Consider the following 72,089-nt stretch of genomic DNA (forward strand, 5'->3'; position numbering starts at 1 on the left):
ATACCATCCTCATTGTTCCTAGCCATGTAGTCCACCTGAGTCATAGATCTGGTTGAGTTTTGTTTACATGGCACCTAAAATCAAGGATAGACCAGGACACAATTCGATTTTAGATATACAACAGGGTGGGCCCAGAGCATGGGGTGTTTGCCAGCCCTTAATCTGTCCATCTCTGTACATGACTCCAGTAGACATCGAAAGATCCAGGTTCCTCTCCAGATGCACCCAAATCTAGACCTCATTTTCTCCTATGGCTCTAATCGTATGATCATCCCTAATCCACCCACAACACTCTTCAATACAAGTTCTAATATGAGGCAGAGAAGCATCAGAAGTAGTCTTGGCAATTGCAAACAATTGCAACGATTCCAAGCTTACACGCACCTGTGTTGTTGCCGGAGCACTCTGTCGATATCCACTCCCCTGGTGGTCCCAGGAACTTCTTGGAAGCTAAGTGGGGCCCGCTATAATGTTTGTGAGAAATCCACCCCGTTCATTCATTTTGCCGGATCATGCGGATTATGGGCCAAAAAAGTGAGGCAAATAAAAACCTCTACCTCATTTTTTGGGGCCATGTCCTAGCATAATAAGACAAAATGGATGGACTGGAGCTGCATAGACCGGTGTTACATAGGATTACTGTCCCGTCTGATAAAAATCCTCGCAAAATGAGGGCACATGTCATAGCTACTACCTAGCGGATTTCGTGTTACCCCATGTCATAAAATCAGGATCCACACAACCACCATAGGAAAATAACTTATTGGGTTCTTGCTCATGATTTACAAGAGTTTCAACATGAGGTGATGAGTTTGAGTACCACTGTGTGAAATCCCAGAGTGGTGTGAGTGCGTGAGTATGTATGGGGTGTGAGTGCATCTGTAAGACAAAAAAAAGACAAAAAATGTTATTTCAGTAAGTTATAACTCCTGATGTGGCAGCCTATCATTGAGGGGCAGACAAGCACATCATCAACGAGTGCAAGTTGATGGGTCCACTCTAACAACTCTTGCATGCGAATGAAGCAGTGCTTAGTCCTGGTAACACCTTACCTAAGTAACACCTACACCGCTTCCCAGCAAATGTGGAAGATATGGATGGCATATTGCCAGCGTCACTGCTGGTGGGTACCTTGTAGGCTCCCACAATAATGTATGCGTTTTATCTACCCACCTTGTCCATCCATTTCTTCCAAGCTCATTAGATGACATGGGGCCAAAAAATAAGATAGATCCAACTCTCAAGTGGACCACACCAAATGAAAATAGTGGTGAATGGCGAATGAACATTCACCATTAAAAACTTCCAAGGCCCACTATAATATTTATTTGCCATATAATATTAGGTGGCCACACACACATGGATGAAGAAAACACAAATATTAGATGTTTCAAAACTTGTTGGCCCCTGGACGGTTTTTAATGTTGGGTGATCAATCGCCTTTCTGCAGTGTGGTTTACTTGAGATTTGGATCTGCTCATTTTTTGGCTCATGCCTAGCAAAATAGATAGATGGCACGGATAAAACACATTCATGGGAGGCCACAGAGCATCAACCAATAGTCATGTCCAAAGTGGCAGGCCAGTATGCAATCTGTCCTACTATGCGGGGCATCTTCCCAGCAACGGATGGCATGCATACCATCAATCTGGACCATTCATCACGTACCATACACTGGAAACATGCCCCACACTAATAAAATGCATTAGCCCATTGATCAAGCAAATTATACTTGCTTGAGAAAAAATGGGCTTTGAAAGGGAAAATAAAAAATAAATTTTGAATGGTCTGGATTCAACTCGTGGCTCACTTTTCTTTTTAACACACCCTCGGGCCCACATAGGCCCAGATGGGAACTCGAACCCATGACCTTAGTGATGAAACTCCTGTAAGTCTGCCACTAAGTCATAAGTAGAGACTCAACTTGTGGCTCACTTGACAAGTGCACTTCCATATTCGTCCATCCATCAGGCCTTCGGATAAAAGGCCCAGCATGGTTGTTGTGATTTCGCGCTCTCATTCCATCAAAACCTTATCATTGATTAATGGCGCTGAGAGGCTGTGTAAAACATGCACACCTCGTCCACGCCTCTACCCGTAGCACGCGAGCTGACCTAGCATGGGACATGCGGCAGATAACACCGTCCCCATGTTCTTTTAAGCTGTCTATTCTCCCCGCACGCCACTTGAAAGCGGAGTAGACAAGCTTTTGCATGTGTTCATCATCGGAGAGGGGCCACACCACGTCAACTTAAAAGCTTTTAGCTGTGATTTAACATCGTTCCTTCATTCTGGCTTGTTTGAGATTTGGATTGTTCTGAATTTGGGATTTCAAGTGAACTTGAATGTGTACAACTGATAGACACAAACTACCTATGGACGCCACATAGCTTAGCATGATAGCTGTTAGGTATTACCAGTCGAGCAGGACTTTGGTCCAACATGGATACTCTAACCATCGGGTGAGAAGCATATATTATGTTAGTACATATAAAATATTATCAGCCTGATAGAAAACTCAGTTGAGCCATATCAACGAGAATAATGCACAGTTACTCTTAAAACCCTTTAAATATTTAGGTGATGCGGCCCACTTAAGTTTTCATGCAGCTTGATTTTTCTATTTTACCTTTATCCAGCGAGTTACACCTTGACTAAAAGTTATGTAAAAGGTGGAGGTGGATTGCATATACACATTGAGTATAAGCTTTAGCATACTGAGTAAACTCAGTGAGGCCCACTTTGGAATTATGTGTCTTATTCATGCTGTCCATTCGTTTTTCCAACTCATTTTTTTAGGGCATAACTCCAAAATTGAAGCATATCCAAAGCTGAAGTGGACCACATCACAGGAAATAGCAAATAATGATGTCTAACATTGAAACTTTCCTAAGGCCTATTTATTTGTCATCCAACTTATTCATAAGGTTACACATGCATGGATGAAGTGAAACCATAATATCAGCTTGACTCAACACTTCTGTAACCGCAGGAATTTTTCAACGGCAGGCAATCAATTCACACTGTTTCATGTGGTATGGTCTAGTTGAGCTTTGGATATGCTTCAATTTTTTTCTCATGCCCTAAAATGATACCGAAAACAGATAGTCGACTGTGTGGATAAGACACATACATCATTAGTGGGCCTCACAGAGTTTACTCAGTACCTAATTGGCTTCCATGAAAGATATAAACTATAGTGGCCCACACACAAGCAATTATCCCAAATCCCAGCTGAACAATGGTTTTTGGTCAAGGGCCTAGCATCAAGGGGGAGTGGTTTGGGCGCAGCTCGGGCTGCACCTAAGATGATGCAGATCTTACCATGGGACCCAATTTGATGTATGTATTCAATATCCATATGTCTATCGTTATTGCTTGATCATTTTAGACCATGATCTCAAAAATGAAGCCGATCCAAATCTCAGGTGGATCATACCACTGGAAAAAGTAGTGATTGGCCATTAAAAATTTATTGCAGGCCACAAAAGTTTTGGATCCAAACTAATATTTGTTTTTTACTTCATCCACGTTTGTATGGCCTTATCAACAGGTTAGATAGCAAATAAGCATGATGGAAACAGTACGGTAGACTTTAGAAAGTTTTTAATAGTGTTACGTTCAATCACAACGGTTTCCTGTAGCAAGGTCCACCTTAGATTTTGATCTACTTCATTTTTGGGCTCATATCCTAAAATGATTGATAGACGGTGTGGGTGTGACGTAGAATACATACATCAAGATGGGCCTCATGTTAAGGCTGGCACCTGATCCACTCACGCATCGAGGATAGCACATGATGAACGGAGTGGATTTTACACATACAGCGTGCAGGCCCCACAGAGCGCGCGGGTGTTTTAGCGGAGCGTGACTTGCTGCGACCTTGACCAGCAATGGAAGTGCGGCTCTGATACTAAGGCCTATCTCAATATATGCATTATATATCCATGCTATCTATTTTTTTCAGTTTATTATAAGCCATGGTCCCAAAAGCCAAAGATATGTAAATTTCAAGTGGACCACATTATAGGAAACAGTGATTATTGATCATTAAAAGCTTTTGGGGGCACAAAAGTGCTGATATTTGTTTTTTTGTATACTTTTATTCAAGTCGTGTAACTTTAATCTGCCTTATTTTTTAGCTAACGCCCAAAAAATGAGCTGTCGAAACGGTTTGGGAGAGTCGATATACAATACATCGGACAAGGTGCGCCCCACAGCGCCTAACACATCACCACACCACCTCTGGGGGATGGTACGGGCAACACCACCCGATCCGAGTCCAGTATTGTCAGTCATTATCTATGACACATGAGACCTGGACGTTTCGGATCATCCACCATTGTGGCCTCTGAATCGTGGGCCCATCTCTAGGTGAACGGTCCCTATTCATGTCTCCGTACGGCTCTGGCTTTTCCCAACCATACCCTTATCTCTTCAGGACTCGGATTCGGTAGTGACCCCTACAGTACCGAGATCTCTCGGTACTACCGATTGTTGCTCTGTGCCCCATCGTATTTGTTTTATCCATGCCGTCCATCTATTTTTACAGCTCATTTTAGGAGCCCAAAAATTAGGCAGATCCACCTAAGACCACAGCTTAAGAAACAATGATGATTCAACGCCCACCCTTAAAAACTTCCTACGACAATGTTTATTTGCCATCCAACCTGTTGGACAGACCTGGATGGATGAAAGGAAAATCAATCTTGATCCAAAATTTTTGTGAACCGACCCTCAATAAGTTTTAATGGTGGGCGTTCAATCATTCCTATGGTGTAGTCCTCCTGCGATTTGTATCTACCTCTTTTTTATGATAAAGCTTTAAAATGAGCTGGCAAAATGAATGGACGGCGTGGATAAAACACATACATAAGGTTTCTTCCTGGTCTGATGGAGAATGGCGAAGAACACGACCAAAACACTGTCCAAAGGACCAGAACCGAGAGATGGGCACTGGAGGGCTCACTACCAAATCCGAGTCCCTTGTTGAGTGTTCAGCGATGATTCTATTATCATATCCCAATTATGAGGCTTGGTAGGCCGACACGCACCTCCATACACACACATTCGCACGCTCATGTGGATATCATGGGTCCCACACTTTAGATCGTTTGGCCCAAAACTCGGGGCGCTTATCTATCAGCTAGGCCTCACCTTGGGCTGCCCCTGTGTGGGAGTGGATTATGTGTTACTCCGGTCACACTTTAGTGGGTGTTACCCTTACCGTAGGGCTCACCTTGATGATATGTTAAATATCTACGCCATCCATCCGTTTTTGAAGATCATTTTAGGTCATGGTCCAAAAAATTAAGGAGATCCAGATCTCAAGTGGACCACACCACAGGAAATAGTGGTGATTGAACTCCCACCGTAGGTAGATCTGTAATTCTTATTTTTCATACAACCCGTTGATAAAATCAACCATACCAGGATGAAAGGAAAATACAAAGATCATCTTGATCCAAAACCTTTTTTGGCCTACAAAAACTTTTTAATTGACATTCACCACTTTTTCCATTGTTGAGGTCCATCAGACACTTGGATCTGCTTTTTTTTTTTTTTTAATATACACACTAAATAATCTGAAAAATAAAGACTGATGTACGGAGTGGATATAGAATATATTCATCAAGATGGGCCCCACAAGGTAAGGGTAACACCCATTAAGGTGTTACCCGGGTAACACCTAATCCGCTCTCCCATCTATGGGTACGTGTGCGGCTAGCAAAGCTGTACAAGTATTCTAACCATGGCAACCCTAATACCAAAATACACGGCCATTCTTCCTATAAAAGGCTACCTGCACTCCCCACCGTTCATCACCATTAGGACCCATTTGTTGTTGTTGTTGTTGTTGCTGTTGTTGTAAGAGATTCAACAGAGATGGAAGGTTGCAATAGTAGCAGCAGCTCATGTGCTTCTTATGCTCTTATTGCAGCTATGCTATCGCTACTTATCTTCACCGTCCATGTGAAATCAAGCTCCGCCACACAAATCAACAACACCGAGTTCATCAAGACTCGTTGTGAAGTAACGATGTATCCCCGTGTCTGCTTCGACTCTCTATCCGTCTACGCAAATACCATCCAAACAAGCCCACAGCAACTGGCTAATGCCTCGTTGTCCGTGAGCCTAGCCAGCGCCCAATCGACTTGGACCATGATGTCTCGGTTGTTGAAGGGGCGTGGCATGAAGCCCAGAGAGGTGGGCGCTGTGAGGGACTGCATCGACAACATCGGTGAATCCATCGATGAGCTGAAGAAGTCGATAGAGGAGATGGGCTACCTTAATGACCCCGATTTCCAATTCCACATGGAAAATATCCAAACGTGGGTGAGCGCGGCATTGACTGATGAGAACACATGCATGGATGGCTTTGCGGGCAATGGCATGAATGGAAATGTGAAGAGTACAATCACGAGTCGGGTTGTGAATGTGGTTCAGCTAACAAGTAATGGTTTGGCTCTAACCAACAGCCTCACTTCCACTCAACCCATTTCTCGTTAGTTCTTTTCTAGTTTCAATATTTTTATTGTGAAATTGTATATATTGATATGGTTGTTATATATCTCTATGCCTGGTGGCTATAATGATTATAAATGAAGTTAAAGTTGTTTGCTAAACTTGTTGGATCCTGAACGTTCATGCAGCTGGACACACATAGGCTTCTTACTTTTCATCATTGTCTGCAGTTTGGCCTACGTTATGATTAGATAGGCCTGCTTTTTGGGGCATCCCATAATCACGGAGGAATCAGTTCATGCATGCATAGTAGCTAAATAGAAGCCATTGAATAACTTTCACAAGCTAATGGATGACTTTTAGGGCGTGTTTGATTTTCAGTAGCTGTGTAAATATACATGAAATGAGTAATTATTACCATTTCACCCGTTTGAAAATTATTTGAAAATCCACTCTACTCTTTGCCTTGGAAATTGGTTTTAAAAAGTTATTTTAAAATTTTGAATACCAAGGTGATGTATATAATAAATCCATTCTATCCTGTCTTTTTAACACAATATTTTAAGGCATGAACCGAAAAATGAGGCAGATTGAACACTCAAATGGCCCACACCAAAAGAAACAGCGAGCCTGAGAGATTTTTAATGGTAAGTATTTGATTCCCTTTTTCAAGTGGCGTGGTCCACTTGAGCTTTCAATATGCTTCATTTTTTGGCACATGCCATAAATTCATCAGGCATAATAGATTAACGGTGTGGATAAGCGATACGCATCATCGTACGACCCACAAATATGTTGTGGCATTCTCAATTTTCGTGTCAAAAATGCATGTTGTCGACTCAAACATCGGACAAAGTGAGGTAAATAATTATTACATATTTCCACGGTATTTCCCTATAAATTAAAAAATCAAACAAGCCATTGAGTTGGAAAGTATTTGGATGGTAAAAATTTTTCCAATACTTTCCAGAGTCATTGGTTAAGTGTCCCCTTTTAATTCGGTGAGAAATATTTTCTAGACTTAAAAATAAATTCCAAGCCTTTTGTTGGTTATCTGCTCTCTAAATGCTTCCTCGAAAGATAACTTTCAAAGAAAATATCACCCTCTCATTTTACTTTTCAAGCTCTCAAAGGTTAGCATTGTGCCCGAAAAAACTAATGCTATTAGACCTCAATTAATGGCATGATAAATCTTTTGAGTTAATTTTAATATAATTATGTGGGTTTAAGAGGTATAACCTCTAATGATATTAGATACTCGATATTGGATCGATACATGGGCCAAGGAAAAGTTGTATTCCCTGGATCACATGAGCATGGCCATGACTGTACAGATTAGTAAGCATGCTTGTCCTATGATTGAACCATAGCCTCATGTCATGTGTAAGGAGATTTGCTTGAGGTCAAGATGGATAGTCTCAATTTACCTTCTTCCCTATCTTACATAAATGTGTGAGTGTACCATAGATGATTTCTAGGATAATGCATTTGGTCACTTACAAGAAAAATGATCAATTGTAAGTATATCAAAGTTGGGAGACCCATTACACTCAGACGTGGATAAGCTTATGATTGGACTAGCTTTGTCAAAGACTCTAATTAGTCATGCTTTGGTTATCCACACGAGGTTACTACATTGCTATTGAAAATGGGTATAGGTATGTGTCTTCATCATGCTCCTCCAAGCATACATGATTCAACATGAGATCCACTTGGTCTACATGAAACATGAATTAATGGTTGATCTTAAGGCTTAGGTCATCTATCAAATTGGGTTCAGGTCCTTGGCCAAGTGGTAGACTCTAAGGAGTTTTAACACGAGGTCTTGGGTTCGAAACCCATTGGTAGTGAAATCCCGCTACCGTGTGTGTGGGTGTGTGTGTAAAAAAAATAAAAAATAAAAATAAAAATAAAAAAGATCATCCATCAGTTTTATAAAAGGTTTGCAAATACCTCTAAGGTTTTTAATCATGATTTTTCAATCGTTAATTTGTATTTTTAATTGTTGATTTATTTTAAATCATGATTGATGGACATCCAATGATCAATTGAGATTAGTTTTCATCCATATTCTGGGTGGCATGACAATTGCCCAAGGAAGGTGACCATGAATGTTGGAGGAATTTCGATGGTTGGAATGTATGGATTAAGAAGGTAAAATACACATCCTTCACAATGTGGATGGTAGAACACCATATAATGTGCTCTCTCTAAAATCCTAGCCCTTTCTTATAAGATCCTATCAGAGAGGGAGATGAGAGAGCTTGAACGTCCCTACCTTCCCCCTAGAATGTCTTCACTAGAGCTTAGAGAGAGAGAGAGAGAGAGAGAGAGAGAGAGAGAGTTCAAGTGGGGCCACGCCCACACTGCCTTGGGTCCACGCATCCACACGCGTTAGTGTGAGGTTCACATGGATGACTCAGGTCAAATTTAGCCTCTACCAAGATTATGATATAAGCTCTCACTTTTCTTTATTTAGGATAGATCTTGGAGAGACTTTTTGGGTTGGAAGATCAACAACAACATATAATCAATCAATCTACTTTACGCATAATTAGAAAAGTAGAATTTTCTTCTTCTTTTGAGAAGCATGCGATGATTTAAGGAAGAATTCTGTAAGCTTAATAACTGAATGTAGAAGATGGATGTAAAACGTGTATAACAAGGACTCTACATGAATCCCATTTAACCCTTAACTTGGCCCGGCCTACAGTGAAAAGTGAAAAGTAAACATATATGAAATGACAATTTATACTTTTCATTGCAAACCTGGATATGATAAGCAATTGCATTCCCTCTATTATATTTTATATATTTATGTTCGGCCAGAAAGGTGCCCATGCTCTCCGGCACTTCCTAGTTACGGACCTGGTTCACTTGAACAGTCTAATCAATTGATCTGAACCATTTATTAAGCTGGGAATGCATTTCAAAAAATTTCATTGGTTAAATAATCAAATCTATCCTTAATTTGCCTCAATTTTCTATAGCAACTTTAGAACCGAGGATGACGTACTTACAAAGAGTTTAAGTTCCTAATACAATGTACTTTGGCTTATTTTACGAAGCCAAATACAATATGTAATCTAACAAAAGATCCACTGGTTTTCTAATGTCCGGGTATGATCCTAGGGTCTAATATTTCAGCCCAAGCCTAGCACAAAGTGGGCCAAACAAAATAGCTCGATAAGTGAGTGCCACAAATTATTAGCCCTATAACTTGATTGTGACTCGAGTTTTTAGGTTGCACTGGTGACCCTTATGAATCATTGATATAGACTGTTGATCTGATGGACCACACCGTTTATTTTCCATGCTCGAAGAATTTTTCAGATTAGAAGATTTTATCCCAGAACAATGAAACATATACTGTAACTAGTGGGACACACGGTCGATGCCCTTGAGATGAAGAGTCATTGTTTATCTGGTGAATGATTTGGACCCACCCAGTGATTGGATTGGCTTTGTTTCAACGCCGAAAAAAAAAAAAAAAAAAGGCCGACCCAAAACTGCGTTTCTTTTCTTGATCGTCTATTTGAAGGCCACGAATCCGAGTTTGGAGTAAGCATTATCCAGGCGAAGAAATTCCTGGAGCATGATCCGTCAATGGTGGGGCCCGTGATCCATCAATGGTGAAGCCCATCTGACTAATGGTCTGGAATATTACTCTCACTGTAAGGGGCCCGGTCCACTTGTTTCGGATACCAGCACAGATTCAGACCGGTAATATAGATCTGCAAGTTGGAACTGGGCCTAGATATCGGACCTTGATTAATAAATGAGCCTCAGGCTTTGGATATGGAGAGTAATTTCATGTGGCCAGATTCAAGCGCAAGAACAGGCTCGCTCGCAATGAACACACTAGGCCTGGAATCAAAGAATCGGTTATTAAATGGGATGGCTTGGGCCTGACTTTTACGATCAATAACTAACAGGACCGGACACACGATTTCATATACATTAGTGACTTGTATGTGTATCTGACTCTCTCTCTCTCTCTCTCTCTCTCTCTCTCTCTCTCTCTCTCTAATATGATTTATAGGCCCAGCCCATGTGACACGAGCCTGTCCTAAATGATAATTCGGGCCTAAAATATCACACACCCTTTCCTCCCGAACTTCACCTTGGTGTATTTAGTGAGATCTAAATCCGTGAATTGTGAGGGCTCAACTGTCTAGGCTTCGTGGTCCAAAATAGGATTGGTTCGCTCATTGCGTGGGCACATTTTTGTAAAAGAAATTGACCAATAGTTCACATTCAACATGCATGTGTAGCCCACTAAATGGTGGGTGCTTGGCTCAAATTTGATCATTCATATCATATGCATGTGCGGCGCATGCTAGAATCGAATATGGCTCAAATTGAACCGAACAGTCAGTGACCTCAAGCACTAAATAGACTGAGTTTTGTATTGGCTTAGGGTCTATCCAGCCATTTAATCTCTGTAATGAAAGGATTTTCAATTAAGCCCATGATCGCTTGTATAATCAACAATATGATAATATTAATAAAAAGGAAATAGTTAAAAGTTAAGAGTATTCTATTGATATTGAGAGCTGGGCATCGAGTCGAGTTGGACCGAGTTAGGGCTAACCCAACTTGACCCGGTTTTGAAATCGGCCTGACTCGAACTCAACCCAACTCAGTACTGAGTCCAGCATGGTTGACCAGATCTGAGTTTGGGTCTGGCCTGGACTAACCCAGATGGAGTCCAACCTGGTCATAAGTATTGAGTCGGGTCGGGTGCGGCGGGTATCTATAGGCTGAAATCACAGCTCAAAACCTAGGTGCACCTACTAGACTTGCAGTCTTTCCATAAACTACACGACATCTCAAATCTGAAACGTCAAATATGGGTTTTATTATTATTATTATTATTTTTTAATATACAAGTCGGGTTTTAGATTGAGTCAAGTCAGTACCAAGTCAGATTTTAGGTTATGTCGAGTCAGTTACTAAGTGACCCGAACTCGACTCAGTTTGAGTTCAGATTGGATGAAGTCTACTTGGTTCGGATTGACTCACCTACTCAATTCAGGTTAAGTGGGGTCTGAACGAATTGGACGAGTCGAGTTGTCCCGTGCCCAACTCTACTTACAATCAATGTAAAGATACATAAAAAGTAAAAGAAAAGGAAAAAGAATAACTAACGGCAATCTATTCTTTACTCAATAAGATACCATGCTCTATGGGCAACATGGTCATCAGGCACGATGGTCTATTTGTTGTTCAACTGGGCTTTGTAGGCAAGATAGTCATTAGCAAAGATAATTTGTTTGTTGCTTGATGGAACTTCATAGCAAGCCAATTGTGGTTCATGGGATGATTGTCTGTTTGTCGCGGGCGGATCTTCGACAATTTGTTCGTTACACGATTGGGCTTTGTAAGGAAGATGGTTGTGGTTAGATGACAATCTGTTCATTACTTGAAATTGCACCTAGTAGGAGAGATGGTCAGTAGGGGTGACAGTCTGTTTATCTCTTGTAGGTGAGGAAGTCATGGCCAACGACTACCTAGTCATCGTTTGGGGCTTCACTTCGTAAGTAAGGTTGTCGTGATTCAATTGTGTGAACGAAGCTGTGGCACGCACTGGGCCCACTTCCTCGGCTTTGTCTTATATTCGACTTGATACAATTGAAGTGATTAGGGTGTTGTATTGACTCATATATGGTAAATATATCTGATATCGGAGTCGCCAAAGGTCAAATGAAGCTATAGAATCTACGGTTAGATAGAAACCGTAAAATCTCTCAAGGGTCAAGGGATCATAATAATCCTTGACTTAGGTGACTCTTATGGTTTGGTCTGCAACCGTGCAATTTCCACTTTACGGGATTTATTGATTTTTTTAGGAATTTTGGTTGAACTTTAGTAGAGTCGCATCCGGCTCTACTATACTGGAACGTACCTCGGATACATAGGCATATAAAAGAAAAAGAATATAATAGGTAGAGAAAGAAGCCAAAAAAAGAAAGAGCAACTGTTGTTTCGGTCTTCAGAATGTATGGAGTTACAATTGATTTTAACTTGAAAAAGTGGAAAAAATTGAGAAATCAGATACTCTTTGTATGTAGAAGAGATAGTCGAACATCCCTGATTATACCCCTACTCACCACTTGAACTGTTTCAATGATCAACCATGTCTAAAACTCATTGGAAAATCCGCACAATTGGATTTAGGCAGAATATCGACTTTCACACTAAGATACCTATGATACTGAAATCAACACCCATAATCCTAGTGCACATGCTAATGCACTCTCCTGTAACCTTCCAAACTTCGTTCACCCTTATAACTGCAGCTAGGATGGAATGTTAGACTGTGGGACCCATGGGAGTGTGGCTTTTAGAAAATTGACAGTCATTAGATGACCACATGTCAATTTTTGTCATTTTTGGGTTCCAATAGTCGTGCAAATAATTCAAGGGTTATGGACATCATTATGTGCAGCTGAGATCTACTCTGTTTGGTTCATTTTTTGGGCCGATCAGTCCCAGTAGTTGTATTCATCTAGTGCCTAGTGTCCGAGTGGACCAAATTTGGGCGATCTTTCTATCTTAGAGTTGGGGAGATGTGCCCCGAGTATGCATGTTTATTATTAACCCTTTTGGACCGTCGATCGTCCTAATCTCGGGTCATTGATCTGAACCATTGGGTCCTTCTAAGTCAAGTCAAGGACCAAGTCTTGCCAAATGCATCGGGGCTTTCGGGGCCCTTGGCTTTGCAAAGTCTTGATATTTGTATGATTTATGGTCATATCGGTTTGTGACCTTTTGATTGGACAAACTGGTCCATCCAGTGCTGCTTAAATGGTCTGATTTTATCGAAGCATAGTAAAAATGGCAAGTAGATATCTCTCGTATCGGTTGGGGTGTCTAAAGACTGTCTATGCATTGTTCGATTGGGCTTTGTAGATGAAATGGTCATAGTTAGATACCAGTCTATCAGTTGTAAAGTCAAACTTTGTGGGCAAGCCAGTCAATGAAATCTCTAAGTAGGCGAGAAAATCCTGCTAGCTTTCTATTCAAAACTTAGGAATCTTTTCAGCGATCTAATAGTGCATGTACACATAAGGTAGAGAGAGAAATAATCTAGTTGCTTCATGCTTTCTGTATTTCTGTAATATTGCACTGGCTAGCAATTGAATAAATTAAATTGTGACTAAATTAAGCCGAGTTAATATAGGCTTCAATAAGGAACGAAAGATTGGCAACTATACACTGTATAGGAAAGTCATATTGGATTGGCATGGGCGCGAGAGATTTTTGTTCTTTGCTTTATTCATAAGCAGGTAAGGTGGTTGTTTGAGAATTATACGAGACTTCTCGAATCCACGAGGAAAGAAAGCAGAAAATAGAAATAAATTCTAATAAATTCGAAATTGATTAATTGATGTATAAAAAAGAGTTAACAATCCTTTAAATAGGGGTACCAAGACATCAGAAAGAAAAAAGAAGAAAACTAAAATTAAAACTCCTATAAATTCGCAACTTACTATAAATAGTAAATTTACTATTTATAGTAAGTTTCATATGTGGCTTAACCACGTTATTCTCCTAATTATTCTAAGCACTTTTCATGTTGGACACAACTCCTAAAACCCAACGAATAAAGAGTTATAATCAAACTAAAACTTACTATTTATAGTAAAAATGGAACTAAACATGGAATTTCACCGTCAATAGGATGGAATCTCGCAAATTTCGGCATGGGCAACCTGGCATAGCCAGGTTGGTTGGCTAAATTAGCTCGTTCTACCCCAAAATCATATATGGTACGTCGAGTAACTCATTCCGGTTTACGAGATATGCCTATTTTATGGTTCTGACGGTCTTGATGATTTCTGTCTCTGATCGGGCCTGCAACTATACACTGTATAGGAAAGTCATATTGGATTGGCATGGGCGCGAGAGATTTTTGTTCTTTGCTTTATTCATAAGCAGGTAAGGTGGTTGTTTGAGAATTATATTCGGAGTGAATGTCCATGGTCTACTCTCAATTAATTGATACGTAGCCTATTCTGCTTATATCTCGGGACGACTTCTCATGTTCTTCATATTTCCAGCCAGTCATTAGCTAAGGGCCCATTTGTTAATGCTGAATTTTTGTACTTAATGCAGAAATTGGAAAATGTTCCATGTTTAGTGGTTTTTGTTAATGCAGAAGAAGGAAAGCGCTCTACCATTTGATGTTGAAATTTTTCTGTGATGGGAGTCATTTATGTTGAAATTTTTCCTGAGAGTCTAGCTTAATGGGGAATGAAGAATGTGCTTTGTTATTATTATTATTTTAATCCAAAATTGTCTTTCACGAGAGAGATTTTCTCCCTTGTGTTGTACACATCCTGACTTTTAACATGGGGCACTTCTTTGAGCCCACCATGATGTATGTGTTTCATCCATTCCATTCATCCATTTTAAAAATTCATTTTAGGGCTTGATACCAAAAATGAGAGGAATATAAATCTCAGGTGGACCACACCATAGGAAAACAATAGTGATTGGATATCCACCATTAAAATTCTCCTAAGGCCCAATGTACTATTTATTTGACATCCAATCTGTTGATTAGGTCATATAGACCTAGATGAATGGAAAAAACAAGGATCAATTTGATCCAAAACTTTTATGGCCCCGAAAAGTTTTTAATGGTTGACATTCATTCCACACTGTTTTCCTGTAATGTGGTCCACTTGAGATTGGGATATACCTCATTTTTGGTCTCATACCATAAAATGATCTAGAAACATAGATGGACGGCATGGATGAAACACATACATCATGGTGGGGCCCACAAAGCACCGACCACCAACCATTGGCTGGTGTAGGGGAGTAGCCAATCCGTTTCCACGGACGTAGATTGGATACTGACAAGTTAAGTAACGATTCTCGCTACTAAAGTGATGTCACCAAGTTCTATGGGCCCCATCATGATGTATGTTTTGTATTCACGCCATCCATCCATTTGGAAAGATAATTTTAGTTAGAAATCCAAAGAATGAGTCGAATCCAAAGCTCCAGTAGACCTTACCACAGAAAACAGTGGAGAGAGTGACGCCGACCATTAAAAACTTAAATAGACCACAAAAGTTTTTGATCAAGCTGATATTTGTTTTTTCCTTCTTTAATGGCCGTGTTGACTTGTAAACAAGTTGGATTTCAAATAAAAATCGTGGTGAGACTTAGGAAGGTTTCAACAGTAGGCATCAATCTCCCCACTGTTTTTTGTGGTGGGTCAACTACATACTTGGATTTGCCTCATTCTTTAACTCATGCCCTAAAATTATATGTCCAAATAGATGGTCAGTGTAGATAAAGCACATACATCATAATGGGCCCACATACATCATAGTGGGCCCACAGAACTAGGTGATGTCACTTCGGTAGCTCGCTACTCAACCTGTTAGTAGCAAATCTGCGTCAAGTAGTACCCAGACGGGTTTCTTGCGAACTTCCTGTCCAATGATGTTGGGTGGGGTCCATGGCGATGTTTTTGAGAAATTGAGGTCATCTAAGGATGTGTAACTAAAATTGAAGTTTCTCAAATACTTAAGTGTGCCATACAAGAGGAAATAGTGGGTATTCAATGAGCACCGTTGAAGAATTTTTATGGGCATAAAAGTTTTGTATCAAGCTATATTGTAGGTGTTTTCACTTCATCCAATTGGGAATGACCTTATAAACAGTTTGGATAACATATAAACATCAAGGTGGAGCCTAAAAAGGTTTCAATTGTATGAACTTCTTTTTCTAATTTTTCTCTTGTGTGACCTATTTGAATTTTGTATCCACCTCATTTTTGGTTCAAGTCCTAAGAGCTCGAAAAATTGATGGACGGAATGGATTTTTCACATACATTCTAGTGGACTCCACCCAACATGCTTGGGTATGAACTTCCTGCGAAAGGCTTTCATAGGAAATCCGCGTTTGTAGTACCCAATCGGATGTAGATTCCAGGCTTTCACAGGAAGTTCCTGCACTGGGAACCAATGTGGGGCCCACCATGATATTTTTGATAAATCTACAATTTCCATTCATTTTTTGAGCTCCTACAGTAAAGGAAAAGGTGGGTAGGGAAATTCCTATTGTTGAAACCTCCCTAAGGTCGACAGTGACGCTTACATGCCATCCATACAGTTCATATTGGGATGAACTGAAAAAAATATATATATACTAGCCTGATTCAAAACTTCTATGACCCCTCAAATATTTCAACTATGGACGTTCAACTCTCACATTTTCGGCCTGGTTGAGGATTGGATCCAGCTCATTTTTGGCCTCTTCTCCTGAAACAAACTCACAAAACGGATGGATGTGGTGTATTTATCAAAAACATCATGGTGGACCCCGCATATGTTTCCAGCACAGGTCTTTACTAGGAAATCCGCCTCTTACCCAATCCGCATGCGTTCGGATGCACCTGAGGTGGGCACTATTGTCTCACCAATTCTATAGGCCTTATTTGAAGGTTTTGTTGCTACTAATGCTCAAGCTTACATGACACATAGTGACAATCTTCGCGCTAAGAGGAATTGTTATGAATAATGATATTTTAATTTTCTATTAAGTATTTTAGTTTATTTAAATTAAATATAATAATTTTATTTTCATTTAATAAAAAATAATTTCTTAATAGTGTAAAACATTTCTAAAAGGGAGATAGGGGCAAATGTGTAGAATTAACATATTTAAGACATTTTAAATGTTTGTTAACAAATAGGTTATTTCAAATTCAGTACTTAATTTTCACACTTCGGTCATAATTATCAAACAAGTATTTTGAGTTCAGATTTTCAAATCCAGGATTTAGATTTTAGATTCAGGTTTCAGATTTGAGATTAGGTTTTTAAACTTCAGATTTAACAAACTAGGCCTAAGTGTAGTTAATCTAACTTCACCCTACATCTTAAAGTATATCACCGTTAAGTAGCCATTGTACTGCGAACAAGACAACCTTGGTTTCCCATGACGTTTTTTTTTTCTTCTGCCATGGTCTCCCAATCGCATTGGCAAAAGATTTCATTATAGTTTTCTGTATGGTTGGATCTGATATATGAGGTCGGTGTAAACATTCTTCCACCTCTCTTCCTATACTCAGGTTGGAAAAATTACTTATAAATTGGTTGTCACAAAAATAATGCAAAATAAACCGTCTAAATTATGGAAAGTAGTCAGATGTACCATGACAAAGAAATTAATCTTATTTCATAATTGAAACACTAGATTTCTGGACAATGAATAGACAGTTATAAATGAAACATATCCAATGGTTATATTTCAAACCAGAGGTTAGGACTGTTTAATCATCCTGACTTTTATATTATGACTTAAGGGCAGTGGGTTCCACAATTTATTCGGTTTAATTTAGTTAAAACACGGCACTTGTGACATTTCTAAGTGCCAGTGTATCAAGTATCATACACAGCCGGAGTATTAAATAACTCCCCTTCGGAGAGATTGACCACTGTGTACGTAACTTTTTACCCCGTTTCTTTTTTCCAGGAAGTACAAAACTTACCTTCCCAACTAAGACGCTGGATGTTCGGAAGAGCATTTGAGGACCAAAATACCCCAGCCTTCCTTTCGGAAGCGGATTTACCGGTGTGCGAAGACGAGCGGTGACGCTCGTGGCCACACCATCATGCATGTTTTGTATCCACACCTTTCATCCATTTAGAGAGATCATTTTAGGGCAATATCCAAAGAACAAGTTAAATCCAAATCTCCAGTGGACCCTAGCACAGAAAACAGTGGTACAGTGACGCCTACCATTAAAAACTTCTAAAGGCTACAAAGTTTTAGATCAAGCTGATATTTGTGTTTTCCCTTATTTCATGTCTTTTTTAACTTTTGAACAAGTTGGTTTTCAAATAAACATCATGATGGGCCTTAGGATAGTTTCAACGGTGGGAATCACTCTCCCCACTCTTTTTTTTTGGTGGGGTCCACTACAGATTTTTATTTGCCTCATTCTTTGGTTCGTACCGTGGAATGATATCTAAAAATGGATGGACGGCGTGGATATAACACATACATCATAGTAGGGCCCACATAACTTGGTGACGTCACTTCAGTAGCGGACTCACTCCTTAACCTGTCAGTAGCAAATCCGCGTCAGAAACGGATTGGCTACTCCCCTGCTACCAGCTCCGTGGCTTGTGGTCGGTGCTCTTTGGGACCCACCATGATGTATGTATTTCATCCATTCCGTTAATCATTTTTACAGATCATGTTATTACCTGATCCCAAAGGTAAGAAGGATATAAATCTCAGGTGGACCACACCACATGAAAACAGTAGTGATTGTTAAAATCCTCCTAAGGCCCCCTATACTGTTTATTTGACATCCAATCTATTCATTAGGTGATACAGGCCCAGATGAAGAGAAAAAACAAAGATCCGCTTGATCCAAAGCTTTTATAGCCCCCAAAATGTTTTTAATGGTCGACCCTCATTCAACACTGTTTCCTGTAATGTGGTCCACTTGAGATTTGGATATAGCTCATTTTTGGACTCACTCAGTAAAATGATCTGTGAAATTAGATGGAAAGCATGGATGAAACACATACATCGCGGTGGGGCCCACATAGCACCGACCACCAGCCGTTTCCTCCGCGTCCGAGCGTCAGAGCTCGTCTTCGCACATCAGCCAATCCGTTCTCAAATGCTCGTCCGTACGTCCAGCGTATGAGCTGGGATGGTAAGTTTTGGACTCTCCAGGAAAACAAACAGGGTAAAAAGTTGCGTTTGGTCAATTTCTCGTTTCCAAAAAAAAAGAAGACGGCACGTGTGGCATTTCTAAGTGCCTGTGTATCAAGCATCACACACAGCCGGAGTATTAAATAACTCCCCTTTTCCGGAGAAAAAAAAAAACAGAAGATGAAACTCGCTGAGAGAGAGCGATGGGGAATGAGGGCGAGAGGAAGAGGAGCCGGAGTTGAGTGAACTCGGACTCGAGAGAAGAATGCGTCATTGGTCAGAGATTTGGAAGAGAAGATTTCAAAGGTACAAGAAATTGAATTTTAAAAATTTCAATTTATAGAAATTTAGCTTCTTTTGAAATTTTAATTCTAATTAATTGCCCCTGTTTTTTTAACGTTCTAATCAGGTGCCTTTTTAATAGCCTTTTAATCGGATGAATGAAAAAACGCATTTTTTCCCGAGATTTTGACGACTCCGCCGTTTTTAATCGACCTAACCCAAATACAAATGATACTCCCGACAGTACCAAACCCGACCCGTATATGCTGAACCCGAACCCAACCCGATTTCAAATCGGGTTAGTGTTTTTCAACCCGAACCCGACCCAAACTCGGGTCGGGTCAGTCACCCGAACCCAAGTTGCAGCCCTACCAGCTCAGGCCTCAGTAGAAAATCCGGGGAACATGTACACCATGCGCTTACAAGTTACAAACAGCGCTCGCAGTGGCAGAGAGAGGGAGAGTGAGAGACTGCTCGTGCAGGGAGATCGCATAGGCGAGTAATAAAAAAAGATGCAGCAGAGGAAATCAGCATCTGGGCGGCCTTCGGGAACGGACGGCTCAGATTTCTCCTACCGCATGGTCATTGACCCCAGTAAGAAGAAGGCATCTCATTCCTATTTCTATGTCCATGTTCGATTCTTCTTCATACATTCATGCTGAAATAAATCAAGGGCTTTTGCCTACTTCCACTCTTACCACAACCTCTTTTTTTTCTTTTTTTCTTTTTTTCTTTTTTTAATTTTTTTTAAAATTTTTTAAGGATATACCAAAGTCGCTCAAGGAAAATCTCGACTCCGTATATTAATCACCATTCAGGTATTACTTGTTTTTACGATTTTGGGAAACATTGTGTAGGAATCCTAACGCAAATTCAGAATGGGATTTTCTTATGTGAGTATGGATTCTTTGGTTGCAGGTCGTCAGCCAGGTGATTGGAGTTTTATGGGGTTTTTTATTAGCATCACAAGGAAAGGATCTTGATACTCTTGCTATTTCATTAATCGTGATCGGTTGCATTTCGATCATCGCTGGAGAACTAGGTTTCCACCACCACCCAAATCCGAAAATTTCTCGGTCATTGTGGGTATCTTTTTATCTTGTCATGTTTGTGTTTGATGTGATTCATTTAATTGTGTTTGAAGGTCGGAGGCGCAGCCATGCTAATCTGTTGAGACTCTACATTGCTGCATCAACTATTACTGCTATGGTTTCAGCGGTGCGGGTTGTTGGAAGTGGTCTCTCGTTTGAGGTAAGAGGCGCTGTTGCTTTTCCTTCGACAGTTGGGTCTTCTATCTTTGATGACACGGTTGTTGCTTTGAGTTCGCTTGTTATTTGGTTCGCAGATACTTTGCTATTGTTTTATGTCATGCGTTTATCATGTTAAGTTGCTCTTATTGTGGTATATTGAAATCAGTGTTTTAAATAGCGGTAGCGCGTTGCGTACTGTTTAACCCTCTGTAGCATGTAGCCTAAGCTACACTGTATTTTATTTTATTTTATTATTATTTTTTTAATTTTAAAATTAAACATATGGTAAATAGTGAGAAAAAAAAGGAAAAAAATATAAAAAATGCCTAAAAGATGATTCATTTTTTCAAGTATAAGCATGTTCAAACAAGTTATTAATCACCATTTATTATGTGTCTAATTGAAACCACATACATAAACCAATCAAATTATTATCACATCAAAAACTTTTTAAGCAAACTATGATTAATAATGTCTAATTGAAATCACAAGTCACAAGTATGAAAAGAAATTAAAATCCCACAGGTTGAGAGTATTAAGTACAAAATACAAAATATAATTACCATTTATTGAAAAAAAAAGACGTAGCGTACGCTACATATGCTATGTGCATGCTACATATGCTACGCACACTATGTATGCTACACGTACGCTACATACGCTATGACTCCTGTAGTGTACGCTACATTGGATTTGCGCTATTTGCTAATGCTACGTTGCGTCGTAGCTATGCTACGCTATTCAAAACATTGATTGAAATGAGTGGTTGGATTGTTTTCGATGCACATATTGTTGTGCATGTACCCAAAATATCAACAATTAAGTGTAATACGAAGAAAAAAATAATTAAGATTAAAATGAAAGTAATAAGTTGAAACACGTGCACCTGATTTCTCTAGCGGAACAATAATAACAATGGAAAAGAAAAAAAAAACCCATCGCAGGCTAGGAACCGGGTCGCTCTCCTGAAGACAATTCACGCCTTATTCTAAAAGCAGAAGATTGATCCAGAATTGTTGTTGCGATTGCCTTTGGGATACAGCCGTTGATCGACTATAATGGTCGACTTCAACACCACAACAGTTTGATGCTCAATATATGACGAAAAATGAATAACTGGAAAATCAATCGGAAATGAAAGAGATCAGCAAAGTTTTCTGTTTTCCAAAGAAGGCAGAGAGAATGTGGCTAGGGCAGACACTTGATGCTGAGGTGGTTGCCAACGTTACAATGAATGGTCATAACACCGTTACAGTAATGTGTGTCTAGAATTCGCAAGACCTAGTAAAATTATAAAAAAAAAAAAAGAAAAAAAAAAGAAAAAAAGTCAATCATGTAGACAAGCCTGAGCTTGGCACATAAGCACGACACAATGCGACGCAATGGGCAGGCGCGCGCGTGGTCTTTGGCATACCATACCTAAGAGGCTAACAAAGGCTATCCATAATGAACCTTAATATAAAGGAAGAAAAGTCCTCATTTTTATCCGATATAAGATTATTCCCACAAGCATCTCTCTCTCTCTCTCTCTCTCTCTCTCTCTCTTAGTTAAAAAAAAAAAAAATTCAACAATCCCCCACTATTTTTTAAAATTAAAAGATATACAAGCATCAGATATAGCTTGCATAAACAAATGTGTGATGTAGACTTGAATCTTTGCTTAATGGGAAGTAATCTCTTACCATGGACTTAGTGGACAAAGTCTTATAAAACTAAGCTATTGAACGATAAGATCAATGCTTCGCAGACATGCAAGTTCACAACTTTTTTAGTATATATAAGCATAATACACTTTAAGGTTATGTGCCAATCCCAGTTTCATGAGCACTCTAAAGAATTAGCCAAATTCTTATAAAAGGCAGCCATACCTTCACACTCATATAGGTGAGTCTATCAAGAACGCACTCTTGACCATGTGTCCCATCCATAAGGACTATAGAACTCATTAAGAGGTTTGACCTCATCCTCCAATATGTCAAAAGTAGCATTGGTTTAACATCAGAAGTGACAGGAAACCCAGTTTCCTTAACCGAGTGCCTTTTAGAACTACTCTGTAACTCATTTGTCCCATTGAACCTGTTTTTTGGGATATCCAGTCGTTCAGGTTGGGTTACAATTATAGGTAGTTTACTCAATTGGCTTAAGTCCCATTCCTCAAAGTGTATTACAGATTTTTTCCTTGCAAGGCCCTTAGTTAAAGGATTTGATAAATTTTCTGGCGATCTAATCTCATTTATAGAAATCACTCATTTTTTGAGTAGTTTTCTAATTCGACCATGTTTTCGGTTTATGGGTCTTCCTTTACCATTATACTGTGCATTGTTTGCATGCTTGATAGCTGCATTACTATCGTAGTTTAGTTTACCAATAGAAATTGGTTTACTCCAAAATGGAATATTATACAATAGATTTCTTAACCATTTAGCTTCTTTCGTAGCAGAGGTAAGAGCTATAAGTTCAGACTCTATAGTAGAGTCAGATATAATAGACTGTTTTATGGATTTTCAAGTTACAACTCATCCTATGAGAAAGATTCCACCAACTGCCTTGCAACCATTACAAATGGAATTCCAATCAGCATTAGAATATCTTTTCAACACTGCTGGATATCTAATATAGTGCAAACCATAGTGTTGAGTCTTTTTCAAGTATTTAAGCATTCTACATATAGCTTCGTAGTGTTCCTCACTAGGATTACTAGTGCAAACCATGTCATGGTTGCCCTTGGCCTTTTGAATATTTTGGGATGTCTTCTTAAAGTTTGGATTTTTGGTCTTAAAATTGTGGACCTTGGTACGGCCATCTTCCTTGCAATCTTGCAGTCGTGCCTCTTCTTCAGTATGAATGTCCACTATCAGCCTCTCCATTGTGGGTTCATCAGTTTTCTGTCTAAGGTCTTTTTGGAATTCCTTCCAAGTTGGAGGAAGCTTGTTAATGACAAAGGCTACAAGATATTGCTCATCAACCTTTATACCTTCTTGTAATTTCTCATTGAAGACAAGTGGAATTTCTTCATTTTGTGATACAACGGATTTACTGTCTACCATCACGTAGTGGTTAAAGTGACCAACCACTAGCCCGAAAAGAATTTAAGAAAGACCTTAGATGAAAGATTGATGAACTTACAATAGAGAGGCTGATAGTTGACATTCGTATTGAAGAAGCACGACTGCAAGATCTTAAGGAAGACAATCACACCAAGGTCCACAATGTTAAGACAAAAAATCCAGATTTTAAGAAAACATCCCAAACTAATCAAAAGGCCAGGATCAACCATGACCCCAAAAAACCATACAAAAAATTCAAGAAATCAAAGGCTAAATCAGGATGGTTTGTTTGTGGTATTCTGGGCCATTATGCTTGGAATTGCAGACATTGTAAAAGGAGGAACAAAGCCAACGCAGCAGAGGCTGACTAAGTTGAGGAGGAGGAACAACTGGTGGCTGATCACAGAGGCTTGTGCAGTCGAAGTGAATGAAGGCTGGTGGCTCAACTCAGGAGCGACGAGGCACATTGGGTTAGGACCGAACATGGTTCAAAACACACAAATTATCCCAAGATCATGAAGTTATTCATCTTGCTAGTTCAACAATTGCAAAGGTGGCTGGAAAAGGAACTATGATTATAAAGTTCACATCTGGACGAGAACTGGCTCTAAAGGATGTTCTGCACGTCCCAAATCTTAGGAAAAATCTCGTATCTCATCACTTGCTTGATGAAGCTGACATTGAGGTTGTAACTGAGTGTGGACAAATAGTGTTTTCCAAGAATGAGAAATTTGTGGGGAGTAGTATGTTTAAACTTTTTGTTGACTGTAATAAAACTTCTTTTGCTGCTTACATTGTTAGCATTTGTAATGAGAATGTTTGGCATGGTAAGTTGTGTCACATTAATAATAAATATGTGAAACGCATGAGTTCTTTGAAACTCATTCCTAAGTTAAGTGATAAAGATCCATTAGGAAAATGTATGCACTATAGCAAGACTAAAATAGTTAGGAAACCTTTTAAATCAGTTGAAAGGAATTCCGAACTATTAGGCTCGGTACACCCAAATATTTGCGATTTGAAAGAAATCCAAGGTAGAGGTGGTAAAATGTACTTTATTACCTTTATAGATGACCATTCCAGTTTTTGTCACCTATATCTCATTAGCTTTAAAGATGAAGTCCCAAATATATTTGATGTTTGCAAAAGCTGAAGTAGAAAATCAGCTTAGTCGTAAGATCAAGATTCTTAGAAGTGATAGGGGAGGTGAGTACACTTCCCAAGCTTTCAGTGACTTTTGTGAATCCTAGGAGGTTATACATCAGTACATTGCTCCTTATACCCCTCAACAAAATGGAGCTGCCAAGCGAAAAATAGACCATTGATAGATCTAGTAAATGTTATGCTTAGCTCTTCAGGTCTACGACACAATCTATGGGACGAGGCTATTCTTATTGTTGCCTATGTTCTAAATAGAATTCCATGTAGTAAATCAGATAAAACTCCATACGAGCTATGGAAAGGAAGATCCTCTAACCTAAACTAATTTAGGACTTGGGGATGCCTAACAAATGTTAAATTGTTTGAACTTAAAATCGAAGTTAGGAGATAAAACTGTTAGCTACGCATTTGTTTGATATGCACTTAACAGTAAAGTGATGGGGACACCCCCCTACGCATGTACGCAAGGAGGGCCCCACTATCGATCTGGATTGATGACAACGTCTAGGGGGGGCCTCCTGGTTACAGGGCTGCGTTTTGGTTCGTTAGAGTGGACCCGATAGTCATGTGAATCTCACCATGGGTTCTTATGATCATGGCCCACTATTCTAATTAATCTAGTACTTTGGATTTTGCTTATTATTGTTATTAGGAATATCATGGACGGTTTAGATTGCTTTGATTAGTTGTTGTTTTTGATTACTTCGTCGCCAAGTAATACGTTACGCGCATGGTGCGAGTTTTGGAGTATAGGGTTTTATTATAAATAGGCACCCTCTTGTAGTCTTTTTTATTGAATGAAGATTAATAAAATTACTGTGTTTTTCTGCTCCTCTAAATTTCCGAGTTGTGGAGATTCAATTGGGTGCGAAACCCTTTCTTCCTCAAAGGGCTGACTACCGTGGTGCGAAGCCACACATATCCCGATTCGCCCCCGCCTTCTTCCAGCCATATTTCTCTTCTTACAATCATTTACGCTTCAAATTCATCCTCTATTGCAGCTATTTTTCTCTCTACAACAGATTTCCAGAATTTGGCCCTGTAGGAGGGCTGAAACTTCAGCGGAGCACCACGCACAAACCGTGCATCGGATTGAGCTGATATTTGGGGGATTTGGAGTCCATCCTTGGCCGACCAAGGCCAAGGTGGCCTTTTTCTGAATAGTGGGGCCCACACACGTGCGGCCGGGATCACACGCACGTGCGTCTGAGCCATTGCTGCTGTTCACACTTGCGGTACTTCTCTAGTTCGTCTCTTTCCTCTCTTTCACTCCTATTTCACCCAAAATCCATAAACCTAACCCTAAATTACTCAAATCTCCAATTTTATGTCCTTTCTTTAACCTTAGGATTCCTCGAATTGAAATTTCTGAATCTCTTGGATTGGGGGAATTATTTCTGTGCATGTGTGGATGAATTTACCCTCCTTTGATTCTTGTTTGGTCTATAATTTTGATTGATCCGGCCTTAGCATGTGTAGGCCTGGACTCGCATAAGATTCCCCTTGATTGAGTGTTTGAACTTTTGTGTGGGATGTGGAATCTTGTGTAATTGTTTTTGAACTAGTGTGATCTAAAGCTTGACATCTTGCATGTTATACTTGAATTTCATGTCCTACATCATAAAGCCTATAGATTTAACCCTAGACGATTCAACAATCATAGGGTCTAGAGACATTAACTTAGAGGACATGTTTGCTTATAGAAATTAGTGGGGGTGATTCTCTGGATGTAGGTCCCAGAGATGTGTCAACATCGCAATCTTTGAGTACAGATGATCCTGATGCCTTTCCTAGAGCCAGTAGAAGGACCAGAGTCAATAAGGATTTAGGACTCGAAGGCGATCTAGTATCAAACAAGGAGGCTATGTCCTCTCGTGATGCCTCCTTTTGGAAGGAGGCTATGGATAATGAGATGGATTCTATTGTAGCAAATCAAACTTGGAACCTAGTGGATTTACCAGCTGGGTTGAAAACACTTGGTGTAAATGGGTTTTTAGAGGGAAGCTAAAACCCGATGGGTCTATAGACAAATATAAAGCTAGGCTTGTAGCTAAAGGATATAAACAAAAAGAGGGGATAGATTTTTCGACACTTATTCTCCAATTTCTAGAATTGCATCAATTAGAGTCCTTATAGAAATCACAACATTAAATAATTTGATTATAAATCAGATGGATGTAAAAACCGCTTTCTTGCATGGAGATCTTGATGAGGAGATTTACATGGAGCAACCTGAAGGGTTTATGGACCCTACTAAATCACATAGGGTGTGTAGATTAGTCAAATCTCTTTATGGTCTAAAACAGGCTCCAAATTAGCAGCATGCTAAGTTTGATTATATATTTAGAGAAAGTGGCTTTAGAATTAATGAAGTAGATACATATTCTATAAGAGTGATGGGCCAATGAGTGTCATTATTTGCTTATATATTGATGACCTACTCTCATATTTGGATCTAATATAGAAGTCATTAATCAAACTAAGGCTTTCTTATCATCCAAGTTTGATATGAAAGACCTAAGAGTAGCAAATGTGATCCTCGAGATCAAAATTATTAGGAAAGTATATGAGATCATTTATTCACAATCTCCTTATATAACGTATATTCTTTAAAAAAATAAATGGTGTGGCAGATAGCAAGCCAACCTGCACATCATTTAACCCTAGTATACACTTGTATCCCAATACAGGAACTAGTGTAAATCAAAATGGATATGCTAGTGTAATAGGCAGTCTCATTTATGCAATGAACTGCACTAGATCCGACATAGCGTATGTTGTGGGTAAACTAAATAGTTCACTTGCTAGTTTTGTTAGTTTTTTTTGTTTAAATTGAGAGAGAGAGAGAGAGAGAGAGAGAGAGAGAGAGATGCATTTTTTTCTTTTGAAAAGTTGTTTGTAAGAATAGTCCTACATCGGATAGAAATGAGGAATTTTTTTCCTTTATATTGAGATTAATGTAGATAGCCTTTGTTAGCCTCTTAGGTATGGTATTCCAAAGACCACACGTGCGCGCCCACCTTCTGTGTCGGGCTGCGTTGTGTCATGCATGCTAGGCCGGGCTCAGGCTCGGGCTTGGGCTTGTTTATATGATTGATTTGATTTTATTTTTTGGTTTATTTTGTGTAATTTGACCAAGTCTTGCGGATTCTAGACGCACATTATTATAACGGTGTTATGACGGTTCATTATAATGTTGGCAACCACCTTAGTGCTATGTGTCTGTCATGTGTGCATTGGGTTTTACTATATAATCTGTTTTAAAGAGAACCTAAGTCGCGATTAATGACTAAAAACCCGAGCTGCATTCTCTCTCTACCTTCTTTAGAAAACGGAGAAGTTTCTCTAATCTTTTTCATTTTCGATTCTTCATTTTTTGTCATATATTGAGCATCAAATTGCCGTGGTGTTGGAGTCAGCCATTATAGCCGATCAACGGTTGTATCCCAAAGGCAGTCACAACAATGCTTCAAGATCAATCTTTTGCTTTTAGAATAAAGTACGAATTGTCTTCAAGAGAGCGACTTGGTTCCGTGCCTCTGCTGGTTTTTTCTTTTTCATCATTATTTCGCTAGAGAAATTAGGTGCACACATTTCAACTTATTACTTTCCTTTGAATCCTAATTATTATTTTTCTTTGGATTACTCTTAATTGTTGATATTTTGAGTACATGAACAACAATCGAGACTAGAGACAAATTCTTGTTAATGTACCCTATTTATTTATTTATTTATTTTTCCCCCTCATATTACACTTAATTGTTGATATTCTGGGTACATAAACAACATATATGAATGGCATAGACTATTAGGAGTCATTTCGCTCCTGGGAATCCAGCCCATGGGAAATGAATTCCACTAGGGTGGGGCTGAATTTGTGTTTTGAGCCCTAGGAATTGGTGGGAAATGAGTTCCCACTGGAATCCAACTGCTTAAGTTTGCCCCTTTTATGACTCCATCTTTAAGATGGGTTGTAAAATTCTGGTGATGTTTGTAAAAAGGATAAAAGTTTCCTAGCAACTGTTTCCTAATATCCATACACAAAAATTGGATTCCTGATAATAGCTTTCCCAGTACCCAAACACCATAGAGAGAATCTCTTTCGGTATAGATATCTGAAATCATATTCACAACCCCTTTTAAGATTCCAGGGATTTTTATTTTTATTTTTCCTTTTTCTTTTGTATGGATATTGAGAAATTTTATCGAAAACCAAGAAAACGAATGTAAGAGAGTGGAAAAGTTTCCCAATTTAAGTAGAGTATCAGCAATCCCATCTGATCCTCTCCCTATATGGGCAAACAAAATGTTTCACCTGTTGGCTAAGTCATGGATGTCACCAAATATTGAAGGGAAATCTTCAGTGATCAGATTTTCAGCATTTACATGATTCCACTGTGTGGATTTTACTCTCTGATGGATGGCTCTCAAGTGCACATTTTTTTTTTTAAAAATAAAATCCAAAGCAGATACAAGAATGATTACTACCAGCCAAGGCTAAATTGGATGCATAAGGAACCAGTGCCATTATTGCACCAAGCAAATGAAATGTTTAACCCAGTGGTTAAGGGGCTGACCTCCTTGAACAAAGGACTAAAACCAATGTTGTCAAACAGCATAAGTGATCCTGTGCGATTGCTTATGCCTGATCGCACAATCGCATAAGTGATTGCCAACTTTTTTTTTTTGAAAAAAAATTCGGAAAAAATGTAAAGTATGCGATCGCATACCATCCAAATGGCATATGCAACCATTGCATATGCCATGTGGATGGAATTATGCGATCGCTTTTGACAACATTGACTAAAACCTGCATAGATAATTCCTTCCCCTCGAGCCCAACCAATAATATCCCTATTTTTACTGATCACCACAACATAGTTACTGGTGAAGTGGGACCGTATCAACCAGGTAGTCTCCTTCAGAGATAACACTGATGCCCGAACTGTGTCAGCTGAAACTGCCAGCCCAGAAAGCTACTACAGAGATACCCTGGTCGTCGGAAAAAATTCCTCCCATTGTAATTTGCCACTGCTCTCAGGTGGACACATGATTTGCAAACTTGGACTTGCAAGCACTGTAGTTAAAGGCGCCTAGCACAAATGGCACTGGAACATCCAAAACACCTAGATGCACCTAGGCAGACGCCTAGAGAATCTGGGCACACCTTCTTATTTGAATTTATTTTATATGATACACATTGCATATAAATGCACATTGATTTTTCTGATAATTTTTTCTCTAAAATTAATTTTAACACAATGACATGAAACTAATTATAATGTTATTACATGTTTTGGACAACTAGAGTGTTAGACACCACTTCAAAAAAACTTGCATCTACTAAAATTAAGCACCATTGGAACAAAGAACCAAAAGAAAAAACATGAGGCAATTAAGCAAAAGCAAGTTACTCGCCAAACCATCTATTGCTTAATCTAGTAATCAACTAATATTTATCAAACTGTTGACACCTATGTTTTGATACTTAGCCAAAACAGGCTCCCATGCCTCTAATGGCATCCTTACACCACATCAACTTGGCTCCAGCAGCTCTGCAGCAAATGATGATATCATAATGTCACAACAAGGAAGCAGAAAACTAACATGCTCTGTGCCACACGCAAAGACCTCTGCACCGCCAAACTACTTAGGCAAGTGTAGTGGTCCTCGCCTCCAGGTGCCATAAAAAATGGGCCTGTTGGCTTATAAATATCCTCAGCACTCACTTCAAGATATACACACAGACAAACACATGCATAGACACTATTAAGGTGAGCCTCATTTGCTTGAACATTCTATCTCCTTCATTAGGAGGACTGTGTGCCATGCACTAGGGTCCCCAACAAAGGGATGGGCCTTGTGCCACGTGTTAGGGCCTCCTGAATATAAGCTAGGACACCATGTGCCAAGCTCTATTGGATTGAGATCTGCTCCTAGTAAACAACATTCAGGTGCGGAGTTCTCTTTTAGCCTACAAAGGTGGCTATGGGCACAGACAACCTGCAATGGACCTCTCACACAGCATGTCTGTGGACAGAGCACAGATCCCTTTATAGTTAGTCCCCAAGGCAGAGGGTCTCATCACCCAATGATGGGTTCTAGAGAATAATTTTATGCTGATTTCTGACATGTGAACCTTCATGACATTGTCAAGACAATCATTCGTGTACGCTACGATCAGCGTGTGCCTCTTGGTTCTTAACATTTTGAAGATAAAGAACCAAGGACCCAAACATGCTTTGTCCCACACAACAGAACACTTGCTCTTGTTGTTACCTTTCAATCAAAGGGTTTTTCCCAGGGATGTACTTAGGGGCCTATACCAGACCACAGCCTGGAATGTAACTGCTCCCCGATATTAATGAAAGTCACTCAGTATGACTTTCTTTGGATGCACAACATGTAGGCATAATGTATAAATGAAGTTTAAATGCTCGACAATTCTCCAATGGAAGCAATGATTCCTTAATGCAATTAGAGGACCGCGAAACTCCCTCCCCATTGAATATTGACCTTGTCATGCCTCCTTGGTTAATTGGCTATATGATGCCACTGTCTCATGGCCAAACGCATGATGCCAACCACGGTTACATGAGATGCCTAACACCCAATCTTGGCTAATGGAAATGTCAAAACGTTCTCTCCAACCCCGAACAATCTTAACACCTTTTGTCTCAAACACAAACCAGCTATCAAACTAGCCATTAATCTAAACATAGAGCTACTAATGTCTTAAAAAGTTATTTAGCATTCGAAAACCCAAATCCCAATGAAAGCTTCAACCAAAAAACTTCATCTTCAATCTTTTGTATGACACAAATAGAAGCTTAAATTACTTCTAAGAAGTTCAATCTTAAAATGCTACTAGAAGGAAGAAATCAAGAAGAACATCTCATGAGTTCATTAAAAGAATAAGGGGAAAAAAAATCTAAGAATTATAGGAGTTATTTTTCATAATTAAAGGTTTGATCTAAAATAAACGGGAAAAGAAGTGTTATTTTTCATAATTAAAGGTTTGTCTATCTTCCCACCCTTAGTGAGTACCTAAATATCCAAGACATCTTTTCCCTTGCCTTGCCCATGAGGCTCACATCATTTTGCAGGGGACGCACTACCTCACATAAGGCCCAAGAGGGGCACAGGTGACCCAAATGCCTAACTATGCTGCATGAACATGCCTTCCACTGACTTTCTCCACATGGTTGCTTCAGCCAGGAAGATGTCGCATGTTCTGTGGAGGATGCGGGCTTTGTTGTGGTAATCTTAGATATTTTTGGGTGGTTTAGGGTTGTTATGTGTATTGGTTTGCTGACAGAGATAGTTTGTTTCTTTTGCTTTTTGTCTAGCAATTATGGGTATTGAGCACTTGAGCTCATTAGTTTCTGGAAAATATGGGTGCGTGTTGGTTTTGTTTGTACTCATTATTTATGATGCAATATGCTTGTATTGTACTTTTGTTATATTGTCACTTTTGGAAACACACTAGTTTTTCAGTCCACAGATATTTCCAAACAGTGTGTAATCCAACTTGAAATTGATTCAGCATGATAAGTTTTAAGTCGCTGATTGTTGGATTTCCCTTCCTTCATTAGGTTTTGTAGACATCTTGTATCTTTTCATCATCTTTTCGCATTGTCGTTTGTTTCTTTGGCCTGATAGCCAAAGTTTCTAGACTAAACCAAGAAAGTACGGCATGTAGCAATTGAAGTTCTCAAAAGAAACTAGCAAGAGAAATCTTGTGAAGAAAATATTTGTCTTGGTTTAAATTGGCTGAGATAGATGTTACCATGCAAACTTTATATATATAGACCAATCTACTGAAACCATCCTGAATTTTGGAAAAAAAAATGATTTGCCTCTAAAATTGCAAAAATATCCTAGTAGAATTCAAATCAGTCTTGTCATTTGCAGGAGTTCAATCTCCTGTCCTTTCATTTCTTTCCAAAAGGAGATGGGCACAGAAACGAAGGTTGATTAGCCTGTGGAACCAAATTTACGCACAAGGCTTGAAAGTTTTATGTGAATGCCCCTTCCCATCGGCATTTTCTGCGTCTTCTGCTATCTGCATTTGCAGCTTCTCACCGCTCTCTCTGAAAATACATCTCATTTTTGGTAGATACCCAAAAATGAGTTCATCTCATTTTGGCTAAGTAATGATCTATTGGAGACTGTTGATATGAACTAATTGTGTATTAGAGATCTTACTGTTAACTAAAATGAGATCACTCACATTTAGGTGACCAAACAGAGACTTATTATCTATCAGCAAATAAGTAAGTAAAATAGAATGCCCTTTCCCATGAAGCTTTTAAAGGATGTCATTGTATCTTGTGCTCCAATTGGTGGGAATTGAAATTGTAATTCTATGATCATCTGTGTGCATAGTCATGGTTTTGGGTCCTTATGTCTCAGTGGTAGACTCACAAGAGTTTCAACATGAGGTCATGGGTTCGAGTACCCATTGTGGTGAAAAACTACAGTGGTGTGAGTGCATGGGTGTGTGTGGGCTGTGAGTGCATGTAAAAAAAGAGAGTCATGGTTTTGTTTGCTATGTGATATGATAACATGATAATGGTCCTAAGGTGCTTTCAGTTCCTACTCGGCAATGTGAATCAACCATTGATGTTGTTGGTCTCTGTTTAAAAGGCCCACCTTGTCCTCCATAATTTCGCATATGCCTGCTGCCATTGGCATCAATTATATTCCTATTCTGGCATTGCTCTAAAGACTACATCACCATAAAGCTCTAATTAGAGTTTCTTCTCTTGCCCAATCTCAATGAAATCTTTTGTTAGGTTCTCCAAGACCAGAATGCATCAGTTCTGAAAAAGTTTGAAGTTGTCGAAGCTGGCCGTGTTCTGCTGAGTGAGTTAGATTACTGTCGTGTGATTTCTATGTATTATTGAACATTACATAATTTACTATACATCTTTGCTTCTGGCAGGTGTACCCGTGCAAATATTTGCAGTCATCACAACAGTTTTGCTGATCCAAAACATGTCTCCAAGGAGAGCTTCTTGAGGGGTTGTAACCTCGGCAATTGCAGTGATTTTCCATCTATCAGCTGCAGAATTGCTTTGGAACAATTGTATCACATTAGGGCCTTTGTTAATCCCCAGATAATGGTACTATTAACACAGTTTAATCATATTGCAGTAATGTTTAATTTCAGTATGTGCTCCTGGAAGCATTCATGTCCATTTGCTTGTGCATGTTAATTCGTGTCTCCTCAACTCTATTAGGGGTCTGCATTTCAGTATCGATAAAAAATTCTCTGTATTAGTTATCGATTTGGATCTCTGCTTTGGGTTAAAACATCTTGGAAAGAAATAATCTGCTTCCCTGTAACTAAGACATTCTTGATTCAATGGGGTTCTGTATTGAGACTCCATATTTCCTGCTCACGCTCTAGTAGTATTCCGGCTGTGATCTGAAATATTTTCCACCATTAAAAAAAAAAAAAAAAAACAAGAGAGAGAGAGAGAGAGAGAGAGAGAGAGAGAGAGAGAGAGAGAGAGAGCTGGAAATTCTCATAGAAAAACTTTCTTGCATATAAATTCCCAAAACAGTCTCGTACATCCAAGGGGCAATCATGGGCACCCTGGCTTAATCCCAGCAGAAATCAGGAGTGATTTCTGTCAATCAACTTGGTTTAGTAACGACAATCTAAAATCTCTTCATCTTTTGAATTTCTTATTTATTTTTCATTTTCAGTAACCCCTTCAGCAAATTCCACAACCTCTGCCCATGGTACCTTTTCCTCCAAACATGCTCTAAAAAACTATATATATATATATATATATATATAAAGCTTTTGTACTTGTCTAATGCTAATTACCCCACAAGCCTTACTGCAATCTCCTAGTGCGCATTTGCATGTCCCGACAAGCAAAGATAATCTTCTTCTTCTTCTTCTTTATTTATTTATTTATTATTTATTTTAATTTTATTTTATTTTTTTAATTCGAAAGTTAATTTGATTCATGCCCGAAGCAAACAAGTAGGGCTGACAATGGACCATGCATTGGCTGAGCAAATAATCAATTGTCAATAGGCCTGGCCCAGCAAGCCTAACACCTGCAGCTCAAATCCAGGGATCCTTCCAGGCCGGGCGGTTTCCACCCTCAGCTACAAGCACTGGAAGGAAATATGATGAGCGATTGGCCTTGCATAGCAAGGACTTACCTACACCCTTCAAAATCATTTTTACAACGCTAATGAACTTGTATTGTTGTGCTCTCTCCGAGTTGCCTATGATCATGCTCGCCAGATTGTTTTACACCCTCCCAATGGATTTTAACTAAAAGTCCTAAATTTGAAAGTGGTTTGCTAGCGTAGGCTTGCCCCATATAGTCCCATGTTATGGTCCAAACTGCTCATATGATCTGATGGATCCCACTGTGATTAGAGATCTGCTTCATCCATACATGTGCTGAAATTTGGACCACTATTTCTACCTCCTATTCATATGTACAATGAGGATATCCAAACCTTTGATTTTTTTTTTGCCATGTGACCCATCTATAGTGGGGATGGGACCTTTCAGATTAACATGCTGGATCAACCCGTTTGGAATCAGGCTATGAAATGGCAACTCATTCTTTTAACTCAAAAAAGTGCTACTTACATTTCCAATATATGAAAAGTGGATAAATAATAGTTGGCTTGGATCTTAGGACTACAGATTACGAAAAAAATTTAACAAATGGACAACCTGAGCCTATCTGCACCAGTCCCACAGATGGAAGGAAATCAAGCAGCAACCTCTTGCTCTTTTGCAGAGAGCTGGTTCTGAATGTGTTGTGGGACGACATCGAACTTGGCCAACTGCATGGTGTAAGATGCACGTCCTTTTGTCATTCCTCGGAGTGTGCTCACATATTGAAACATTTCTGCCAGTGGTACCAGCGCATCCACCACCTGCATTACTCCTCACATGATTAGTTTTGCTACTCATTCAATTGCTAGTATTTGCAAGCAGGATATACAAGAGTTACACCCTGATCCATAGCTCAAGTGGTAGACAGTGAAAGATACCTCATTTCAACACTGAGGTCTTGGTATCGATCCCCAGTGGGGTTGGCTAACAGTGAAGTGTGAACTGACAGTGGGGTGTACTAACAAGCTAACGAAAAATTTTAAAAAAAAGGATATACAAGAGTTGCACGCAGAAATCAGAAAATTACTTTGCAGTGTTGAAGGGATAACCAGGGTTTAAAACTTTTGCAAATATGGAATTTGCTAATGTAAAAATGTGCATTTCCACTTGTGGAAAAGGGTGGGATATGCTCCACCTAAATTGGTCATGAAAAAGAACATGTTGGGGCCCTCTTTGCTTGGGATTTGGGGTGGAAAAGGAGGAAAACAAAGGCCACCTAATGCAACTACCTTTTATAAGCAGGAGACCAAAAGGTACATTAGAATGATTCCAGCACACCAAAAAAAAGGGTCCTGGTTTGGGGGCACAACCAAACAGGCCTCTATAAATTTGAGATGTTTTTATTAAATTTGTGGGATATGATCATCCTAATCAAAGGGTGATAGGAGAAAACAGATCAACTTATGAAACTTTGGTACCTGGTTAATGTTTTAGTACAAAACTCTCATATCTCCAACGGTCCAAACAATATTCCACAGGTATAGGTCAAGAGAAAAAAAGGAAAGAAAAGATGAAAGCTATTTCACATACCTTAAGGCCCCCAGGCTTATCACCAAAGTTGTTGATCTGGCCTCTCCTCGAGTTAAGATCACCAATCACATCACCCAAGTGCTCTTCAGGTGTGACAACTTCAACTTTCATGATAGGTTCCAGCATTCTTGGACCTGCTTTTCTCACACCCTCCCGGAAGGCACCTCGAGCTGCCAGCTGGAATGCCAAGACACTTGAGTCAACATCGTGGTAGGAGCCATCAACTAACACAGCACGGATATCAACAACAGGATAGCCAGCAAGTACACCATTGCTCATGCATTCCTCCAATCCTTTCATCACACCTGGGATGTATTCTTTTGGGACCGCACCTCCTTTTATTTCGCTCTTGAATTCATACCCACTTCCTGCCTCCATGGGTTCAAACCTCACTGTAATATCTGCAAACTGGCCGGCTCCTCCAGATTGTTTCTTGTGGACATATTTTACTTCTGAGATTCTAGAGATGCTTTCACGGTAGTTCACTTGTGGTGCACCTACATTCGCTTCAACCTACATGTCGACCAAACCCAAAAGTCATAACGATTGAAGTCGTCGGTTAATTATAAAATAAAAACTAATAAAGTGGAAATGGAAAGAAACTGATGACTAAAAAGATATATTGGGAATGGGATCCTTCAAGTTTCTGACATTATACAAATGGATATTTTAAATGGAAAAAAAGAAAACCACAAAATCCTGGTAACTGTTGGCAAGGTTATTATAAGACCATCTAAATCATGGTTAAAAGATGAATGAATGATCAGATAAAATGAAAAACAGTCGAAGATACCAAACCTTGAATTCCCTCTTCAGCCGATCAACAATGATCTCAAGATGCAGCTCCCCCATTCCTTCAATAACAGTCTGGTTGATCTCTTCATCCCTTGAGAAGTGAAAAGATGGGTCTTCTTGAGCAAGCTTGATCAGCCCAACTGCCATCTTATCAACATCGGCTTTGGTCTTGGGTTCTATCGCAACCTTAATAACAGGATCAGGGAAATCCATCCGCTCAAGTACAATAGGCTTCTCTGGATCACATAGCGTTTCACCAGTGATCGTATCTTTCAAACCAGCGAGAGCAACAATGTCACCCGCTAAAGCTGTCTTGACATCCTCCCTGCTATTAGCATGCATCTCTAGAAGTCTTCCGATTCTCTCCTTCTTCCCTTTGTTTGCATTTAGTACATAGGAGCCTGCCATTAACTTTCCTGCATACACTCTGACAAATGTAAGAGATCCTACAAATGGGTCACTCATGATCTTGAATGCCAGTCCAGCAAATGGTTCATCATCACTCGCAGCCCTTTCAATAGCAACTTCTGGATTCTCAGGGTCAGTCCCCACCATTGGTGGCACTTCGATTGGTGAAGGCAAGTAATCCACAACAGCATCAAGCAATGGCTGGACACCCTTGTTTTTAAATGCCGAGCCACATAATAGTGGAACGAAATTGCCAGCAATGGTTCCCTTTCTGATTAATTTCTTCATGGTTTGTTCATCAGGTTCAACTCCTTCCAGGTAGTTTTCCATTGCTGTATCATCCAGGTCAATCACAGTTTCAATCATTTGAATTCTGTAATCTTGAGCTAAGTCCTGGAGATCAGCTGGGATGTCCTCATATACGAATTTCGCACCTAATTCTTCTCCTGACCAGATTATGGCTTTCATTTTCAGAAGATCAATAACCCCTTGAAACTTATCTTCTGCACCTATCGGTAGTTGAATAACAAGAGGTTTAGCCCCCAAGTTTGTGACTATCATGTCCCTTGTTCTAAAAAAGTTCGCTCCAAGACGATCCATCTTATTAACAAAGCATATTCTAGGGACTCCATACTTATCAGCTTGTCTCCATACAGTTTCAGACTGGGGTTCGACACCAGCAACACTGTCGAACAAGCATATAGCACCATCCAAGACTCTGAGGGCCCGTTCCACTTCAAGCGTGAAGTCGACATGGCCAGGAGTGTCAATAATGTTAATCCGGTGATTATTCCAAAAGGTGGTAGTTGCAGCGGATGTTATAGTAATGCCTCTTTCTTGTTCCTGTTCCATCCAGTCCATTGTAGCAGTTCCCTCATGCACCTCCCCTATCTTGTAATTTCTTCCAGTGTAGTAGAGAATCCGTTCAGTAGTAGTAGTCTTTCCTGCATCTATGTGGGCCATAATTCCGATGTTACGATAATCTTTTAGGGGTACTTCCCGCTTTCCCTCTGGCAAGAAATAATGTAGATACATTTATCAGAACAAAAAAGAGAAAAGAAAAGATTTTTGTGTGTGTGTGTGTGTGTGTGTTACACACGCACACCATGCCATGTAAACTACTTAGCTAACTTTGTTACAATCCTTGTATGAGACATGCAATAACATAATGTGAACAGTCCAGTGTCATATGGTTTTATCATTTGTGATGCACGTGATTTTCATCTTGAAGTTGCCAACATCTATGGCAAAATCACTAAAACAGGAGGGGACAAAGATTACTGCAAGAATGGCAACCTAGTGTATCATATCTATGGTTTGCTAGCATTTCTTACAAAAACCTCATACACCCTTTGACCGAAGAATGAAAATATGCATGTGCTTCCTACAACGCAGTCTAACCATGCCAATAGTCGTTGTCATCATCATCATCATATAAGGCTTTAACTGGGATTGGCTACATTAATCATTTCCTGCCATTCCACTCTAGTTTGGAATGTCATGCTGTTCAGATTCATTGCCTGCATCATTCATAAGCTCGGATAAAGGAGAATGGTTGCGACAGGTTGGCAGCCGGCATCAAATTTATGCCATAAACTTCCAACATGAAGCCATGACAACATGCATGTGTGGATAATTCCCATTCTTAATGAGGGTAAAACACCAACTTGATTTACAGATGACATTCATAAAATCATGAATTGTAAATAAAAGAAATTCAATGGTAGAGTAATACTGAAGTTGAAATGCCATTTGGCCATTTCATAAAAATCAGAAAAAAAGGGTTTGATCAATCAATTTTCAGTCAAAACTTAAAACCAGTAACACAAGTGAAATCTGGTAACTTAGGGCTAAACCCACTGTGCTCATGATCCGTTCATACCTAACATAGTAGATCTCATGATAGTCAAGGTGATTCAACTATGCAATCACCTAGGTGCCAAGGCATCCATAGGCCTGGGCACTTGCCTTAGGCCATTGCATGAGCAATATTGGCACCGTAAATATCATCTATGATTAGGATGAGAAATTTATGAGGCTTGGGCCAAGAAAATCAAAATTTTGAACAAGCATAGATCAACAGGACTGTCCCAATCATTTCATAATATGGTCCCAAGGGGCCCCATTTGAACCCAACCAAATGCCTGTGTGAATAACCCATCAAATACAAATAGGCTTAGTTATGTCATCGCCTAACATTTCATAGATAGTTTGATGATGTATAAATCATAATTAGCAGACCTATGAGTTGTGACTCAACTCGGCAGGTTTAGTGAAGTTGACCTAGAGACTTTTTTTTGGAAGGGTAAGTCAAACTAGAGACTTTTTCTTTTCTTTTCTCTTTGAAGTCGACCTAGAGATTTTGGGAGTCAGCTCAGGTAATCAAGTCAGGCTTCTTTTTTTTTTTTTCTCCTCATAACTATCCTTAGTTATGTGATCACCCATGTTTGATTCAACAGCTAAATTTAATCATTTCTCATCTACCAAATGGGGCAAAAGGAAGAAAAATAGAAAAATAGAAAAAGAAAGACAACCATCCCGAGGAATGCTATTGTTAGGTTTAAATGATTTACAGCCTATCTACTTGGCTTTAAGTTGTAAATGAATTACTAGTAAATCATTTACTGTGTTTGTGATGCGAACATCAGTGATACACCATTTAGAGTGTACCAAAGGAGGAGGCGTCGCCGACAGAGTACCGGAGCGGAGGAGTTGATGTGGATGGACGTTGGGTCCATCAGACCCATTTTCTGACGCGTTACGAGTGCAGGAGCGGCATGATCGTACCCTGACCATAGATCCATGGGTCGGATTTCACACCCTACCACACGGGTGTTTTAGTTTTAGGCGTTTTTTTTGTTCTTTTCCTTATTTCAGGGGCTTATTGCACTTTATTTACTTCTTTTTTTTTTTTCAGGGGCTTTAGTGCACTTTTACTTTTTCCATAGCTCATATATACGTTGTGAGAAACCCTATTTTCATTATTATTCAATGAATAGAAATTCGTCTCTTTTCTTCCTCTTTATTCAAAATATTAGGGTTTCAGGATTGACCCTTGGGTGTTGAGGATTCTACTCCGATTTTAGGTTTCCTTCTTTCTAGATCTTCGAGGTACAGGAAAAGGTAAGAATCATCTTTCTTCTTTTCTTTTGACGACAAAAGGACCCAGACTTTCTTCATCTCGAACCCTTCATTCTTCACTAATTTCGTTTCTCTCTTGATACCCCATTTCTATTGTAAACGGAAAAGAGGGATGATTAGTCAGTAGAATCAGATCCAAACTTGACCGTGGGCTGACTTATACTAGATCTGGGATATCCTCATATCCCTAGGTCCTCTCTTTTTACTATTTACGTGATCTTATGCGAAGGGGCATGATCTTGATGGAATAACCTCATCTTTGTGTTGAGATTTACCTAATCCCTTTGATTAGAAATGACTAGTTAATTGATGTATTTATTTGAATATTCTTTAACTTGATTATACATAGGGGTGTACATTGAGTCGAACCGAGTCGAGCTGGCCTCAACTTGATTCGGCTCGGCCACTGGCTGACCTCAGCTCGAACTCGGCTCGGCTCAGTCCTCGAGCCTAACTGGCCAGCTCGGCTCGACTCGGCTCGGCTCGGCTCGGTCAGCAGCTCGGGCCAGTTCGAGCCGAGTTTGAGCCAAGATCGAGCTGAGTTCGCCATTGCAGCATTTTCACAAACACCTGGACTGCACCTTCAAAATCTCACTGTATTTGAGACAACAACAATGAATTTTCAGGTATTTTATCAAATATCTTCTAAGAAACATAAAAATCAAGAAAAAAAAGAGTGCTGGTTTCATATACATACCTTCCTTGCCACCAGCCACACTTCTTTGAGTCATTTCATCAAACACTTGGTGAGCAACATCAATATCAAAGTAACCGAGTCACCGAACTGGTTCAATCCGAGTTCGATTCGAGCTGGGTTCGATCCGAGTTAAGTCGAGATGGGGCAGCTCAAACTCATTTTCGAGCTCAAAAAATCAGCTCGAATTGGCTCGAACTCAGCTTCAAATCGAGTTGAATCAAGCTTTTTCGAGTCGAGTCGAGTGAGTTAACCGAGCTAGCTTGGTTCGTGTACACCTCTAATTATACATGCATCTAGGGTTAGGTCATCACATGTCCTTGCATCAGTTTGGATAGCCTATAAATAGTTTATATCTTGTAATTGTGTACTCACACCTGAGATAGTTTAGAGAAGTAACTTATTAAATAACATTCAAATGACACATAAGAGTGGATTTTAAAGTGGATCATTGGGTTAAGCCCATCTCACTAAAGCTTAGGGTTGATCTTCACATAAAACCAAGCAATAGGTGAGCCATAGAAATGGGCCCACGAAGTCAAATGCTCTTTTATAAGGGGACGGTAGCAAGATTTGTTGCCGTTTGGGAGAGGGAGGGAGGGAGAGGTAAATCATTTACCAACCTGTAAATGGTTTCCAGGCAAAAAGGGGCATCCAAACACAAGTTGGAAATGATTTACTAGTAAATCACTTACAAGTTGCCTCATTTACCACCATCCAAACAACCCCTAAACAATAACTAAAACATTTTATTTCTAAGACTGTAGAGAGCATTATGAACCTGAACAACCACCCCTCCAAAAACTAAGGCTCTGTTCGGTTGCCACTTAAAAATGATTTCATCTCATTTTAGTTAACAGTTATTAATCATTTTTAAGTGAAGGCCTAAGGGTTTGTTTTGACATTGTAATTCATTCAATTCATTATACAACAAATAACTAAACCATGGGTTGCACCATTTTACTTCATACCGACACCTAACACCTCTACTCGCAATACTATGTTTTTCCAAGTAGAACTTAAAAACTCCAATTCAATGGCCAGCCCCTCATTGTAAATGAAGTGTTCTTATCTCCATTTTGGTCACTTTCTCTCAATTGGGACAAACTAATTGTATTTCGATTCGATTGACCAACCAAACACACCCTAAAGGAAATAAAAATCACAAATTCGAAACCATTAGAATCCTAAAGTTTTATCAATTCAAACCCATTTCTTGAGAATTACCATAGGCTTGAAGGAACTGCGAAGACTCAAATGCGAAAAAAGTCAGGAAGTATAAATCTCGAATCCTCACTGAAAAGCTAAAGAAATCTTTAGTATCAGAAATTGAAGTAACCCATTTGATTTCTCGTGCTGAATAATAATCTATAAACCCCAATTGCATATTACATTTATCAAACAGCTGCTGCAACTGGGTTTTGGAGAGACGGATACACACCTTCATTAGCCATGGCCACCACAGAAAGCCCTGCTTTTCGTTCATGGGAAATCGAGACCGTTGATTTCGACCTGAGGCGGACGTTTCCGAAGAAATCGGAGGCTGAGAATGGGCGAATGCTGCGGGTGAAAGTTTTGGGAGAGAGGAAGCGGGGAGAAGGGAGAGGGTGGTGGGGCCCACGGGAGCCATTGACGTTTCGGAAAGCCGTACCGGAGGCCGATATTCTAACCGATTCAGCTGCCATCTCTCTCTCTCTCTCTCTCTCTCTCTCTCTCTCTCTGGTTAGAGATAACGGTAGCTACGAGGCGTCTTCGCCTTCGCTCGTTTGAGTGCGAGGAGATGAAGATGGGTTATGCTAGAGCCTTAAGATGGAGAGTTCGATTTACCTCTGTCGCGACTCAGCCTCCACCGTGTGTCGTCTCCGCTGGGGCCCACATACTAATGGATGAAATGATCAGATCTGTCCATGTTTCCAAATATTTTATATGAGGTCGTTCAGATGAAAAATTACAATAAAAAATGATTGATGGTTATCTATCTATGGATGAACTTAGAACAATCAAATGAAGATTTTTCAACGGCTCGCATTGAACTCTAAAAATCAAAGGTTAGCATAGTAAATGAAGCGAAATTATTGGCTTGTAGATTATATATGATAGTAGAGAGAATATGGACGGTTCAAATCATCGGAGCACCTCGGAATGTGGCCCCAGTGGGTGACGAGAGACGCTTGATGCCAAGTCGCGACAGAGGCAAAAGTCCGGGAGTTAAGGGCAGTCTACCAATCTTAGTGGCTTTTGGGGCATAATCCCACTCACTACGAGTAGCATTAGACGAATGAATGGTCTGGATCCGTGGATCATGATTTTCAACCGTACAAAATGAAAAACGCAATCAGACCGTCAATATTGCTGAAGGGAGGATCATACAACTCCTCTGTAGGTTTTCCACTCATCTATTGGAAGATCGATGGTTAGAAATTGATCAACTATCCACACGCAAAAGTGATCGACCGTTGTTTTTTTTTTTTTAAAAAAAATCGGGTTTCCTTGATACGATAGACAGATCACCCAAGTTAAGTGATATTTGAGCTATGGCCGTCCATATTGAGGCCCACCAATGAAGAATTTGAATCATGATGAATGGAATGGGAGGACCAAAATCAGTGGGTCCTGCTGTATTATATAAGGTGCATCTCGAAGTATCAAATCCCTTTCCTAAAACGGATAGGGGCTAAAAAAAAGGATTTTCAGGTGGTGACAAGACATAGATGGCAATGGTTGCGAGGCTCCCACGTCTGCGTGCATTCCTGATCTCAAAAGTGAGGGGAAGTGGGCCCCACTAAGAAGAGTCTACTAAACAACTTGCTTATCCGTTATTGTTTGAGTGATGCGTGAAGGGCTGCAAATTCACCAGTTAGCTCGATGGGCTTTTAAGGCCCAACCAACGATGAAACGTCTGTAGGGGAGAAACATCACTTAAGGCCAAACGCCTGAGCCTGGCCCACACCCAAATGGGCCAGGAGCAGTTGGGTCAGGCCCCACACGTCCTGTTCTGTCCTGGTCGAAATTTGATTTTTATATATATATATTTTAAACTTGAATTTTCCTAACATATTCGTGGATCAAGTGGACCACACATGCACAAAAATAGATATTTGAAAGGAATGGAACGAACGGTCTAATATCTAAGATAGATGGTTTGCCTAAGCAAGAAATGGATATAACATTAATATGTACATATGAAGATGGGTCCGGCCGGGCTGGGCTGGGTCAGGTTGGGCTAAAATTGATTTGAGCCCAAGCCCCAGTCAAAATTGACCAGGTATTGTGTGAAAGCCCAAGCCCTTGCCTGGCCCTCAGGTGAAGCGAGTAGGTCCAAGCCTAGCCCAAAGCTACCCAGCCTATTTATGTGTCTCTCACAGACTCAGAGTACTAGGGCTGAATGTCGGGTGGATTCAACCCGACCGACCGGTGACCGACCTGACATTGGGTTGAAAACGGCAAGATGTATTGGGTTCGGTCTTGGGCTTGGGCTATACAAACACCAACCTGATAAAACTTAGGTCGGGCTTGGGTTGAGGTCTCGGGTTGCTTGACCCAACTCGAACCCGATCGATATATAAGTTACTTATAAATTATAATTGAGTGTGGATTGCCTGTGTTGAAGGCATATGAAATTCCAGTGTTGTCGGGCCTCATTGGTTGATGTCATTTTTGATGACTCAAGCTAACAAGATATGCTTGGCTTCTCTCTCCCAAATAGACTGCGTGCTATATAACACGACTTTTAAAGGAGTAGCTGTCCTATATTTTAACTTGTTTGTTTAGAAATAATGAAGTTATTTATGATAAATAACTACATATATAATTAATAAAATCATAGGTACAAAAAATTAGATGTGTATTAAAGTATAATTGATTAATGTAATAATGAAAATATTAGCATATATCCACCCGACTAATCTGACCGAGCCTTCTTGGGATGGCCTTAGGTTGAGAATCCGTACCTAAGGTTGGGTTGGGTTGGGTTGGGTTGGCTTATAGGAACCTTGGGTTGGGCTAGGGTTGTGCACCCCAACCTGACCCAACCAGCCCGACTTTCAGCCCTACAGAGTACAAGCTGAGTGGGCTAGTTACAAGCCCAGTGGGTTTACAAGCCCAATTAGGTTTGGTGAGATTATTAGTCAAAAGCTCAATCAATCTATATAGGTTCTCATCTTTCACAGAATATGAAAGACCAGACCTGACTTTTTGCTGAGTATGCACGTGTTCTATATAGGTTCTCATCTTTCACAGAATATGAAAGACCAGACCTGACTTTTTGCTGAGTATGCACGTGTTCTCAATGTTGACAAGTGGGCCTTTTGGCTCACTATTCCAGAATCCAGACTGTTTGTTGCGTTCCACCGTTTATGGCCCATGTTTCAGAAATCATTTCGTTAGTGCAATCTTCATCTTCTGATTTGTGGACTTCAGGCAAACCGTTAAAAAAAAAAAAAAAGAAGAAGAAGAAGAAGAAGAAGAAGAAGAGACAACAACGGTCCACATTCAATTGAAAAAGGCCCTGGGTGGGATGGGATCCTTCAGTTTAAGAGGTTTTAGAATGAACAGACCAATGGTACTCTAGAAATTTATAGAAGGGATTCTACAGAAAAAATCCTCATAAATCCTAAGTCTACCAAAGACTTTCCCCACTATATATTCAAAATACCTGATAGTGCTTTTTGAGAAGGGATATCACTAAAGTACACTCATGTATTATTTAAAGTGGTCATTAAGTCCAACAACTTTGAAGATAGCCTCTCAAACATACACATTCAATAACAAAAGTTAAATTTTTTATAATCAAATCACTATATGAATTGTGCGTTTATTTTGATATTTTTAAACGGTGTATATTATTTGCATGGCATGGCTCATTTTGTATTTAGATTAACTAAATTTACGGTGAATTACATCTTTCGAACACGTTGTATATCATAAAAATGGCTCTACAATTCTCTACTTTACCACTTTCTAAAAGAAAGAGTGTACAACTGACATAATTGTAACACTCTCAATAAGCACTCTCACGGCATTTTGGATCATAAAAAGCATTGTTTGATACAATTCTAATTTCTGAGGATTTCTGCAGTAAAAATCCCATTACAAAACCACAACCCCCATGTGCTAGAGATAAATATCATTTTTTGCTGCCACACCTGTCGTAAAAAGTTCCTATGGTCAGAAGCTAGGTGGGTCCACTATGATGTTTGTAATGTTTAAAATAAGTGTTGAAATGATTTCAAACTATCCAAAATGATAAAGGAAAATTATTAAGTTTTGAAATGAGACTTGATTTGAATCACTCTGCTTGAAAATTGAATGTCTTCTATGGTGATGTGAGTGTGAGTACGGGCTCACCTGGACACTCGCACACCACATTCGCGCCCAAGTCCAGCCCGATGTACATGCACATGACATGTACCATGAGTTGCTGCGTGTCCGTAGAGAAATGTTCCAACACAAATCCTAAGTTTCCCTTAAGGCCCAATCCCTTCTACACCAAGTCCCATCTATAACCTTTTCATATCTCTCTTACATTTACAATGTGATACTATTTTCAATGCAAGATACATAGGAATAAGGTTTAAAAAGAAAATCATAGGGTCAGTTTTTATAAAAAATTTAAAAACATAAAAAATTTTAAAGCATTCAAAAATAAAAATAAAAATAAAAAAATCAAGTGTGATATATTCATTCTATTCATCGATTTTTATAAATTATATTAGGACATGAGCTCAAAAATGAGACCGACCTAAAACTCAAGTGGGCCATACGGCTAGACAATGAGCATTGAATGTCCAGTGGCGCCATAAAAAGTTTTGGATTAGGCTGATATTTTTGTGTTTTCAATTCATCCCTGAAAAACATTTTTGTATTTTAGATGGCATAAACAGCATGTGCTAGGCAATTCGGTTCCATTATTCCTTTGTTTCTCAGGGATTCAGATTGCATGTTGCCCTGATTGTCTAAGTAGGACAGGCAATGTGGCGGGATTTGATTGGCCCGCTTGCTACTACCAACGATGGGTCTAATCATGTACTTGCTCGACCAAGCAACTTTTAAATGAGCTTTGCGGGGGCTTTTGGTTTGATACATCAGGACCAAATCCCACCACATTGCTGCTCACCTCTGTTGGGGGAGCAAATTAGCTGCAACCATGACCATTGACGCACCTTTGAGGTATGTATCATATATCTAGGTCATTCACCCGTCTGCTAGCTCAATTTTGGAAGATATCTAAATTTAAGGTGGCTCATATAATAACAATCAGGAACAGTGGCATTGACCATAAAAAACTTCCTGTGGGCCATAAAAGTTTTATATTAAGCTGAAATATGTTTTTTCCCTTCATCCAAGTTTTTGTGACTATTATCGATAAGATGAATGTCAAATAAATATCCCAGGAACATTACCATGAGCCCTAGGAAGTTTTTAATGGTAGGTGTTCAATCACCCCCATTTCCCATCATATGGTTCATATAAAATTTGGATTTGTTTCATTTTTTGGCTCATGTCGTAAAATGAGAGGGCAAAACAGATGGATGACGCACGACGTATGTGAATACACAATACATACATCAAGGTGGGGGGCCCATGGCAGAGTTGCATGTCTTGGGTGAGGCTAGGGTGCACCTTGATGTATGTATTCTATATCCGCGTTCCATCCATGTCATCCATGTTTTAGTTCATCTTAGGCCCTGAGCCCAAAAATAGGCAGATGCAACTCTTAAGTGAGCCATGCTAATGGAAAGTGATGATTGAAAGCCACCATTAAAAACTTCCTTGGGCCACTATAATATTTACTTGCCATCTAGCATGTTAATAAGGATACCCAAACATAGATGAAGAGAGAGAAAAAAAAAAAAAAAAACAAACAATTATCAGCCTAATCCAAAACTTTTGTGGCCATAAGAAGTTTTGGATCAAGCCCGATCTTTGTTTTTTCCCTTCATATGGGCCTGTATGACCTAATCAACAGATTGGATTTCAAATAAACAGTACAGTGGGCCTTAGGAGGATTTTAATGGTGGATATCCAATCACTATTGTTTTCATGTGGTGTGATCCACCTGAGATTTATATCCCACTCATTTTTGGGATCAAGCCCTAAAATGATCTGTAAAAATGAAGGGAAAAGACATTAAAATCTCATGCCCAGATGAAGGGAAAAAACAAAGATCGGGCTTGATCCAAAACTTTTATGCCCCCAAAAAGTTTTTAATGCTCGACACTCATTCAACACTGTTTAATGTGGTCCACTTGAGAATGGCATATACCTCATTTTTGGTCTCATAACATAAAATGATTTGAAAAATAGATGGACCGCATGGATGAAACACATACATCAAGTTGGGGCCCACGGAGCATCGACCAGCAGCCATTAGCTGGTGACAGGGAGAGTAGCCAATCTGTTTCCGTTTTATCCATCCCAACTAATAAGCTTGGTTGCATTAAAATGCATAAAGCATTAAATGTCAGTTGCATTAAATGCAAGAGTCATCTGTGGTGTGGTCCATTTGATCGTTGGATATGCCTCATTTTTATTTTGATGCCTTAAAATAATCTGATAAAAGGGATAGACGGTTTGGATGTACAGATACATCACGGTGGGCCCGCCCACAGAACTGCCCGTTCGGAGCTCGGGACGGGCGGGGGTAGTACGCAATTCGCGTCCTACATTTTAACAGCTCATTTTTAGTGCATAATTAAAAAATGTTCGTAAAAAATGTCAGTTGCATTAAATGACCATTAATTTTGCCTGGAGAGCCGTGGTCACTAAGGATTCTTGTTATTAGTGTTCTTTACTGCATGTACCTTGGACGAGGTATTCCCGTTATCATTCTTTCTGTCGCGGTTACTGGATTCTTCCTCAATTCTGAGGTGTTTCTGAATTTGTCCCAGTATATAGTCCTCAGTTTTATGCAACAACTTCTTTTTATAGTCTTTCCACATCGGTGGCAATTTAACAATTATAGCCCCGACTTGGAATGATTCAAGGAAGATCAATTTTAATGGCTTTGATTTTGTTTACTATTAGCTGCAGTTCTTGGATTTGGGGCTGCAGCGGTTTGTTATCTACCATGTTGAAGTCAAAATACCTAGCGATGAGAAATTTGTTGGTACCTTCTTCTTCAGCCTTATATTTGAACTCTAGAGCGGCTCAGATTTCCTTTGCGGATGACGTCTATTAGTACAGATCATACAGGCGGTCGGAGAGCGTGTTTAGAATGTGTCCCGACACAAGAGTTTGTCTTCGGCTTGTTTGGTGCGAGCAGCTACCTGTTCAGGTGTGTCTTTGTCGGATGCTTCAGGTAGTGTTTGTAGATTTGGATATAATATGTAGTAGATCTTCAGCACCATCAGAAGAAATTTCAGCTTGTCTTGCTATCTCGTAAAATTGGTTCCATCGAACCGATCAAGACGTATCAAGTCTTGATTCATCAACTTGATGGATGAAACACTGTTAGCTTCCATCAAATAACACTTTAAGATTGTTGTTTTTTGTATAGAATAAAAATATTTCTGTAAAATATGGAAACAAAAAATGAAGATGATTTGAACTAAGGACAGGCTGAAGCACATCTAGGACGCTGTCCTTAAAGTATTATTTGCCCCTACTCAAATGAATTGAGTATGCTGATAGGTTACAGGAAAACCACTTCTAGGATACGACGAGCCTGATGTGGGTCTGCGTTCAGCAAACACGAAGGCCTACTAATTGGAACTCTGTTACACTCAGTCTGGCAAAAATACAATAAAAGGGAAAAAAATCCAAAAGGAAAAAGAGAGAAGAAGATGTATGTAAATGAGACCACTACACTGGTCTATTCTTCTTGTTTTTCAGCTATTAGTTCAATCTTCAGCTATTAGTTTAATTGAACCGTTCTAGACCACATCGCTGGTCTGTTCTTCAAGCGAAGGTTCAACTCTTGTTGTTTTGCTGGAATCACTGGAGTATAGGAGAGGAGTGGTTGGCTGTTTCAGTTCGTATGGGTTTGCTGGAGTGGGTTGAGAGATGGTTTGGAGACCCATCTAGTCCTTGTTTATATAGGTTGTGGTGGTTGGGGGTTATGGTCTAGAGAAATAAATTCCATCACCGTTTTCTAGCTGTTGGAGAAAACTAGCCGTTTTATAGCTATTTTCTGACTGTTGTGCATGGGTCATTAAACTGCTGCATGTTAACTGTTGTGAGATAGTAGCTAGCCGTTTTCTAGCTGTTGGGCTAGCCATGCAGCAGTTACAGTTGGTCTCTGCACTAATGGTACAACTCTTACAGTTTTTGCTGCAACAGCCTTTTTCAGCCCCTCTATATATACTGGAGGACCTCTATCTCAGTCCTCTAATCTCCCTTCCAAACAGCCACTCACCTTAGCCACCTAGTCGCACCGTGATTCGCACACGTCTCGCTCCGATTCACGAAGGGAGCGACCCTCTGTGACATCCCTTTCAAACAACCACTCACCTTAGCCACCTAGTCGCCTCTACAGTCACACTGCTTCACATGCCCACGCCCTCACACCAAGCTCGAACCCGAGCCCGAGACCGAGACCGAGACCGAGCCCGTGCCCCAGCGCGAGTGCGCGCGCGGGTGTTCCATTACTACGCACTGGAACACGCAAGTCCCATGGTCTATGGACTATGTGAGCAAATAATAAGGTATTCCACACTTTTCATTTAAACCACAAAATTTTCTCCCTTTTTTCTAATGTGGGACTATTCCCAAAACCCACAAAAAGGTGTTTTTCAAACACTTTTTATCTATTATATATATTATTTTTATTTTAAAATATTTTTATAAAATCAATATTTTATAACATTATTCCCCACTATTTCCTGTGGTGTGTTACACTTCACCTTTGGATTTGGCTAATTTTTAGTAGAGCCGACCGGAATCCTATCCGATCCAACAGATCCAACCCGATTTGATCCGATCTGAACTGAAGGCCAAGATCGGGTCAGATCGAGTAGTTCCACTCAGATCCGACCGCACATCGAGTTGAGTTTGGATCGGCAGCCAATCCAGACCGATTCGATCCGATCTGCAATATTCATTTAACATTGTTTCCTATAATGTTTTCCACTTGAGATTGAGATATACCTTATTTTTGGTTTAATACCATAAAATGATCTAGAAAAATAGATGGACCGGATGGATGAAATAAATACATCATGGTGGGGTCCATATAGCATCGACCACCAGCCATTGGCTGGTTGCAGGAGGAGTAGCCAACCCGTCCTCTCAGGCCTCAGCTCATGGCTCGAGGTGCATCGAGCACCGAGCTCTGCTAGACTGCCACAAGAAAAGAAAGAAAACAGAAAAATGGTTCTATGCAGTTGAGCTCATGGGAACTTCCCATGAGGTTGAGATGTGAGGGCCCCACTGTGATGCGTGTCTAACATCAACACCATGCATTTGATGGGTCCCCTTTAAATTATGGGATATCCCAAAAACAGCCGTATACGAAACTAAGGTAGGCGATACCATCTAAAATCATGTGAAGACATTCCTAAAACATATAAAAGTACTTGGTGGGGTCCACCTAAAAATTGGATGCATCCGAAACTTGGTATGACCCCTCATCCAAGTGGGACACACATAATGGATGGTCTAGATTTATAAACCACACCTCGGTGGGCCAAAAAAATAATTATGAATGTTTTAATGGGAGGGTAACCTGTAACCCCTTTCAACTCTTGTACAAGAAGCGGACGGGCAGGTGTACCACACTGGTGTATTGACGTCAGTAAGTTCTATAGGTCCCATCATGAGGTATGTGTTATATCCAAACCGTCCATCCATTTGGCGGGCTCGTCTTAAGGCTTTAGCCAAAAAATAAGATAGATCTAAAGAACAAGTGGACTACACTGCGAAAAAAAATATTTTAAAACAAAATATTCGATCCGAACCATACCCAATCCGATCCGATTTGGTTTCCCAGACCAAGTCGGACTCGGTTCGGGTCAGGCCAATAGTGTAATGGATCGGATCAAGTTTGGGTCAGTGCATTGAAAGTTTCGGACGAGTGGAGTTGGACCCAATCCGGTCCGACAATCGATGCCCACCTCTAATTTTTAGTCCATGTGCTAAAATGAATTGGCAAAACGGATGGACAGTACAGATAAAACATACCCATCACGATGGGCCCCACGGAGTCAGGTAACCACGGATATCCTTAGTGACCGCGGGTCTCCAGGCAATCGGCGTCCTTTACGAGCTGGACACATCTTATCAAAATGTACCCTTCCTAAGCTCTAGCATTGCTGCAAAAAAAAAAAAAAGAAAAAAAAAGCAGGAAAGATGCGAAACATCCAACCGTTGGTGGGCCCTTACTTTTTAGATGAGTTATTGTTTCCATGTGGATGAGTCCCACAACAAGACACCACTCACATGGCCTCGCTTTGTTTTTGTCGTTGACAGGGATTACACCATTCTGTATAATTACACCTCGACAACCTTAGGTGCGTTTGGATCTCTTCGTAATAACAAATAGCATGCTCCTTAGAATTGGATTATTTGAAGATCATTGAAATCTTTTCCTTACATAGCCTACCCCTAATATTCATATAGACCCCAATCGCGGTAGTGAAGGACACGGAAACGGATTGGCTACTCCCCCTGACACCAGCCCGGTGGCTGATGGTCGGTGCTCTATGGGCCCCACTATGATGTATGTGTTTCATCCATTCCGTTCATCCATTTTTAAAGATCATTTTAGTGTTTGATACTGAAAAAAGAGGGGATATAAGTCTCAGTTGGACCACACCACAGGAAAACAATAGTGATTGGATATCCACCATTAAAATCCTCCTAAGGCCCACTGTACTGTTTATTTGACATCCAGTCTGTTGATTAGGTCATACAGACCCAGATGAAGGTAAAAAAAAAAAAAAAACAAAGATCAGCTTGATCCAATACTTTTATGGCTCCCAAGAAGTTTGTAATGGTTGACATTCATTCAACACTATTTCTTGTAATGTGGTCCACTTGAGATTGGGATATACCTAATTTTTGATGTCATACAATAAAATGATCTAGAAAAATAGATGGACGGCATGGATGAAACACATACATCATGGAGGGGCCCACAGAGGACCAACCATCAGCCACCGGGCTGCTGTCAGGGGTAGTAGCCAATCCGTTTCCGAAGGACACTTGTCTTCCCTAATTGTGATTTGACATCCAAACGCACCCAAAACTGAGCGGTAGGAATATGAATGCGACTTGTGATTTTCTCGGAGTCGTGATTGGTTTCGTGTCGGTGAGACTGTTTGCGGTTACCATTATTGTGGTAAGTGGAGCACCGAAATTCCAGGGCAGATTCTGTTGTGCTTTTGTAACCATTCAGTCACGCTGATTGAAGGATCCTATCCGTCCAAGTTGTGACCATCAGATGTACAGTCGATGAGAAGGTAGCCAACAATCGAAAGATAGTTAGGATCATCCACCAAGTGTATTTTTAAAACTAGACATCCCCAAATAACCCCATGATCTGGACGGTCAGGATTGATGTATATCCATGCAACGTACACAGGCAATGAGTTGCCACCATTTAATAAATGTTGGCAAACACCCACCCAGATCTAGCTATGATTTCACATGTTTCGTTATAAAAAAGGAAACAACCCTTCCCATTACTCAAAATATCCCTTCCATCTGTGTGAGAGAAAACATGGAAGGTGATGGCAGGTGTAGCCAACCATTCCATGTTCTTGGGGCCCTTCTCATTCTCATCTTCCTCATCTCTGACATTAAAACATGCTCAGCATCGACAAAGGTCGAGCCCCACATCAAAGCCAGCGCCGAGTTCATTCGAAGTTCATGCACTGTGACCACCTATCCACGAGTCTGCTTCCAATCTCTCTCTGCCCATGCAAGTGACATTCACACCAGCCCTAGAAAACTAGCCCACGTCGCATTATCTGTGAGCCTATCAGCCGCCCGATCGACTTTGGCCGTGTTATCGAAGCTATCTGCAGGAAATCACTTGAAGCCTAGAGAGGCAGGCGCGATGAGCGACTGCATCAAGACGATAGGTGATTCGGTTGATGAGCTCCAACAATCTTTAGAGGAGATGGGGCACCTGAATGGGCCACAATTCAATAGTCGGATGGACAACATCAAGACATGGGTGAGCGCCGCTGTGACGGATGAGGATACGTGCATGGATGGCTTCGCTGGAAATGCCATGAATGGCGACATCAAGAACAAGGTGAGGGGCCATGTCGTGAATATTGCGCAGCTGACAAGCAATGCTTTGGCGCTTATCAGCCACCTCTCGTAGACTCGAGAGAAGTCACTGTAGTGGGAGTTTCAATGTAGATGATGTGCATGCAATTCCTAAGATTTTCTGGTCTACTATCCTAAGATTTGTAATGTTGTAGTTTCAGGGATGTTTGTTGATTCATGGCATTTCATGTGTTTGGTTAAACCTAATGTGTGTAACTTTGGGGGGATGACATGCAAAACCATATTAGGAGGAAATGAAATTTCCTTGAAAGCTAAGGAATTTGATAACTTCATGTCTCCTTTTTTCTTTCTGGAAACATGTACGTTGTACACCAACCTCTGCTTATGGATGCATGGAACATTCCAACCATGGTTAGGATCTTGCACAAATCCCCACTGCCTATGGATGTGTGGGGCATTCGATTCTAACCATAGTCCTGGAATTCGGTGTGTGGACAAGATTTTGAGCCGAGTCACTAGAAAACTCGCCCGTGGGGTCACTTTCTGTTGAGACAGCTACACTCATAATGGCTTGAACAGGCCTTTTCTTATTGGCAAAACTGGAGGATGCTGAAAGGCAGGTTGTGAGCCATGGATCCATTAATCTGCCTTTGCACTGATGGCGAATCTCCATCTGGCATGAGGACACCTTTGAACCCCAGATCCAAAACTCTAGTGGGCCATACCAAAGAGAAATGTAAATCAAGGGAGGAAACTATTTCATTTCGCCATGTCCCACCGGAGTTTTGTATCGGGCTGAAAGTTGGGCTTGTAAAGTTTCAAGGGGTGCTGCATCATGTAGACCGTTCAGATTCTGTGCTCATAACACATGTGGAAAGGTGTGCACAGGTGCTCACATAAGAAGGTGAGCATGCGAGCATTCCTCTATTATAATAATAATAATAATAATAATAATAATGAGACATGTCTCCAATTATCATTTCTGAATTGAAAGATTTTGAGTCAATCTATAAACAAACATGTCTGCTTTTGGATCAACGAGTGAGTTACTGTTAACTTGTTTTGGATTGTCATGCATTTACCTGTGGTTAGACATGGGTCCGTGAGCCACTTGTAGGCAACTAGTAAGGGATGAGTTTCATGGAATATCTTCTTCTTCTTCTTCTTCTTCTTTTTAAAATTTTTAAAATTTTTTTTTTTAGTTTGAAATTGAATTTCGAATTCAAAATTAAAATTCAATAAGAGATGCGACTGTAAAGAAGAAGAGAGGGGATTACTCTTGCCTCATTCAAACTCTCTTTATCTATCCCTTATAAAAAGGGATGGCATCCCTCTCAATGCATCTCAAATATGTCAAAAGCGTGAGTTCTAGTAAGACAAAACAGGGAGAAAAGTTTACATCAAAGCTTGTTCATATGGCTCACCTTTAAAGGATCTAACATTAATTTATCTGGCCCACCTTTAAACGATCTAAGTCATTAATTATAATTTGAGGTAATTTCATCCGTATATAATCAGAGTAATAGGATTCTTTCTACTCCCAATGATTAAGTGGACATCTTACTGTTCACTATCTATCTTTGACTTTATGTGAATGTTCCAAAATTGCGTAAACCATCAGATCTTGCGAGCCCACCCATCCAGGCCGTCTTTCACCTGTGTCATCTATAATTAATGGTGGCAATATGCCACAAAAAAAAGGATGACTCATGATTTAAATATTTCCCTATGCTCATGCCCATATGTACACCTATAAAATAGCTTATCGTGCGAAAACTGTGTGAGGTAATGGTGACCGATGTTGTCAGATGTCTTTGTCCATTGACCAATGCTTAGATCGACGACGCACACAAATTTACGTAATTGCATGATTAATTTCCCATTTTGGGTGCTATGCTATATATATGGGTATAATTGCGGGATTATGGGTTCCAATTGAGACTAAGTTGTTTTTAAGGTTTGGAGAGGAGAAAACAAAAGTTTTATAAATTGTAGGTGCTACGTCTCTTATACTTTTCATTTTCATAGTGATTGTTATCACTTTGTGCGGTGGTTTTTTTCTGCGAGAATTTTTCACGTACAATTTATGTGTCCTTTGTCCAAGCTTTGTTTGCATTTATCTTTCGATTGTTTAGTTCAAATTTGGCGTTTGCTTCCGTAAATTCCCAACAAATGTTGAACGCTGGGATTCGAATTTGAATCTGAAACATATAGATGAAAGGATCAAAAGTTAAATATGAAACTGAAAAGTTCATCTGTAAAAATAACTTTAAACTATGGAAGGTAAATATGAGAGAACTTCTAGTTCAGCAAGAGCTATAACACGCACTCCTTAGTGTAATGAAGTGTCCCACATCTATGAGCGATAAAAAGTAGGAGGAATTGGATGAGAGAGCAAAAATCTCAATTCAGTTATTCCTATCGAACGAGGTTTTGTATGATGTCCTTGATTAAAAGACCACTGTAGGACTTTGGAAGAAGTTAGAATGCTTGTACATGATAAAATCTTTGTCGAATAATTTGTATATAAAGAAGCAATTATATGATATGAAGAGATGGTGAAAGGGTTTGATATTAATGAACACATTAGCGCATTTAATTAATTACTTTACAAATTTTCAAGGGTGAAAGTGAACATTGATGATGAATATCAAGCCCTAATTCTATTGAATTCCCTTACTAAGTTTTACGAGGGTCTCATAAACACTATGTGTCACGGGAGGAAGATCATGGACATTGAAACTATCATCTTAGCTCTTCATTTGAAGCAATTGAGAAAGAAGGACAGTAGCGGTGGTTCCTATATGAATGCTTTGGTTGTTAGGGGAAGGAATTTTAAGCGAGAGAATAGAAACTCGTGTTCAGTCCAAGTATAAGGGTAAGAGGAAGGTTAAGTGATGGAATTGTGGGAGGTAAAGGCATATGAATGGGGATTGTCAAAATCCTAAAACCCAAAAAGTAGAGAAATTAGACGATTCACTAAGGGAGAAAAATTCAGCAAAATTAGATGTAAAAACAAGTGGTTGTGGCGTGTTGTCAGTGTCCAAAGTCGGTCACTTATATGATGAATGTAAGAATGAGTGGATTTTGATTAGAGGCAACATACCACATGTGTCCTCATCAAAGTTAGTTCACCAGTTACAATAAGTACGATGTTGGCTAGGTGTTTATGAGTAATGACATTACCTGTAATGTTGTTGGTGTCAGATCAGTATACATCAAGATGTTTGATTGGATGGAGCATATCATGATGGATGTTAAACACGTTCCTGATTTGAAGAAGAATCTGGTATTTTTGGGAGCTTTCAATGTGCTTGAGTGGAAGTTCATCGACCATAATGGTGTCCTAAAAGTTTCAAAGGGGACACTTACTGTTATGAAGGCACAAAGGAGTGATAATCTCTATAGGTTAATTGGAAATACTATATCAGATGGAGCTACGACGTTTGTAGTGGAATCCACGTTAACACATTGTGGCACGTGCGCTTAGGCTACATGACGAGCACGATATAAAAGTATTACTTGATCGTAGATTGATTCGTGTATTTAAAAGTTTTGATTTAGATATATGTGAGCATTGCGTATACGATAAATAATCAATATTATCTTTTAAAATTGGAAAGTATAGTGGTGAATGACCTCTTGATTATGTGCACTCGGATGTGTAGGGGCCATCGCTTGTTATTTCTAAGGGAAGATCATCGTTCTTTGTGACATCTATAGACGATTTTTTAAGAAAGGTGTGGGTTTATTTTTAAAAAAATAAATTTGATATTTTCACCACTTTCAATATGTGGAAGGCGATAGTAGAAAAGCAGATAGGGCGGAAGTTGAAAGTGTTGATGATAAACAATGGTGGAGAATTCATTTCAAAGGAATTTAATCAGTTTTGTAAATATAAGGAGATTTTATGACATAACAGAGTCGGACACATAACAGAGTAAAATGGTGTGGTGGAACATATGAATCAGACTCTCTTGGAGGGTTCTTGAAGTATGTTGACCAATGTTGGGTTAAACAAGAAGCTATGTATTGAGGCTATTAACACAGATTGTTACTTAGTGAATCAGTCCCCATCTATACTGATAAATTATAAAATTCCAGAGGAAGTGTAAAATGGTCATGAAGTTAACTACTCAGAGCTACGATTATTTGGTTGTGATACTTACTCTCATATACCATCAATTGAGATAGATAAGTTAGACCAAATGATGAAAATGATACCTTTGTTGGCTATGATAATAGTGTGAAGGGATACAAAATATATAACCGAGTCACATTGAAGATCGCAATAAGCTGTGACGTCAGGTTTGATGAGTACTCATTTTCCTTAAGTATGAATATAAGGAAATGGAAAAGTCAGCGAAAATTAACATTAAAATAGAAAAAGATTAGACACGAGATAAAGTCGAGCTAAAGGAAGAGGTACAAGAGTAGGTGGATTAGTCACTTATGAGGTGAAATCCACCTAAAGATTACAGATTACTGGCTAGATATACAGATGACTCGAATATTCCATTCGCCCTCATTACAAATGAAGATCTGTCTACCCTCCAAGGAACACCAGATGATATAGATGCTTAGAAGTGGATGATAGTGATGCAAGACGAGATGGAATCTTTATATAAGAATGAGATGTGGGAGTTGGTTCACGTTAATTATTAAGCAAGTATCTATCATGTCTGTGTTGGTGCTGGCTACCCAATATAACATTAAATTAAACAAATGGATGTGAAGATTGCTTTCCTATATGGAGAGTTGGAAGAGTATATTTACATGACATAACCAGAATGGTTCGAGATACAATGGTCAGAGAATAAGGTTTACAAGTTAAGGAGGTCATTATATGACCTGAAACAGTTGTCTAGGAAGTGGTATAAGAAGTTTGATATTTTCATTGTGAGTGAGCAGTTTACTAGAAGTGAATATGATCATTGTATTTACTTCAAGACACTAAGGGATAAAAGATTCACTGTCATGATAGTACAAGTTGATAACATGCTTATTGCCAGCCATAACATGTATGAATCAATATATTAAATGCTCGATTATTAGGGACATTCGAAATGAAAGATATGAGGGTTGCAAAGAAAATTCTCAACATTGATATACACAGAGAAATGAAGATAAGCATGCTACAATTGTCTTAGGAAGAGCAATAGTCTTTATGAGACTAGATATTTCATGTGCAGTTGGTGTTGTCAAATCCCGATGAACAGCATTGGGAGGCAGGGAAATAACTACCTCGTTATCTATGAGATACAACAAACTACGTCTTAACATTTCAGAAATTATAGGAAAAATTAGTAGGCTATATGAGTGCTGATTATATAGAAAACATGGACAATAAAAGGTTAACTTCTGATTACTCATTTATATTAGCGGGTGAAGTGATTAGTTAGATGTCGAAACTCCAGTAGGTATTTACTCTTTTCACAACTGAAGCTGAGTATATGATGGTGATATAGGCTTTCAAAGAAAGTGTTTGGTTGAATGGAATAATGAATAAACTTGTGGTTCAACAGAAGGCCGTGCTAGTTAATTGTGATTGCGAAAGCACGATTAACTTGGCAAAGAATTCAATTTACAATTCTAGAACTAAACATATTGATGTTTATCATCATTTCATTTTACAAGCACTTAAGGAATGTGGCGTCACTTTTGATAAGATCTACTGTAATGCCCCAGATTTCAGGGGGGTCGAGTAGATACTCGACTCCCAACATCTCGGGTACCACTTATGCTTTGCGGAAGCAGGATTTTATAATTCGTTTCACCTATCATTAGAACAATTTGTAGAATTAAAATAGACTGTGATGTACTCTAGAATAAACATAAATTTTAATATAAGTAAATCAGTTGTCAAATGAAATATGTCTATCCAAAGTACAGCTGGACTGCAATTGAGGAAAGTTTATAGTTCTAAAAATATAAATGTACAAAAATATTTAAAAATAACCCTACCCTATGGCCTCATCGCTGGCCCTAGGGCAACTACAGTGGCCCACCTAGGAGCCGGCAATAAGAGAGCTCATCCTCTAAGTCTATGGACGCCTCGTCCAACGTGCCAGATTCTGAATATCTGCATCTATGAAAGTGTCTAGTTGGTGTTTTAAAGCACTGTCTTAGAGTAAGAGTGAGTGATCAACTCAGTGAGTTCCATTAGAAATAAGTTACACGAGTTATCAATTTCATAGGAGCAATTAATGAAAAGTATATAAACAGAAAGTTCCTAGCTACTCTTTTTAATGCATATGCATATCATTATGATATGATGCATGCCCTCGCCATCCAACACTCCCTCGAGAGACACCATCTAACACTTCCAATGCTAAATACTCTCTTAGTGTGACCTCGATTGCCGAGTCACCAACCTAACTAATGCGATATGATGTAAATATGTTGGCCAAATATTTAGTTACGTTCATTCATCTAGCAGTTTGAGGAAACCAGGACACCCTATCGAAGTCAATGCCCGATCCCGATTGCGGGGCCTAGGCGGCCTTGTGCCTGCGATTCTTGATCCTTTTGGGTTCGTCACTCCCAGTTAACACATATAAAGGTGGATTGTAAGCTAAATCACTCGCGGTCACTACAGGGAGGCTCGTCATCCCAGCGTAGGCTGACAGCTCGAACATAGTATCCCATATCATCATGCTCGGCTCACAAGACAAGTTTATACCTTGGATTGCTCAGGGTCACTATGAGGAGGCTCGTCACCCCAGCGTAGGCCGACAGCTCGAGCATAGTATCCCATTCCACCATGCCTGGCTCATGAGACTTGTGGATCACATAATAATTGTTATTAGTGAGCGCTACATGGGTGTAGGGTGTCTCAGGTTCAACAGGCATGATCATATCCAAGCCCGTACCGTCCCATAGGCTTCCGCGGTCCTCCCGGTAGAATTCCGGCGACCCGCGATCTTTTATCGGCAGTTGCGCGCGACCCCGAGTCATATCTCGTATTCCAGAGTCGGCTCGATCCGAAACTTGTACCTTAGCGACCGCGCCGTTGCTGCGGTTCTGATGTCGCGTGTCGCGCGCTAAGGCGATACCCAGGCCAGGAGATGTGGGCCCGCGTTCAGTTCGAAAAAACGCCGCGCATTTGTAAAATCCTAAGAGAATCTCTACAACCTTTCAAATCAATCCCATCAATCATGTCAATGTCAAGTACTCCCATCACCTCACACCCCATCCCCAAGTACAACCACCCCTCCCCTAAAGTCAACACTCTCTTACAACCAAGTACACCTACCCATCACACCCCATCACTCACCCATCTCTCTCTCTCTTACACTTCTCTCTCTCATCTCTCTCTCTCATTCCCCAAGCAACTCCAACGTCCAAAAAAAATTTTTCCATGGGAGAGGAGAGCTAGGGTGGCCCACCTTCCTACATCTCATCTCTACCATCCAAGTTTCATCTCAACCGTTGAAATTGTTTCTATGGGGCCGTATCATGCATTGGCGGAAGAAGGAAGAAGAGATCAAGGTGGGTGATTTCATTTATTTAATTTGTGATTTGAGGGCCCACATATGTGGAACCCATCTTGATGTGTGCAATGTAGAGAGGGGCCCATAGTGGCGGGGTCCCTCTATCTCACCGTTTCTCTCTTCTCTCTCTCTTATATGGATGGTGTGTGTGTGCGGCCCACCATGAAGTATGTATTTTATCTATGCCGTCCATCGAGTGGCCCACATGACAGTCCGTTTGGATGGGCCTAAATGAAAGAAAACACAAGTATCAATTTGATTTGGATCCGACGTGGGCCACACGTGTGGACCCCACTTGATGTACGTCTCCATCATATGACAGCAGGGAGTGGGGATCACTCCACACGTGCTGCACGTGTGGAGATGGCCCACAATGGTGCAGCCACTCCAGCCATCCATCCAATGTCCAGAGAACCTGGACGGTGGCGCCTCATTCCCTCTCATACATACACATGTGCATATATGATATTACATCATTTAATATTTTATTATTGTCGTTATTATTAATACCTGTTACGGTGGGCCACCCTCTCACGTGGGACCCACCATTATCATAAGCAATCTGCACCGTCCAGATGGATTTGGACGGTGGGTAGACACTTCATCTCTGTGTGTATATATATATATGTATATAATATAATATACATTGCTGTGGGCCCCCACGTGGCAATCATCCACGTTGAAGTGGAATGCTGGCCGTCCGTACACCAGCTATATAGCTGATGTATTGACGTCAGCAAGTAGGTGGGGCCCACCCACACCATGGCGTTTGTATTCCGCACCGTCCACACCACAGGACGGTGGGACCCACACGTATGCTGCTGCACGTACAGCAGCAGCTGCATACCCCCACGGTGATGTATTCATTGTATCCACACCGTCTATCTGCTTCTCCAGCATGGGGCCCGCTGTAATTTTGTGGTGATCCACACCGTCCAAATCATGGGACCACCATGATATGAGTTGTATCCACGCCGTCTATCAGGGCCCTGGACGCGAGAAAACACAAATTTTAGCTTGATCAGAATCGTTGTGGCCCACCACACGGCACCACGATGTACGTGGTTTACGCTCGCTGCTAGACACACCTCACGCATGTGGCACATGTGAGGGTGGGGCCCACCAGATATATGTTTTATATATTCTAGCTGTCCGTCCGATTGCCCAGGACGGTGGGTCCCATTCCTTGGACGTCAGCATGCTACGTGCTTCATCTATACCGTCCATAAGTGACCCCATGACGCCATCAGGTTCTGTGGACCCCGCCGTGATTTATCTGTTAATCCAAGTCGTCCATCCAAGACGTCAGCAAGCTCGATGGACCCACCTATGATGTGCGTGCTCCATCTGTCCGTCCACCATTTGGACGCTGGGGCAATAGCCCAGCTAAATGCTGTTATGGCGACGTTAGCGAATTCTGTGGGGACCACAGTAATGTATTTGTATATCCGCACCCTCCACGTGGCACCCCCCCCGGATGATGTGTATTTTACATCTTTACTGCCCATCTGGACCATGGATCACACCATGATATATATGTTTCATCTGAGCCGCTGTATGGTGGGACCCACCTCGATGTATTTATTTTGTATCCGCACTGTCCATTCGGACGTGCTGCATGGCCCCTCTATGATGTATGTGCTGAATATGCACACCGTCCATCTGGACGGTGCTGCGTTGACTGACCATGATGTATGTATTTTATATCCACCCTGTTCATCTGGTGGGCTCATTTGGAGGTGCAGGCCGACCTTGATGTATTTATGGCCCATCTGTGAGGCCCACCTTGATGCAATTGCAACCCATGTGATGCGACCCACTTGATGTGTATAAGGCCCATTAGTGCGGCCCATTGATGTAGCTCACTCGATGTGTATAAGGCCCATTAGTGCGGCCCATTGATGTAGCCCGCTTGATGTGTATAAGGCCCATGTGTAGGGCTCACCTATTGTGTATTCAAGGCCTATGGGCGTGGTCCGTTGTGACGTATTTATGGCCTATGGGCAAGGCCCATTGTGATGTATTCGAGGCCCATGGTTTAGGCCCAATGCGATGTTTGCATGGCCCGTTACGTTGTGTATGGATCCTTTGTATGGGCCACTCCTTGGGAGCAATGTTGGTTAGATGTCCACATTGATGGGCAATGATGGTTAGATGTCCTCATTATGACCTTCCCTTAGGTCTTGTTAAGCCCATTCTTACCGACTCTGATTGACATGACCGATTTGCCGATTCTGATTACCGATCAATTTAGATTGTTGTGACCGATTTGCTGATTCTGATTACCGATCGATTTAGATTGTTGTGACCGATTGTCGATTCTGACTATCGATCATTCCCGATTGTCGTGACCGATTGCCGACTCTGATTGACATGACCGATTTGCCGATTCTGATTACCGATCAATTTAGATTGTTGTGACCGATTTGCTGATTCTGATTACCGATCGATTTAGATTGACATGATCGATTTGCCGATTCTGATTACCGATCAATTTAGATTGTTGTGACCGATTTGCTGATTCTGATTACCGATCGATTTAGATTGTTGTGACCGATTGTCGATTCTGACTATCGATCATTCCCGATTGTCGTGACCGATTGCCAACTCTGATTGACATGACCGATTTGCCGATTCTGATTACCGATCGATTTAGATTGTTGTGACCGATTTGCCGATTCTGATTACCGATCAATTTAGATTGTTATGATCGATTTGCCGACTCTGGCTATCGATCAATCCCGATTGTCGTGACCGATTGCCGACTCTGATTGACATGACCGATTTGCAGATTATGATTATCGATCGATTCCGATTGTCGTGACCGATTGCTGATTCTAACTATCGATCAATCCTCATTGTCGTGACCGATTGCCGACTCTGATTGACATGACCGATTTGCAGATTCTGATTATCGATCGATTTCGATTGTCGTGACCGATTGCCGATCTCGATTATCGAGACCGATTATTTATTGATTCTGATTGTCGTGGCCGATTACTGATTCCAATTGTCATGGTCGATTGACCGATTAGCAATCGAGGCCGATTATCGTGGCCGATTGTCGAATCCGAGCATCGAGGCTGATTCTGATTGTCGAGGCCGATTGTATAGGCCAAATATCGAGGTCGATTCCGATTGTTGAGGCCCATTTCGATTGTCGAGGTCGATTATCGAGACCTATATGGTGTATATGCGACTCGTAGTTGAGGCCCATTGTGATGTATAATTGGCACGTGTTTTAAGCCTAATGTGATGAATATGAGGTCTATGTGATAAGGCCCATTGTGATGCATTTGAGGGTCAGGCGATGGAGCCCATTGTGATGTATGTTAGGCCCATGTGAAAGGCCCATTGTAATGCGTATTAAGCTCTCGAGTGAGGCCCATGGTGTTGTATATCAGGCCCTTTGTGAGGCCATGGGTCCACTATATGTTAGGCTCTATGTGGGCCACTCCTTGGGGGGTAATGTTGGTTAAATGTCCACATTGTTGAGGCCGATTGTCGATGCCGATTGTCGGTAATAGTTATTGATACTGATTATGAGTATATGACATCATAGCATCACGATACATGCTCATACGCATCATCTGTATGTTTGTTATGAGGTATGGTTGACCATTGCATATGACATTAGACATGTTGTTATGAGACTCCTTAATAGGCGGAAATTTTCTCACATGAGTACACGGTATGCGCAGGATTGATGCATGACTGGATTGTATGACTCATGCATCTTGCATTGTGTGTTGTGATTACTGTACGCCCTAGCGACATCAGGGTCGTAGCCTCCACAGGTATTTCGTGGATGGTCAGGTGGGACACCGAAAATCTGTTCTACATGGGGTGCTATAGATATCCCTGGGTGGAAGTCCCTAAACCCTCTTGGTTCCAGAGGTTGCTCCAACGTCTAGACCGAGTGGATGCATGAGCGCATGAGGGCCGTATACCGTTAGGCCGCGTCTCCCACTGTGTCGTGGTCGGTTGGAAGGGGGTACGGCCTTACCTGCCCGAGAGGAGGGGGCAATGCTAGGCTGAGTCTGACCAGCTCGAGGAATGGGTCCGCTATCGACGAGCCGGGCCCGATATTGGCAGGCAGATAGTGAGGTCTCTTCCACTCACCTTGTTGCGCGCGATGGGGCGGCAATCTGGTTTGGAGTGTAATAGACCCCAGTGATTTCCCAGAGAGGAACCATACTGATATGTGGACTTATTGAGCAGAAATTACATATTCATTCATTTATTCATTTACTATCCACTCGGGCTGGTGGTGCGTAACTATTTGTTACGTGTACCTTCGCATGGCCAGGATTTCGGTTGGGCGCGCGACCAACCTGAGACCAGGAGTTTACCACATTGAGTCTGACTATCCAAATTTAGGTATGGGACTGGTTTGGATAGAAGTCCCTTGTGATGGACCCCGTAGCCTGCGATACTACGTACTATCATCCCGACCTCACAATCCAGCTTGGTCATTTCATTACATCGCATATTGCATCCGCATGCATATGGCATTTTGGGTTATGTTTTCTATACTTATATGACCTGGACAGATTTAGCAGGATTTACATATTGCATTGTATCCTCGACATCTGATATTTAGCTCTTTATGACTCCTCATTTGCATAGCTATTTTATGTTGCGTATTCTGATATTGATTGACTTATTTAGCTCTTTATGACTCCTCATTTGCATAGCTATTTTATGTTGCGTATTGTGATATTGTACGATTTATGGATTACCAGTATTTTCGGTATTGTATGATGATGGCATTGTATTGAATACTTGGCACTAACCTTGCATACACACTTTCACCACCCTCTAAGCTTTCTATAAGCTTATGCACGATAGATGCGTGCAGGTGGCATTAGATTGCAGCAGCGTTGAGCTTGGAGCATGCAATTGTCTTCTGAAGCTTTGATTTCGATATATGTATTTCCCTTTCAGCATTGTATTCAAATGATTATATTAGTAGATATGTGATGATGATGTTGCCTCTATGATTTGGTATACTTGTGGTTATGCTTATTATGAGGTAAATGTACACAAAAAAAAAATCCTCCTTGTAGGATCCCAGGATCGGAATCTGGCGCATAGACAATGGAAACCGAGAATGGGGTACTACGGAGGCTGTTGGCACCGGATTCGGCGATCGGAGTTCTTGTAAGTCCGATCTCCGGGTTTGGGGCGTGACACTGACCTCCTTCTTAAACATGGTTGGTCAGTTAGTAGGCCAATTTGTTCAATTCAGGCGAACTGCAGAACACCCGGCAATGAGTGCGAGCATCCCACGTAGTTCAACTATTGCCGGCTATCCGTGTTTGACTTAGATTGTTCAGATTGGTTGTTAGGCAGTCCAACTGGTGGGGCTGCCCATACAGGCCTTGTAGTTCCACTGGCCAACTCAGAAAGGGATCTAAATTACTTAACTTTTTAAAGAAGATAATGAATTGCTCCTAGTTTCAGAAAAAATTCAAGCATGCATGTAATCAAGATTTAGATTGCTTGGCATCATAGAGAATATTATGATCTTCTCCTAGTTACAGGAAGTTTAGACATGCATGTATATAGGGTTTAAATTTCCTAATAACATAGAAAGATCATAAATTTACTCTTATTTGTAGAAAATTCAGACATGCATGTGAACAACAACGAATATTTGAGCCAAATTAAATGTATAGAAGACATGCAGTAGAATTTCTCCCAAATTGTTTCAGATTTGGGGATGATCCAATTTCAATTTCACATAATAAGAAGGGAAAGCAAGGAAAGAAGGCAATATTCAAGTGACTTAGTCTATTTGGCATGGGATTAAGCATCAATTTCTCTAAACATGCTTAGGCAGATTTCAAAGAAGTAATTACTAACGGATTCCTTATGAATAACTCATACAAAGCAAATTCAACAAACACAATCATTAACTTCAGCCTAGGTTCGATAATTGGCCACCTAAGGATAATAATCTGCACCTAAAAATGGTTTGACAGTTTGGAATGCCACTCATACGGTTCCTGTCCCGTGGATTGGCGTATCGAGGCCCTGCGATGACGGAATTATCTTGTAAGGGCACATGCACAAGGTTTTATGATGTTGAAATTTGGAGATGGTTGGAGGGTTACCTTTCTATCGTCGGTAGGCCACTTCTATAGTGGCGAAGTTGTGAGCTCTGACGCGGGATTGTGGTAGGAGAGGAAAATTCACCAAATTTCAGCTCCTTGAAGCTCTCTCTCTCTCTCTCTCTCTCCTTCTTGTAGCAAAATTCGTATGAGAGTAAAGAAGAGAGATTTTGGGACTTATATAGTTTGAAAATTTGTCTAGATGGCCCTAAGAACTCTTGTTTTAACATATATACCTCTAGTGAGTAGATTTCTGGTCCCTGGGGCCATCCCAGTGACCCCCTGACCCATCTGCGTTATGGAATAGGTGTCCCATAATTAGATGAAGGGTTGTCCCAAGTTTGGTGGCATATAGATGAGTCAATTGATCACAGGGGCCCGATTTGTGATCAACGATCACTGATGTTTGATCGGGGTCCCAGTTATACGGATATGAGCATGGAAATATCCTTGGCTCATGGCCCGAGTTTGATTGTAATTCAACGGTTGGAATGTCACAACTTTGCCAAAGAGTGGAAGGTCTGTTTCACTTAAGTTTTCAGATTTCAGCCTATGGTATTCGCGTGTTTCAAACACTTGGCTTCTAGCCCAAGTTAAGCTGTTCCGGGCACTTTCTTGGTTTGTCACCCGCGATAGATGTTAAGCCCAGTGAGACAAACATTATTCTATAATTTCGGAACTAGTGGGCCATTAATGAGCAGTCTGGAGCTCGTTCGCGTAATCGGGATATTTTTTGAATGAATTGGGTAGGGAGATTTCTTGGACATAGTTGTTAAGGTCTGTATTAATTAAGTTCATAGTGTGGCCTATTTGAAATTAGCGAAAATGGTGATTCGGTCATTATCACTCTAGATTGTTGGTTCTTAGGTTAAATGAGTGACCGGGTTGATTTGGTTTATTAATCAAGATTCAACCTATAGTTGTCTCGGCTTTAGGTATGTCTTTATTTGGTTGAGGTTATTTTGATTGGTCAGTGATAGGTTGGCTAGATTTGGGCCCTATGTGAACAAATCATGGGGTTAAATTCGATGTTTAAGTGATCAGTCGGATTCGTTGGTTTTCTGTGGTTAATTAATTAATCTTATTTTTACGGTTCTTTATCGGTACCAGCTGCGTATAGGCTCACTTCGAGAGTTAAGGGTCAGTAAGTGACGATGTGGGCTAGTTATAAAAAAAATTTAAGGACTTTTGACAATCCAAAATAGTAAAATTTTAGGATGTTACATCTACATAAGCATAAATTCGGCAGATATGCTTACAAAGATAGTTCTCGCAAAGAAGTTCTTGTTATATTCAACTTCTCTGGATCTAGCAATGGTTTGATGAAGATGGAGTGTGCACGAAAAGCGACAATGATGGTGAAATTATGATGGAGGTGATTATAAATGGAGCTTGGAGATGTGGTTCATGAAGATTTAAAACCATAATAGAGATTATTGTCAAATGTCTTCAATTTGTTTAGAATAGAGGAGTTCGATCGATCAAACCCCTGACTCAATTGATTGAACCCCTAGCTCAATCGATCGAGAAACTCTGTTTTTATATAGTTTGCTCTCTGGACAATTTAGGCCATGTTTGATTGATCAAACATGCGAGCTCGATCGATCGAGCGATGTTTATCAACCAATGTTTAGATCGAAAGCATATGCAATTTTGCATAATTGCATTATTAGTTTTCTATTTCGGGTGTTATATGTGTGTGTGTGTGTATGTGGGTGGGTGGGTGGGTGGGTGTAATTGCAGGATTATGGATTCCAATTAGGACTAAGTTGTTTATAGGGTTTGGAGAGGAGAAAACAAAGGTTTTCCAAATTGTATGTGCATCAATCTTTTGTACTTGTTGTTTTCATGGTAATTGTTGTCGCTTTATGCTGTGATTTTTTCTCACGAAAGTTTTCCACATAAAATTCATGTATCCTTTGTATATGTTTTGTTTGCATTTATGTTTCAATTGTTTAATTCAAATTTGGAATTTTCTTCTATGGATTCCCAACAACCAGCACCTGATTTTATAAGGTTTTGAGTTTTTAAATTCTACCAATATGTAGCTGAAATGGAAAATTCACCATTTTATCATTTCCATGCCTCTCTACTTAAGAGAGAATTCTTAATACTCAGTGACACGAGTATTGGGCACTCCAGCACCCTAATGTACTAAAACCCATGGAAGCTCATCATGTCAATTCAAGCCATCCAAATTCATCATTTAGGATACAAATGCCAAATCTGAAGGGTGAAATGCTAATAGAAACTTGAAAGGCCAACACTCAATCAATCAAGAATAAATGAGAAAGTTTTTAGGATGGTTCTTGTATTAACAGTGATGAACTAAGTGCAAACTGCAATTAAGCTAATGCAAATTGCAATTCAGACCCAGGCCCTGTATACAAATCCTAAACGAAACTGCAGTATGAATTTTTCCACTTTAGCGTGCTAATAATTGCAATTCAATCCAATGGTACCGTCAAACACACCCTAAATACAAGAGGAACCATATTATACTCGATCGTTTGATATTTTTAACTTTTCAAAAATTAGGAGAGTTAAACAAGTCACCACTCCACTCGAGACCGAATGAGTCGATCCAAGCCTCAAAGTCTAAAAACCATGCCTTATGATGCGGTCGTTCACATCTACAATCTCAGAACCTTCACATCTTGTAAGGCCCGTATCATAAATCGTACCGTTCCGTAGGCTTTTGTGGTCCTTCCGGTCGAATTCTAGCAACCCTCGACCTGTATCTAACGTTTGCATGTGAACCTAAGTCGAGTCCTGTATACCGAAGTTAGCTCGACCCGAAATTTGCACCTTAGCGACCGTGCTGTCGCCACGGTTCTAACGTCGTGACTCGCGCACCGAACCGGTACCCAGGCCAGGAGATGTGGGTCCACGTTCATTTTGAAGAAACGCCACGCGTTGCAATTTTCGAGGGAATCTCTACAACATGTTCCATCAAATTAAGTCAATTACACCACCTTACCCTAGGTACAACCAACCCACTCCTTTTCCCACAAGTCAACCCTCTCTCTCCCCTCACCATCCCTCTTTTACAAAATTTTCAACTAAGCCCATGCTTCCCCATCTCCTTTCCTTACACCCACCACTCCATCCATCCTTTTATCTATTATTTTTCTCCCTTTCTCTCATTTCTCAAAAATCTCCTAAGCAACCCAAATACTACACGTCCAAGCTCTCCCAAATCAACAAGTGTAGCCCACCCTCTCATCTCTCATCCCCATTATCAAAACTCCATCATCCACCGTTAAAAGTTGAGCATATGAGCTAAGGAGGCTAAGGGATCATGGAGGAGTGCAAGAGGTGGGTGATCTACCATTGATCTCAAATTTTGGGGCCACTTGTTATGGGACCCACATGATGTATGCATTGTTTAAGGGAGGCCCCATTAGTGGAGGGGTCCCTACCCTTTCACGTCTCTCTCTCTCTCTCTCTCTCTCTCTCTCTCTCTCTCTATCTATCTATCATGATTGGAGTGGGCCCCACAATTATGTGTTATGTATAACTGTCCATCTGACGGTGTGGCCCATCTTATTGCAGGTGGGGTCCACACCATCCATTGTTGGGACAGTGGAGATCCCCAAGCTGACTACATGATATTTATATTATACTTATTTTATATAAATATTATATATATATATATGTACATGCATGG

At 40.3% G+C, this 72,089-nt stretch overlaps 4 protein-coding genes across 8 annotated transcripts; 3 read left to right on the plus strand and 1 right to left on the minus strand.

The window, feature by feature from the left end:
- The first annotated feature begins 5,816 nt into the window (after window positions 1-5,816).
- On the plus strand, window positions 5,817-6,626 carry LOC131249887 (21 kDa protein-like). Its single transcript, XM_058250631.1, has one exon. The coding sequence runs from the start codon at window positions 5,887-5,889 to the stop codon at window positions 6,508-6,510; it is 624 nt and encodes a 207-aa protein (XP_058106614.1). The 5' UTR covers window positions 5,817-5,886; the 3' UTR covers window positions 6,511-6,626.
- A 12,688-nt stretch (window positions 6,627-19,314) lies between these two features.
- LOC131248352 (uncharacterized) lies at window positions 19,315-34,275 on the plus strand. Of its 5 annotated transcripts, none has more exons than XM_058248611.1 (7): window positions 19,315-19,470; window positions 19,892-20,040; window positions 20,209-20,264; window positions 20,365-20,488; window positions 20,591-20,697; window positions 33,703-33,772; window positions 33,852-34,275. In XM_058248611.1, the coding sequence occupies exons 2-7, from the start codon at window positions 19,959-19,961 to the stop codon at window positions 33,926-33,928; spliced, it is 516 nt and encodes a 171-aa protein (XP_058104594.1). In that variant the 5' UTR covers window positions 19,315-19,470; window positions 19,892-19,958; the 3' UTR covers window positions 33,929-34,275. The 5 variants fall into 5 exon arrangements, with proteins under 5 accessions (XP_058104594.1, XP_058104595.1, XP_058104597.1 ...); XM_058248612.1 differs by having other exon boundaries at window positions 19,325-19,470; window positions 19,691-20,040; XM_058248614.1 differs by having other exon boundaries at window positions 19,326-19,470; window positions 19,929-20,040.
- A 1,213-nt stretch (window positions 34,276-35,488) lies between these two features.
- On the minus strand, window positions 35,489-43,418 carry LOC131248353 (elongation factor G-2, chloroplastic-like). Its single transcript, XM_058248615.1, has 4 exons — window positions 43,076-43,418; window positions 37,395-38,809; window positions 36,597-37,109; window positions 35,489-35,827 (listed from the first exon to the last, which is right to left on the minus strand). Exons 1-4 carry the CDS (start codon window positions 43,317-43,319, stop codon window positions 35,660-35,662), a joined length of 2,340 nt encoding a protein of 779 aa, XP_058104598.1. The 5' UTR covers window positions 43,320-43,418; the 3' UTR covers window positions 35,489-35,659.
- Window positions 43,419-54,221: 10,803 nt separating this feature from the next.
- Window positions 54,222-55,158, plus strand: LOC131248354 (21 kDa protein-like). Its single transcript, XM_058248616.1, has one exon. The coding sequence runs from the start codon at window positions 54,293-54,295 to the stop codon at window positions 54,902-54,904; it is 612 nt and encodes a 203-aa protein (XP_058104599.1). The 5' UTR covers window positions 54,222-54,292; the 3' UTR covers window positions 54,905-55,158.
- Window positions 55,159-72,089: the final 16,931 nt, after the last annotated feature.

This window comes from Magnolia sinica, chromosome 6 (assembly GCF_029962835.1).
Source record: "Magnolia sinica isolate HGM2019 chromosome 6, MsV1, whole genome shotgun sequence".
NCBI lineage: Eukaryota > Viridiplantae > Streptophyta > Magnoliopsida > Magnoliales > Magnoliaceae > Magnolia > Magnolia sinica.

Excerpts from the sequence above, each read along its gene's own strand:
- LOC131249887 (XM_058250631.1), top strand. The coding sequence starts at position 5,887 with ATGGAAGGTTGCAATAGTAGCAGCAGCTCATGTGCTTCTTATGCTCTT.
- LOC131248352 (XM_058248611.1), top strand. The coding sequence starts at position 19,959 with ATGCAGCAGAGGAAATCAGCATCTGGGCGGCCTTCGGGAACGGACGGC. Across the intron at positions 20,041-20,208 it reads CCGCATGGTCATTGACCCCA|GATATACCAAAGTCGCTCAA; the intron begins GTAAGAAGAAGG and ends AAATTTTTTAAG. Across the intron at positions 20,489-20,590 it reads GATCATCGCTGGAGAACTAG|GTCGGAGGCGCAGCCATGCT; the intron begins GTTTCCACCACC and ends TTGTGTTTGAAG.
- LOC131248353 (XM_058248615.1), bottom strand. The coding sequence starts at position 43,319 with ATGGCAGCTGAATCGGTTAGAATATCGGCCTCCGGTACGGCTTTCCGA. Across the intron at positions 38,810-43,075 it reads GGTGGCCATGGCTAATGAAG|AGGGAAAGCGGGAAGTACCC; the intron begins GTGTGTATCCGT and ends ATTTCTTGCCAG. Across the intron at positions 37,110-37,394 it reads GGCTGAAGAGGGAATTCAAG|GTTGAAGCGAATGTAGGTGC; the intron begins GTTTGGTATCTT and ends GTCGACATGTAG.
- LOC131248354 (XM_058248616.1), top strand. The coding sequence starts at position 54,293 with ATGGAAGGTGATGGCAGGTGTAGCCAACCATTCCATGTTCTTGGGGCC.